The following is a 72,089-nucleotide window of genomic DNA, read 5'->3' as shown; positions in this document are numbered from 1 at the left end:
CTGAAACTTCTTCCAATTTTCTTTTACTTAACAAAATTTCTTTGAGAAATTTAGCATATGAAGGCATTTGTGTCAAAGCTTCTGTGAAAGGTATGTTAATGTAAAGTTGCTTTAAAATATCCAGAAACTTTGAAAACTGTTTGTCAAGATTTTCTCTTTTCATTTTTTGGGGAAAAGGGAGGGGTACAGAGTGAGGATTTGTCATCAATTCATTTTCTTTTACCTTTTTTCCATTATCGTTTTGTTCTTTTAGAAGTTCAGAGTCTCTTTTATTCTCACCTTCATTTACCTGTTCCACTTCTTGTGATTTTCCTTGTCTATCTGCATATGGATCATCAAGAGTTTTACCTGACCGCAGAGAGATGGCTTTGAGGTGTTCCTTTGGATTTTTCTCGATGTTGCTTGGTAGAACACCTTTTATTTGTTCAGACATGAGGGTTGCTAATTGGCTCATCTGAATTTCCAAATTCTTGATGGCTGAACTTTGACTTTCAACCTTCTCATCAGTAGCCTTAATGAATTTGTACATCATGTCTTCGAGGCTTTGCTGATGAGCTCTTTGGGGTGGTTGTTGATATTTTTGGAAATCTTGTTGCCCTCTATTTTGATTTTGAAAGCCAGGTGGTCCCTGTACCTGCTGCTTTTGATTAAAAAATATTTAAGGATTTTCAGCACTATTTGGGTTACTCCATTGGAATCCCGGATGTTTTTGTGCCATGGGTACCGAATGGATAACCGTTTCTATATCCAATAATATTTACTTGTTCTTCATTTTGCGTTGAAGCTTGACATTCATGATTGGGATGATTGCCTCCACAAACGTCACAATTCTCATGTTGAGATGATGATTGAGTATTTACCTAAAATGCCTCAATTTTTTGTATTAGAGTTGCAATTTGTTGCACTAATGAATTCCACGCTTCAACCTGATTAACTCCTGCTACTTTCTTAATAATCATTCTGTCAGAGGGCCATTGAACAACATTTTCTGAAATTTCATTGAGCAATTGCATGGCTTCTGCAGTAGTTTTGCTCATTATGGATCCTCCTGATGTTGCATCAATAACATTTCTAGCAGAGGGTTTAAGACCATGATAAAAATATATAAAATATCAAGATCTTGGATACCATGGTTTGGGCATTTTCTTAGCATTGATTTTAATCGTTCCCTTGCTTGGTATACATATTCAGTAGCTGTTTACACAAAATTATTGATTTCTTGCTTCATTTTAAATGTTTTTGCAGGTGAAAAATATTTATTAAGAAATTTCTGAGTCATTTGGTCCCATGTAGTGATTGAACCTCTCGGCAGACTTCGCAACCATATTTTGGCTTCACCTTTTAAAGAAAAAGGAAAAAGCCGCAACCTAATAGCGTCCGTTGTGACTCCATTATACCTGCAAGTTTCAACTAATTCAAAAAAATCAATTAGATGGGTGTGAGGATCTTCACTCGCATCACCAGTAAATTGGCACGACTGCTGAATAGTTTGAATCAAGCCTGTGCGAATCTCAAAGTTATTTGCTGCAATTGGTGGTCTCCTTACATTTGATTCTCCTTCAAAATGATCTGGGCTTGCATAATCTCTTAGTATTCTATCACGCTGTGGTGCCACTTCATCAAAATGTTCTTCTGCTTGATATGGCGGGAGTTGGTTGTTGTTGTTAAGTTCTTCGTTCTTTATTTTTTCTTGTGAAGAATTTTGAGATTGTGAAACCTGTTCTTTTCGCAACAACCGCAAGGATTTTTCAATTTCAGGATCTTATTCAACTAGTTCTCTCGAGGAGGAACGAGTCATACACTTCCTGAAATTTTTGCACAAAAGTCAAAATAATTAAAAAAATCTCAAATTAGTAGTAAAACAATTAATTTGTAGTAGATTTTGCCAATCCCTGGCAACGACACCAAAAATTTGACGAGTGTCTAGCGTATATAAAATTTTAACTCGTACTGTCAAATAATAGTATAGAAAGATGTCGAACCCACAGAGATTGGTTTATCTATTCTACAGATGTTTTTTGCTTTAGTTACTATTTGAGAAAATCAGAAAGAGTTAAGTTTTAAATTAACTAACTAAAAATGCACGAATGGAGCTGTCACGACCCTAAACCCGGACCCGATCATGATGGCGCCTCTCGTGAAGACAAGACCAGCCAACTAGTCCCAATTCACTTTTTAAAATAGTTAAACATCTACAAACAGTCTAAGCATGAGTAAATGAGCAAAAGATTTTATAATGTGCCGAATACAGCCCAAACACAGCCCGACATTGGGGTGTCACAAGTCACGAGCATCTACTAAGGTCTAAAATACAACTAAGTTCTGAAATAGGCTAAATACAGTCCAAGGGCATCAAGAGGGAGAAAGCAGTGTTGCGAACGCCAGCAGCTACCTTGCTAAACTCCGATGACTTTGCCTCCGATCAGCCAATACCCGCTACTGGGTTCAGAAATACCTGAATCTGCACACAAGGTGCAGGGAGTAAAGTGAGTACTCCAACTTAGTGAGTAACAAATGTAAATAAAGACTGAAAGTAAGAAAACACGTAAGGCACAAGGCATTCTATAATGAAGCCGTAAAACCATTTAAAAGTAGTAAAACAGTGGAAAGTCAAGTAAAAATCCTCTTTCAACAAGTAAACAAGTAATTGACAGGTAATTAAGGTAAAGTAAACAAATAGAAGTTCGCCCCTCGGGCTCAGTATCAACAAATCCACCCCTTGGGCAATATCTCAGAACAGTACCAGCCCCTCGGGCAATCACATAGAACAATACTAGCCCTTCGGGCTCAATCACATAGAACGGTACCAACCCCTTGGGCTCAATCACATAGAACAATACCAGCCCCTCGGGCTCAATCTCATATCACAATGGGTACCCGCGCTCACTAGGGGTGTACAGACTCCGGGAGGGGCCCCTTTTGGCCCAAGTGCAATATCAGGCCACCTCGTGGCATCATAAATAGGCTCTCGGCCTCATATCAATATCAACAAGCCACCTTGTGGCGTACATATCTTAGGCCCTCAGCCTCATAATCAAATCAGTATATCTCCGCTGCGGCGTGCAACCCGACCCAAAAATATCCTCACAACATGGGCTCTCGGCTTTGCTCAGTCAAAAATCACACAAGCTACTCGGGCAACAGTAAAACATGATGCTCAGCCCAAAATATGATTTAAAATATCATCTCAAGTGTTAAAACAGAGTAAACATGGCTGATTTTTGAGAACAGTGGAAAATAACATGATTGAGTTCAAGCATAAAATCAAAACAGTGAGGAAACATCAGCAAAAATCCCCAAAGGGTTTAAATAGTTGGCACGAAGCCCAAATATGGCATTCAGCCCAAATAATGATAATACTTTTCAAAACACAATGATATCAAACACTTTCCAATCAAATACGCGACTTAACAGTCACACAGGACGGACTAAGTCACAATCCCCAATAGTGCACGACCTCACGCTCGTCATCAAGCGTGTGCCTCACCTCAATATAGCACTACGATGTGCAATCCGGGGCTTCAAACCCTCAGAGCATCATTTACAATCATTACTCACTTCGATCCGATCCAAACTCTAGCCTGCGATGCCTCGCCCGCACGAATCGACCTCCAGATGCTCCAAATCTAGCCACAATCTGTACATAATCATTAAAATATGCAAAAGAAACGAAGCCCGCTCGAAAATATCCAATTTTACATCAAAATCCCGAAATTGCTCAAACCCGGCCCCTGGGCCCACATCTCGGAATCCGACGAAATTAACATCAATGGAATTCTCATCCTCATACGAGTCTATACATACCAAGAACATTAATATCGAACCTCAAATGTCCCCTCAAATTCCAAATTTACACTCTCCAAATTCAAGCCCTAATTCCTTAATTTTACGCTTAATTCCATGATTAATTAGGTGGAATTCACACAAGAATCGCGTTTTGAGTTCAAAAATCTTATCGCCAAGAAATCTTCTTGAATTCCCTCTTCAATTAGCTCTCCCAAGCTTCAAAATCGCCCAACAATGGAGGTTCTTAGCCTCAAAATCGCGGAATAGCCCTTTTAAAACATTCTGCCCAGGCATAAAAATCCTTATTCGCGAATGCGGTCAAAGCCTCGCGTTCGCGAAGCACACAAATTCGCTGACAAAAAAAATCCCTTACGCGAACGCGACCTACATCTTGTGAACACGAAGCATCCGCTTTCCAAACCATCGCGAACGCGACCTCTTTACGCGAACGCGACCTCTTTACGCGAACGCGAAGCACAAAAAGGCTGGAACCCCATCCGTTTCTGCTACTTAATGCGAACGCGATGTAGACCTCGCGAACGCGGAGAATCAAACGTCACAATATCGCGAACATGACACTCAAAACGCGAACGTGAAGGCAAAAACTCGCGCCTCAGAAGAATACCCTTCGCGAATGCGGGTCCCTGACCGCGAACGCAAAGAACAAATTGTCTGCAGTACTTCAGCTGGTTTTTTGTAATTTCACACAACATGAAATGGTCCGATAGACCACCCAAAACTCACCGAGGCCCTCGGGACCTCAACCAAACATGCCAACTTATCCCATAATCTCATTCAAACTTGTTGCAACCTTCGGAACGCTCAAAACAATATTAAAACACCAAATTCGCATCGAATTCAAGCCTAAGAATTCCAAAATCTTTCGAATTACGCTTTTGATCAAAAACCCGACCAAACCACGTCCGAATGACCTGAAATTTTGCACACACGTCACAAATGACATAACGAAGCTACTACAACTCTCGGAATTCCATTCCGACCCCTATATCAAAATCTCGCCTATTAACCGGAAATCGCCAAAATCTCAACTTCGTCAATTCAAGCCTAAATCTACTCCGAACCTCCAAAACCCAATCCGGTCACGCTCTTAAGTCATAAATCACCTAACGGAGCTAACCAAATCATAAAAATTACGATCCGAGATCATATACAAATAAGTCAAATCTTGGTCAAACCTTTCAAATTTCAAGCTACAAACTGAGAACTGTTCTTCCAAATTCATTCTGATTACCCTGAAAACTAAAACCAACGATTTATATAAGTCGTAATACATCACACGGGGCAATTCATGCCCGAGAAATAGCAACCAAAGTGCAAAAGTCCAAAACGACCGGTCGGGTCGTTACATCCTCCCCACTTAAACATACGTTCGTCCTCGACGTGCCCAGAGTTGTTCCAAAAGTCAACCAATCGCTGAATAACCTTACCATGCATATACCCGGGGGTGATCCCACGTCACCCTATCTCATATAGGTCCGGTAACACAATATAACTGAAATTTCACAATCCATCCTAGTCCATAAACCTTAGAACCACATTTCCACTACCGAAATCATCCACAAGATCAAAATCTCGCATTTATACTCTGAATAAGCCCGAACAAGCTATAATAACCCATACCTGCAACCTCGGGTGCAATTACAAGATATACCACATAACTCAAACACTGGTAGCGATAACTTCTAATCATAGCAGCTGCGCACAACAATCGAATACCGATAGAAAACCTTTTATCAATTAAAGTCTCATTCCAACACTTCCATATACTGCCAATGATAAACGAACACGCAATAAACCATAACCATTTCTCAAACGAGCCATTCATGAAGCCACTTCTCTTTGGCAAGGACCATAGCAAATTTCTGAGCTGAACCTCGATGTTATCCTTCCAACATGCTGAAATCGAATTCGTTCGTATTCATTAATGATCCCAATGATCTCATCTAATCCAACACACTACTCTGGTGACATGACACATCAATACAGGCCTAAGCCACAACTTGCGCAATACGCGCACTAATAAGCAACAGTCCGAACATACTCAAATCATGAAAATGACTCAAATGAAAGAGATGTACCTCAGGCTCACCAGTACCACCATAACACAAGGGTAAGAACCCATCTCACATCATAGGGATAGAACACACGAATCTAACTCGTAAGGTCATACCCCCACATAACTTCGTTGCGATGCGCGATCCTATCCAAACACTTCCCCATAGGAAACACCTCGGGTCACTATGCTCGAAATCGACAACCATGCGCAATTTGATGTCTGGAACCAAAGCAAATCATCATACCTATGGCGAAGCAAATAACATACACTACACAAACCCGAAAGGGCATAACCGATATGCCATTCACCGAGCAACACCCAAATACTCTTCCCGCTCGACTTCCACTATGAAACCCCAATAGAACCGCACCATATGTGCCTATAACTAATAAATCATAACACTTCGCAAGACATAAAGGTAACTCATAGATCTCCCCAGATTACTAATAAGCTCAATAACAATCGAATCAACACATCCCTCAACAATACAATTCGGAGCCAACCAAGCTGACTCAAGTTAGAACATGCATCCACATTGGCCTGCCAACGAACTCCTTATCCAGGAAATCCTGAAGCTGCTCCTCCAACTCCTTTAACTCTGCCAGTCCCATACGATACGGTGCCCAACATCAAATCAATACCGAAATCAACAACCTTGCCCGGCGACATGCCCGGCCACAAGAAACACATTCGAAAAGTCCCTCACCACCGGAACTGAATCAATGGTAGGAGTCTCTACACTGACATCCATCACGAAAGCCCAAATAAGAAAGACAATCCTTTACAGCCGTCCGTTGGGTCTTCAAAATATAACACCACCCCACTTGGACATAATCCGTCGAACCTCGCCACTCAATCCGTGGCATTTCCGACATAGCCAACAGTGTCATCGTAGCGCAATAGTCCAGAATGACACAACACGGAGACAACCAGTCTGAACCCAATATCACATCTAAAATCTAACATACGAAGCACGAAAGATCCGCTCGGATCTCCAAACCCCGATAGTCACTAAACAGTGCCGATACACATGACTCACAACTACAACATAGCCTGAACGTGAGAACTTCCCTGTCTCCAAATCCATATGGCACATGAATCAACATACCTGATCCCAATTCCGCCGTCCGAATGCATACCGCACCTCTAATATCCAGCCATTCCACGAGAGATACCCTAAATTCTTCTGTGCCACCAAGCAAACTCGAATATTAGTAGTCGATCTACAAAGAAAGTCCGCAATACTACCGAAGTACCATCAATTTAATCCCATTGCCTTTTTCTGAAACATAAACCCTCATCAAATCACCACAAATTAGCAATACCATTTCCTTAATCATCCGAAAACCCTTTCTCTAATTATCTGAAGCTCATTTCTCTAATTGTCTAAGACTGCCCACTGCCTAAGAGTTTTATGACCTTCCTTTTAGAACTGAACTGTAGCCTTACACATGCCATCTCAATCCTCCACATCATACCGCATATACCATACCATCCTAGGATAACATGAGGACTTCATATCTCTTCCGAGCCACCAACAACTATGTACCCAACCAACCAAGACTTTCCATTGAACTCATCTGGAAGAAAATCACTACACATCCCACGCCCCTCATGCCAGTAGAAAATATACATCTCTAGCACGGTAGAAATCAACAAGAACTCTCTGCCTCCCCTTTGCACAAACAAGTCCGTTAGGACTGAATCTTCCTAACTCAATCACCTACGCAAGCCACTAAAACCCAAGAGCATTGCCACGAAATACCCGTAAAAACTCATTACCTCGAACACACCCAAGGAACTAATCATATACTTACCATACCGGTCTGGTCTACTACCAAGCTACCCCATCTATCCGAGTTTCCTTCTGATTTAGCTTCAACTTAATATTCCTTCTTGCTATAGCACCGAAATTCCTCAACCCAGACTCACCACACGAGACCCAAGCATAAAATTACATTGTCTAAGGCTCATAAGCCGCTGAGAACTCTCTTAATGTTCCCAACAACACCACGTTCAAAATACCTACCCCGAAGAGACTTCCTGCAAATCTGGAACCATTATCTACCTACTACTGATATATAGGATCCTATAATTAATATAGAAATGACATGTCTCGACATCTTCCAAATGAAAGCTCAGTTTCTAGCCACATATACAACTTGAAGATACCCAATTGTTACATGTAAAGTCTTGAACCCATTAGAACCATTCTCGAGAGTCATCTATTCTACTCAAACCGCGATTAGACTAATCAGATGAATTGAACAACCCGTACCTCATTAGCACTCTAACACTGCGGAAGGTGACATCATTCCATTACAACCAAGCAATCTTCCCGCTCTACACACCGAGCATCTTTTACCACCAACGACTCAAGACATCCCGTGATCCTTATACACCTATGAAGCATGACCTAACCTTTGTTAAAAATTTTCTTTACTCGAGACGTCCTCGGTCTCAATCTCCGTAAGCTATAACTAATTCACTAGTACTCCTCAAACTGGAACCGACATAGCACATACCCGTGCAATCAACTAAGCAATAGCAGAATCCCCCACTTGGACTCGAAACCATAGATCAAAACACACTCAATAACTCATAACGTATATACTCTATTGTTTCCATAATACCATAGTGAGATTCAAACTCAATCCTTCATAAGCTCGTGAAATACAAACCATCTGGTACTTTGAACCTTCTGCAACTTCGCATTTATCCTTGCAACAGTCAAGCCCACTCTCTTAAGCGGCCCAAAATTAAATTTCAACATATATAATTAACTTGTAACTGAGATCTTCTAACAGACAACATGAGGATCACACAACCTCAAACACTCCGCAGGGGATAACCCACCTTTTTTACCTCCAACTAACATTCCTGTATACCTTCCACTATCATAAATGTTACACAGTCACTTAGTCCTCCTGAGTCTGAACTCATACCGCAACATGGAATTTACTTCACTCCCAACTGGAAAACATGAAAAGATTCTTCACACATCCATAGCTCGGGCTATACCTCGAATCAAGATGGAAATCAAGCACCTAACAATTCTTTTATCCTCCAGCAGACCCTTCTCGTCGCTTCCAATCATATGGATACATCTCGCAATACTAACATACTCATCACATAGACATCCAGCCGTCACTTCCACTAATAAGGACGCTACCAAACATATAAGTTCAAAAACACTTGCTCACACAATCAGCACCTCGGTGCTCAAGCTATAGGCAAAGATCCGGCCTCAAGTCCTCCAGACTGGCCCAACATCAACTCACAGAGATCACATCTCGCCCCGCGATCAAGGAATCAAATGCCATCGATGCACATCTGATACTGAGCGCTCATACGTGCACACAAACACGTGGAAGGAATTCAAAGAGTTACATTTCAAGCTTAATCAAGGACGCACGATAAGAATTCAAGAATGTGAAGTTTTTCCTAAAGGTTCTGTAACCTCTCGAGGATAAATACAGAATCTCTGTACCGATCCGCGAGACTCTACTAAACCTGCTCAAGACTCGTGAGACCTATGTAACCTAGGCTCTGATACCAACTTGTCATGACCCTAAACCCGGACTCGGTCGTGATGGCGCCTCTCGTGAAGACAAGTCCAGGCAACTAGTACCAATTCAATTTTTAAAACAGTTAAACATCTATAAACAGTCTAAGCATGAGTAAATAAGCCAAAGACGAATCAAAAGATTTTATAATGTGCGGAATACAACCCAAACACAGCTCGACATCAGGGTGTCACCAGTCACGAGCATCTACTAAGGTCTAAAATACAACTAAGTCTAAGCATGAGTAAATAAGCCAAAGACGAATCAAAAGATTTTATAATGTGCGGAATACAACCCAAACACAGCTCGACATCAGGGTGTCACCAGTCACGAGCATCTACTAAGGTCTAAAATACAACTAAGTTCTGAAATAGGCTAAATACAGTCCAAGGACATCAAGATGGAGAAAGTAGTGTTGTGAACGTCGGTAGCTACCTTGCTAAACTTCGATGACTCTACCTTAGATCAGCCATTACCCGTTACCGGGTTCAAAAATACCTGAATCTGCACACAAGGTGCAGGGAGTAAAGTGAGTACTCCAACTCAGTGAGTAACGAATGTAAATAAAGACTGAAAGTAAGAAAACACATAAGGCACAAGGCATTCTATAATGAAGCCATAAAACCATTTAAAAGCAGTAAAACTGTGGAAAGTCAAGTAAAAATCCTCTTTCAACAAGTAAACAAGTAAGTAATTAAGGTAAACTAAATAAATAGAAGTTCACCCCTCGGGCACAATATCAACAAATCCGCCCCTCAGGCAACATCTCAGAACAGTACCAGCCCCTCGGGCAATCACATAGAACAATACTAGCCCCTCGGGCTCAATCACATAGAACGGTACCAGCCCCTCGGGCTCAATCACATAGAACAATACCAGCCCCTCGGGCTCAATCTCATATCACAATGGGTACACGCGCTCACTGGGGGTGTATAGACTCCGGGAAGGGCCCCTTACGGCCCAAGTGCAATATCAAGCCACCTCGTGGCATCATAAACAGGCTCTCGGCCTCATATCAATATCAACAAGCCACCTTGTGGCGTACATATTTTAGGCCCTCGGCCTCATAATCAAATCAGTGTATCTCTGCTGCGGCGTGCAGCCCGACCCAAAAATATCTTCACAACACGCTCTTAGCTTTGCTCAGTCAAAAATCACATAAGCCACTCGGGCAACAGTTAAACATGATGCTCAGCCCAAAATATGATTTAAAATATCATCTCAAGTGTTAAAACACTGAGGAAACATCAGCAAAAATCCCCGAAGGGTTCAAATAGTTAGTGTGAGCACGTGATTTTTGTTTCACGAAAACTACTCCAAAAGAAATCGAAATATAAAACAAATTGCCTTTGGGTACAATTTTGAGAATTTTGCGTAACGTTTTGGATAATTATTTTTGTCTGTGAATGTTTATTTTGTTTTAATTAATTGAAAAATACCAAAATACATGTTGCATGTATATTTAGGATTTAATTGTGCATTTTTTAATTAATTAAACCATATCCTATTTTTAAAAGAATGAAAATCACAAAAATATGAATTTTGGTAGCTTTGTCATTTTATTGTTTAATTGTGTGATTTTATTTTAATCAATATTTGATCTTGTGTGTTAATTATTGTTAAGGGTTAATTAATTTCTTTTAAAAAAATAATCTTGGTTTTACAATTTAATTTAGGAATTTTTGTTTTTAGGAATTAAAAGAAAATGAAAAAAAGAGTGAAAATTGGACCAAATCGGAACTGGGCCAATTTCAATACAAAACCAGGCCTAACTCATATCAAACGATCCAGTCCAATAAGCTTGGTCTCTCAGACAATCCAAACAACGCCGTTTCGGTGCCTCAGATCTAAGTCGTTGATTTCTTTCCATCAGACGGCTCAGTTCAACCTAGCATTATTTGAAACGACACCGTTTTAGGCAAGTTGATCCGAGCCGTCCGTTCCCAATGATCTAACGGTCCCAGCCTTCCCCCATAACCCGGTCCATTTCAACCCAGGTCAACCCGGTCTCTTAATGAGACCAAACGACACCGTTTGATTTAAGTGAATTGATCTGGACCCTCGATCTATCTTGATCGAACGGCCAAGATCAAACCACCCCCATTATATAAATGCAATCTCATACCTAGCCCCCCCAATCCAAACCCCTGTTTATCATCGTCTTTCAGAGACGAGGAACCCTAATGCCGCCACCCCATCCCTTCACCGTAAACCCGGCGGCGCCGGCTCTGATGGCCGTGAAAATAACACCCCTGAACTTCCTAACCACCCTCAACACGATTCCATACTCCATTAACCTCGAATCATACTACAGCTTCTCGAATCTTCGATCGAAGACCCCGTCCCAAACCCTACCTTGTCCACTTAACCCCAAAATCACACCCAATAATCCCCTTTACCTCCTCGTCGCTAATCCCTAACCAGATGGGCTCGAATTCGAGTAAAACTTATCGAATGGCGGATCTAGGGTTCGACAGTTCGAGACTATTTTGAAGATGTCAGGGTCGAACGGGTTCTGGTTAGTATTATAAGCCTATTTCTAATGAAATAGACGTATAATACTAACTGGAACTCAAGTTCGAAAGGGCATATGGGTGAAATCCGAGAAAAGAACAGAAAGTTCTTCTTATCTTCTTCTTTTCCTTTTTTCTATGTGTTTGTTTGTCTGTGTAATTAATCGCTTCTTTAGGTTTTCAGTTTAAGTTAATCCAGTATATATTCTGCTTCTTTTTCTAATTCTGGTTAGATTAAATATTCCAATGTTTGTTTGAGTAGTTCAATCAATTCTTCGTTTGCCTAAATTAGGTTCATTGTAATTCGTCTTTTGTCCGTTATTTTCTCTCTTCACCATCAGTGTATGTTCTGTCGATTAATAACATAGGTTATAAATAGTTTCGTCGATTAATTCGTTCTTGTTTGTAGACCAGTAAGTTCATCAAATGGTTTAATGTCGCGTGTTGTGTGTGCTGATATGTAGACACTTAGCTTCAGGGCTCAGTGTCATTATACTGATAGTGATCCGGCATTTTGGATAGGTTTAAGTTAGAATTGTGTTAGCTTAATCCCCATATCAAGTTTCAGCTTCAATAATGCTGTTGGGTTCTGTGTGATGTTAATATGATTTTGATTCAAATTCAGTCCCTTTGTTTCAATTAGAATTCGACCTTAGTCATTTAGTTGTCAGGAGGATTGGTTATAGCTGTTAATCAGAGTTAGTTTTAGATAATTGTTAGCTTGAACAAATTTTAGAGTTAAAGGTTTTAATAGATTATATTAGGGCAATAATATTAAGGGATTTCAGGGGTGATTTGGGAATGGAACAGTTAGGATAATATTTTAATGTTAGTGTCTTGTTAGTGGGGTATTAAATGTCTTTAAATTAATAAGTTAATGGGGAACAAGAGGGACTTGGGGCTGAAAATAAGGAAAAGCATTCCTTAGTGGGTTTTAAGTGGAAATATGTAGATTTTTGTTTGCTGGGGGGTCGGGTAGTTAAGTTATTAAAGAGTGGGTAGGTCTGTAATGGTTATAAAAGGGAGGGCATTTGGACTGATGAGGGAGGAAAAAAAAATTGGGAGATCAGAAATTCAGAATTAGAAATATATAAAATAGGCTGACTTTAATGTTGAGGAGGTCAGTTGAGTTTGAGAGTAAGAAAGTCTAGTCTATTTTGATTGCTGAAAATCAGTTAAAAGTGTAGGGTTTCTTGAAAGTGTTCTTCTTTGAGAGTTAAAGAATAAAGAGTCAGAAAGTACTATTTCATTGCATTTCTGAGTTTGTTGTGGGTTTCCCCGTTACTGTTCCATTGGTTATTGCTGGGATTTTGCTGGTTTTAATCTGTTATTGGGCTATTGTTGTTTGCTGTTGTTGTTGTGCTGCTACTGCATCTGCTGTTTCTCATCTTCCTCTTCTTTTGTTTCCAATACCAGGTACACGACTGTAACACTGGCTATTATAAGCTGAAATATGGGGATGCATGAATACATATAAAAATGGAAGTCTGAAGTTTGATTCAGCTTTTTCTTTGTTTACTGATTGTAGTTAGAACATTTTGTATACTACTGCTATGTAGATTTCTGCTGCTTTGTATAGTTGGACTGTTATATGTTGATGCCTAAGTAATGTAGACACAATGGTTTAGTGTAGTTTAGATTTGATTTATATATGATTGTATAAAGTGGACTGAAGTTGGACATGTATGTTTATGCTAATTAGCCTGCATATTGGTGCTAATCACCAATCTTGATGTAAGATGATTTATCCATGTGGTTTAAATGTTGAAAAAAATCAGAATAGTTTGAAGCATGAGACAAAATGTGAGATTTACATCTTTCACGTGTAGTGATAAGTAGAAACTGGTTGTCATTTAGGATATAGGCATTAATTCAAAGACATCCTTTTGACATTTGTTTGCTAATAACATTTCCATATCATAGCTTCAAAATATTGGGTGTTTTGAATATTGATCTAGTAAGGCTAACTTGAATCAATTGGTTTAATCAGTCGCTTCGCATCTTTGGCAAAAATCATGTTTCTAGTAGTGACTTGAACAACCCCAAATGTAGTAGTGGTAGTAGAATTAATAATAAAATTAGGATTTTCTTCTTTTTTTTCAGAAAAAATATATATAGAAAATCGTAGTCATTTTAGCATGGACCTTTAAATAAAACATGAGACGAGCCTCGCCGGATAAAACGTGTAAATTGCGAGGCTCTTAGTAATTGGCTAAAAAAAAACATTTAGAATTCGGGATGGGTCGTTTAGTGAATTTCACGGCCCTCCCCAAAGATAATAACGCGCTAGTCACTTTAGGCGCACTTTTAATAATTTACTTTCTTAAACCCGGGTGTACATATATATGACCCAAATCCAAATCTCGACGGAGTCGAAATGTGTCGATAACCACGGGTGCATTGATGTAACGTGGTTCGAGATGTATTTTACAACGTCGCAATTCCCGTTAAATAATAATAATAATAATAAAAGCGTAATAATAATAATAATAATAATAATAATAATAATAATAATAAAAGCGTTAAACAGTTAAAATTTGCACATAGGTTCAACATGTATTAAAATCAGATAAATAAGCCGAATATGATAGTTGAGCGACCGTGCTAGAACCACGGAACTCGGGAATGCCTAACACCTTCTCCCGGGTTAACAGAATTCCTTATCCGGATTTCTGGTTCGCGGACTGTAATACAGAGTCAATTTTTCCTCGATTCGGGATTCAACCGGTGTCTTGGACACCATAAATCTCCTAAGTGGCGACTCTAAATTAAATAATAAATCTCGTTTCGATTGTCCTTTAATTGGAAAAGCTCCTTTATTTATACCCTTCGCGAGGGTATAGGTAAAAAGGAGGTGTGACAGCTCTGGCGACTCCGCTGGGGACATTAACCCAGAACCACTAGTTCAGGGTTAGAAATTTGAGCTTGGAATAATTGTTATATTGGCTTTATTTATTATCTGATTTTATTACATTTTTTCATCTAATGTGCTAAATGTTTCTTTTACCGCTTTGTTATTCTGTGAATTGTATATAAATTGTTACGAAACCCATCTTCTCTCTGAGTCTTCTAAATCATGAAGGGTGCACTTCGTGTGACTTCTTTTCTGTTTAGAGTCAATCCCATTTTTTAGAAAGAGGTTCGGATAAGTTGCTAAGCCGGTGAAACTTCTGTATTCCCGGTACGTTGCCTCCTCCTCGGCTCAAGTTGTCTGCTCGGGTAAGCCAGGTTTAGAACAATACACTCAGGTTTTAATCCTAGTATGACAAAACCACATGTCGGATCCCTAGTAGGAACGTTTGTTTGCATCATGTGCATTTGACTTTGGAGACTCAACACAGGAGTTGGGTCTGTCTAGGACAGGTGTACCTGAAATAAAAAAGATCATCATGATGCATCTTACTTGCTACATGTGCATTTATATGCTTCGGACTCGCATGCTGACCGGCTTTTAAATATTGGGAAAAATGAAAAAAAGAAGAAGAAGAGAAATAGTAGTGTAGAGGGTTAAGAGAGTTAATCACTAGTTTTGAAAATACCAATGCCCGAATAATGTTGAAATTCTCCCAATTTTTTTAGAAAATGAAAAAAAAAGTTTTTATTTTAAATAGTTTGTTTTATTCAAAAAGCAAAAAAAAAGTCTTTATTTTTAGTTTGTCTTGTTTTCAAAATAGTTTATTTAGAAAAAAATAGTCTATTTTATTTGCCCGAACTACGTCGGTTTGATTCTCACCGGATTTGAGATACGTAGACAACCCTCATCAGGTCCAACTTCCCCTTTTTGCAAAAATACCCAGAAAAGAGTCTTAAATAAATCAAGTGATGTTGTTTTTGTCAAAAATAGCCAAATGTTCCCGAAAGGGACGCTGGAAGGCTGACTTTGCATAAACGGCCACTTTTGATCATCCTTTAGAGTTTTGATTGGTTGACTCTCACAGGCTTCATCCCCGAAGTGCTGAAAGGCCGTGTTCGGAAAATCGGATCTTTGTTTCTGAAAATATAGTCAAATCATTTTTTGAGTCAAATAATTTTTTGCTTTTGTTTAAATCACCTTAATAAATGTGCAGGATGAGCACAAATGAAAACAAACCCTTCACCGTCTTTAGCAAGGTCCCTCTCCCGCTCCATATGTGGTGGGACGATTTGGGAAAAATCAGCAAAGAAATAGTGTTCAGAGTCTTGGGGGGTCTCATCAGTCTACTAAATGTCAAGGCAAGGACGGATGTCATCGAGGCTTTGATACCATTTTGGGACCCGACCCGAAATGTATTTCGCTTTGCGGATTTTGAGCTTACACCCACACTGGAGGAAGTAACAGGTTATGCAGGTATGAATGGGAATCTGAGAAGTCATTATCAGTTGTCACCAAGGCCGGTATCGCCGCACCGATTTTTGAACTTGTTAAATATTAGCCGGACTATGCAAAATAATGATTTATCAAAAGGATGCTGCGCTCTTCACTTCTTATATCAGCGTTATGGTAATCCGCGGGGTTTTGACGAGCCAAATTTGGACTGACTCACGCTAGAAACAGATGTAAATGGGAAGCAAGACTAACCTTGGCATTCATAACGGTATTCTTGGGAATCATGGTTTGCCCACGAGACGACAAGAAAATAGAGATAGGTCTCGTGGGGATGGTTGAATTCGCAATGAAAAGGGCTGACAACACTATAGTTCCCCTGATCTTATCAGAAATATACCGAGCATTGACCGTGTGTAAGGAGGGAGGAAGTTTTTTCCAAGGTTGCAATCTATTACTTCAGTTGTGGATACAGGAACAGCTCTGCCATCGAGTGGGGTATATGAACTTCGGGCTGACTGGTTTAAACTGCATTGAAAAGTTTGAGAAGCGGGTAACGGGTGTTGCGTTCCCCAAGGGTACTGGAGATTAGTTTATACGACTGAGATCACTAACGGCGGACCAAATTGAATGGGTGTTTGGGTGGTTTCCCGCTACTGAAGCAATATACATGTCGGCCAAAGAATGTTATGTTCTTCTGATGGGTGTCCGTAGTATCCAACCATACGCTCCCCATCGGGTATTGCGTCAATTGGGAAGGTTCCAGATTATCCCTCATGATGAAGATTTGAGCAAGCATACCATCGAGCTAAGACCGAATGCCATAGTCCCAAAAGATACAATTCGCAAATTGTGGCATGAATGCAGATTCCTTGAGCCCAAAACTATGGTGCGAGATTTAGCCAAAGGCAAGGTGGACCCGAAGTATGATGCATGGTTTGGGAAAAGGTTCCGGATTCTTCAAAGGCCTGCTAAAAGAGCCCATGTCCAGCAATTCACGAATGACTCGCAAGAACAATGGGGCTGGCTGGCAAGAGAAGAAGGCTATCGGGTTGAAATTGGCAAGCTGAAACAGCAAATTGAGGATCTAAAATATGAAAATAGCGTGCAAGTCGATGCTGACACAGGAAAAAAGAAAAGATTGACTCAAGCAAATAAGGCCTTGAAAGCCCAAATCCAACGAGTCAGAATGGATGCCGACAACCAACAAAGGAGTCGGTCCGACGAAGGTTTGATAACTGGGTTGAGAAACCAAGTCATTGAAAGCCGAGAGGGTTTGGCAAGATCAGAGGCCTGCATAGCAAGAATTCGGGCCAGATGGGCAAAAGGTACAATAGCGCGAGCAAATCACTTACGACAAGTGAGAAGGGATTATGAAGCGAGCATTGAAATATTAAGAGAAACAAATTCCACTCTCAAAAATCGGGTCTTTAAACAAGCTCGAGATGCCAGAACGGACAGGAAGCGCTGCTATGATTTAATGGCCCGAATGGAAGAACAAATGGAGAGGTTCCAAGATCAACTCGCTGACAACGCTCAAGTACTGGGAGCAAAGAATCAACGAATAGAGCAATTGTTCATGGAAAGGGATAGAATCAGGGGTAGAATTGAGGAGATTGGGCATTACGTCACCATGAGGTGCCTAGCATGTGAGGAAATACCCCGTGATAACCTTTTTGCTTCAGTCATGGGTTACGTCCACCGAATCATGGAAGAATTGAAAAGCTTGCAAATGGGCCTTGCACCAAAGCCCGCAGAAAGGTCGAACGATGCCCCGTGGGCACCAAAATTCAAAGCGTTAATGTACTCCTAGTTCAAATCTGTATTTTTCTATTTTCAAAAGTCTGTTGTCTGTCCGTATGTTTCCTTTTGGCATCAAATTATGTTAGTACTTTGGAGTCTGTATTTTGTTTTCCTTTTCCAAATGGGTAGTTTGTAATAGAAGTTTTAGTAATGAAATAAATTTTCCAAAAATTGGTGTCTTTATTTGTGGTAGAACTACGCACGGTCTGATTCATGCGGGGACATGATACGTAGGCAATCCACATAAGATTCGACCACCGCTAAAAGAAAAAGTGAATAAAAGAAAGGAAAAGAAAGAAAGAAAAAGAGAGAAAGAGAAAGCAAATAAAGGAAAGTTTCAGAAACACCTAAAGGGCACAAGTAAAATAAGTCGGGATGATGCATACGGAACAAAGACATGTTAGAAATGGTTAAACTGCCTAGGAACATTGCATTCTCCAACGTGCAATTGCAATATGTGTTAAACTCTAACGCTAACAAGTTTGTTGTTTTCCCGAGATTTCAAACCAGTTAGTTTGTTAGAACGTTCTGGCAGATTACCATTACCAAACAAGATCCAAAGGGCCCATACCGAAAAGCATGACTAACTCAAAAAACAGTGTTGAAGAGGAAAGGACGGAAAGTCAGATGCTGAAAGAGGCAATGGAAGAAATGGAAAAAATGAGACTGGAGATGAACGAAATGCAGCTAGCCCTGGATAGGGTACAAAAGGGGCCCGAACCACCTGTTACTCCTAATCTCCCACCAGGACACACGCCGGAATACCCTTCACCTGGCCCTTCGACAAGCTTCCCAAGTCACCACTAATATCAGGGAAGAAATCCCTATGATCCCCAAGTTCCACCACCCAATCAGAACCTTCCCCCACCAAATGTTCCTATTTTCGTGGCACCCCCACCAGCCACGTTACAAATATCATCCAGTGGGCCGTTGTTTCAGGCTCACGATAACCAATATTACCCCCCTGAACCTACCCTCAAAGCACTCGAGCCATATACTTATAATCCTCACTTTGAAATCCCGGTGGAGACTAAAGAATCGGCTAAGGGCCCGGAGCAGGACGAAGTGCTTCGAAAATTTAAAAGCCTGGAGCAGTCCTTCAGCAATATACATGGGTTAGGCAATCAGGTCAGTATAGATTACAAAGATCTATGTCATTTCCCTGATGTTCAATTACCGGCAGGGTTCAAGATGCCAAAGTTTGATCTATACGAGGGGCACAGTGATCCAATGGCACATCTGCGAGGGTTTTGCAGCAAGATGAGAGGAGCAGGTGGTAAAGATGAGCTGCTAATAGCTTACTTTGGTAAAAGTCTAAGTGGGTCTGCACTGGAATGGTATATAAGACAGGATCCGAGCAGGTGGTACACCTGGGACGATCTAGCACAAGCATTCGCAGGTCACTTCCAGTACAACCTTGAGATCGTCCCTGACCGTCTCACATTGCTGAAACTTGAGAAGAAGCCAGGAGAGAGCTTTAGAGAATTTGGGTTCCGGTGGAGAGAACAGGTAGCAAGAGTTGATCCTCCGATGAGAGAGGTGGAAATGGTGGACTACTTTCTGCAGACTCTAGAGCCAACTTACTTTGGTCACTTGGTGACATCAGTTGGCAAATCTTTCAACGAGGTGGTGAAAATGGGTGGTATGATTAAAGAGGGACTTAAGTCCAACAAAATCCTGAGCTATTCGGCAATCAAAGCAACAACTCAGGCCCTTCAGAGTGGCACGGGAGGTGCGCTCGGGAAGAAGAAAAGAGAAGAGGTCGCAACAATAGAGGCAAGTAATTGGTCCAGATCGAGAGGTCCTTTCCCCCGGTACCAAGCCAGACCCCATCACCCAAATTACCCACACACTCCAAATTACCCCCACAGCCCTACTACCCACCACAAGAACCACATTTCTTCTTCCATCAAGCCTAGACATATACCCAGCCTCCGGCTCACCCACAGTGGCGCGCGCCGGCTCCCCAAAATACCTATCCACCTCCACAGAATACATATCCACCTCCACAAAATATATATCCACCACCAAGGGCCTACACGAATCCCGCAGGGCCAGGTTTCCAAGGGAATCAAGCTTTCAGAGATGAAAGGGTGCAGAGACAAAAAACATTCATTGAGTTGGGAGAAACCTATACTGATTTGTTCCACAAATTAAGGTCGTTAGGTTTGTTGAGTCCTGTTGAGCCCAGATTGTCGAATCCCCTTCCCCAAAATATGGACCACTCGGTAAGCTATGAGTATTGTTTGGGGGCTCCCGGATATGATACCGAGAAGTGCTGGAAGTTGAAACATGCAGTGCAAGATCTTATTGACACCAACAAGATCGAGGTTCAGACACTGGAGGCACCCAACATCAATCAGAACCCGTTGCCAGCACACCACGAAACCCACATGATCGAGCTTGTACACGAAGGAGGGGAGCTAAAGAAACCCTCACAGACGGTGATGATGATCCGTGCCAGTCCAAAAGAAAAGTCGACAGGTGGAGAAGAGGTGGTACAGTTGGAAAAGGTAGACGTCAAGCCAGTAGTAGTGATGGGGAAGAGTTCGCCTGTTGTTGCAAAGAATCCAGAGCCGGTCAAAGTAACGGTGCGAGGGGTACCAAGCAAGCCAGCATGCATAGGGCCAGTTGTCATCAGGCCAGTAATGCAGATGCCGATAACCAGCGAGAAAGCCGTGCCATGGAGCTACAGTAATGCGATGGTAATGTACAAATGGAAGGAGCATGTGGAAGAAGTATGTGAGGCCCAGCGCTTAACTCGTTCGGGAAGGTGTTTTGCTCCCGTAGAGTTAAGAAGGTCCAACCCAGCGGTGGTAAAGAAGCTAATGACGGAGGAAGAGGCTGAGGAGTTTTTGAAGAAAATGAAGGCACAAGACTACTCCATTGTGGAGCAGTTAAGAAAGACCCCAGCACGGATTTCGTTACTATCACTGCTGATCCATTCCAGCGATCATTGCCAGGCACTGATGAAAATCCTGAACGAGGCCCATGTTACGGATAAAATCTCTATAAATCACTTGGAGAGGATAGTGCACAAAATCTTCGAGGTAAACCGAGTGACATTTTTTGATGATGAATTGCCAGCAGAGGGTACAGAACACAACAAAGCCCTATACTTGACCGTGAAATGCAAAGACTCGGTGGTCACCCGAGTATTGATTGATAATGGATCAAGCGCCAACATATGTACTTTGACTGCTCTAAACAAGCTGAAAGTTGATCATGACTGGATTCACAGGAATAGTGTCTGCGTCCGAGGCTTCGATGGAAGTGGTACCAACACGGTGGGTGATATCATACTGGGATTGACCATTGGTCCAGTGGAATTAACCATGGAATTCCAAGTTGTAGACGTGGCAGTATCATACAATCTTCTATTGGGGCGACCCTGGATCCATGCCGCCAAAGCAGTGCCTTCTACATTGCACCAGATGGTGAAATTTGAATGGGACAGGCAGGAGATAGTGGTGCACGGGGATGACGGTACAGGCATTGTGAGTGATGTTGTTGTGCCATTCATAGAAACTGATGACGACAAAGGTCCATGGGTGTACCAGGTTTTCGACGCGGTTTCAATGGATAAAATTTCTGAAGGCGAGGGCCTTCCACTTCCCAGGATCGCAACTGCGACCTTCATGGTAGCCTCGGAAATGCTAAATAGCGGGTTTGTACCAGGAAAAGGTTTGGGGGTTAATATGCAAGGTATGGTCCAGCCAGTTTCTTTGCCCAAGAACCTGGACACTTTTGGGCTAGGATTCAAGCCTACGGCAGCAGATGTAAGGCGGGCCCGAAAGTTGAAGAAGAAAGTTTGGGTTCTTCCCAAGCCAGTTCCATGTCTTTCCAGATCCTTTATTAGAGCAGGTATCAGAAGGTTGTTAGTCCCCAAAATTCTCAGACCTCTGATTGGGTCAGATGGAGATTTGAATCAGGGTTTTGAAAGGCTGTTCGCCGACATCAACGTGATAGAAGTTGGAGAAGGTTCCAGTAGGGCAGATATACAGTTTATGGGGCCTAGGGCCAATATCAACAATTGGACAGCTACTCCTCTTCCTACCCGGAGGGAGTCTTGGTAGTAGGCTCTGGATTTTCTTTCTTGTTTTCTGGATTATTCCAGAGTTGTAATCCAGTTTTGTTTTATTTTATATTCAACAAAAGCGTGAAACTCTGTTATCCCGCATTTTAATAAAGTGAAAGTTTTCTCTCTTTATTTTGTTTTAATTCTATTTTCTTCTTTTCTCTTTCTGAACAGTTCTCTTTATACTGGTTCTAATGACATGGCATGCACAACGGATCTTCAACCTAGTCTAAAAAATCAATCTAATTTCGAACTAATTGTACAAGAGGTCGATTATGATGATGAATCGGAATACGATGAGGATGAAGTCTTTGAAGAGATAAATAGAGAATTAAACCAGTTCGAAGAGAAACCTAAGCCCAATTTGAACGACACTGAAGCTGTCAATTTAGGGGATGCAGACGATGTCAGGGAAACCAAAATAAGAATCCACATTGAACCGAACATCAGGGAGGAACTAATCAAAGCACTCATTGAATTCAAAGATGTTTTTGCATGGTCGTACGATGACATGCCGGGCTTAAGCACCAATCTAGTGGTTCACAAATTGCCCACTGACCTGGCATGCCCTCCCATCAAGCAGAAATTGAGGAAGTTCAAGACAAATATGAGTGTGAAGATTAAAGAAGAAGTAACCAAGCAGCTGCAGGCAAAGGTTATTCGGGTCACTCGATATCCTGATTGGTTGGCTAATGTGGTGCCAGTGCCGAAGAAAGATGGGAAGATCAGAGTGTGTGTCGATTACCGCAATTTGAATAGGGCAAGCCCCAAGGACAACTTTCCATTACCCAACATCCATATCTTGATCGATAATTGTATCGGACATGAGATCGGGTCTTTTGTAGATTGCTATGCTGGGTATCATCAGATTCTGATGGATGAAGAAGATGCGGAAAAGACGGCATTCATTACGACGTGGGGGACTTATTGCTACCGGGTAATGCCTTTTGGCTTGAAGAACACTGGGGCAACGTACATGAGAGCAATGACTACGGTGTTTCATGACATGATACACAAAGAGATTGAGGTGTACGTAGATGATGTGATCATAAAATCTAAGTGTCAGGAAGACCACGTGGCAGACCTAAGGAAGTTTTTCCAAAAACTTCGAAGGTACGACATTAAGCTCAAGCCGGCTAAATGTGCATTTGGTGTTCTATCTGGAAAACTATTGGGATTCATCGTCAGTCGGCGAGGCATTGAGTTGGACCCGTCAAAAATCAAATCCATCCAGGAATTGCCACCACCAAAAAACAAAACAGAAGTAATGAGTCTATTGGGAAGGTTGAATTATATCAGCAGGTTCATCGCTCAACTCACGGCGACTTGTGAACCCATTTTTTGGCTACTGAAGAAAGATGCTGCGGTAGAATGGACGGTAGAATGTCAGGAAGCCTTCGACCAAATCAAGGGGTATCTATCAAACCCACTTGTGTTGGTCCCACCTGAACCAGGAAGACCGTTGATTCTCTATCTAACTGTACTGGATAATTCATTTGGTTACGTACTGGGGCAACATGATATCACAGGAAGGAAGGAGCAAGCCATCTATTATCTCAGTAAGAAGTTTACGGTTTATGAGGTTAAGTACACTCAACTTGAGAAGACGTGTTGCGCCCTAACTTGGGTGGCACAGAAGTTTAAACATTATCTGTCATCATATACTACTTATCTCATTTCACGCTTGGATCCACTAAAGTATATTTTCCAGAAGCCTATGCCCACAGGGAGGTTAGCGAAATGGCAAATATTACTCACGGAGTTCGACATCGTCTATGTGACGAGGACAGCCATGAAAGCCCAAGCATTGGTCGATCACTTGGCTGAGAATCCTGTTGATGAAGAATACGAGCCATTGAGGACGTATTTTCCTGATGAAGAAGTGAAGCATATAGATGAGTTGGAATTATCTGAGGAACCAGGTTAGAAGCTCTTCTTTGATGGAGCCGCAAATGCGAAAGGAGTTGGAATAGGAGCGGTACTTATTTCTGAAACAGGACATCATTATCCTGTTACGGCACAGCTACATTTCTATTGTACCAATAACATGGCTGAATATGAGGCATGCATTTTGGGCTTACGGTTAGCTGCAGACATGGATGTCCAAGACGGCTTGGTCTTGGGAGACTCGGATCTCCTGGTGCATCAAATCCAGGGTGAATGGAAAACACGGGATTTGAAGCTTATACCATATCGACAATGTTTGCACGATCTGAGCAAGCGATTTCGATCAGTGGAGTTTAGACACATCCCAAGATTTCACAATGAGGTTGCTGATACTTTGGCCACTTTAGCATCGATGTTGCACCACCCAGACAAAATTCATGTTGACCTGTTGCATATCCAGGTTCTTGATCAGCATGCTTATTGCAACATGATAGAGGAAGAAATGGATGGCGAGCCATGGTTTTATGATGTCAAGGAATACCTCAGGATGGGGATATACCTAGAGCAGGCCATCGGAGATCAAAACAGAGCCATTCAGCGATTGGCAAATGGATTTTCCTCAGTGGAGGAGTGTTATACAAAAGAACACCAGATTTGGGATTGCTGAGATGTATAGATGTTGGTCAAGCCATGACAGTGATGACAGAGGTACATGCGGGAGTTTGTGGGCCACATATGCGCGGATATGTATTGGCGAAGAAGATTCTTCGAGCAGGGTATTATTGGCTCACTTGGAGCGTGATTGTATCAATTTCGTGCAAAAATGCCATCAGTGTCAGATACACGGAGATTTGATTCATTCTCCGCCAACCGAATTGCATACAATGTCAGCACCATGGCCATTTGTTGCATGGGGCATGGATGTCATTGGACTGATTGAGCCGGTAGCTTCCAACGGTCATAGGTTCATTCTGGTCACCATCGATTATTTCACCAAGTGGGTTGAGGCTAAAACTTTTCAAGTTGGTAACCAAGAAGGCAGTGGTGGATTTCGTTCATTCCCATATCATCTGTAGATTTGGTATCCCCAAAGTGATCATCACGGACAATGGCGCTAATCTTAACAGCAATTTGATGAAAGAAGTATGTCAACAGTTCAAGATTACACACCGTAATTCCACCCCGTATCGTCCCAAGGCGAATGGCGCGGTTGAAGCAGTCAACAAGAACATAAAGAAGATATTGAGGAAGATGGTAGAAGGGTCCAGGCAATGGCATAAAAAGTTGTCATTTGCATTGTTGGGATATCGCACTACTGTCCGCACTTCAGTAGGTGCAACTCCTTATTTGTTGGTATACGGAACTGAGCAGTGATACCGGCAGAAGTAGAAATTCCGTCCCTCCGGATTATCGCTGAGGCTGGGATTGATGATGATGAATGGGTCAAAGCCCGATTGGAGCAGTTGAGCTTGATTGATGAAAAGAGATTGGCAGCAGTATGTCATGGCCAGTTGTATCAAAAGAGGATGGCAAGAGCATATAATAAGAAGGTGCGTCCCAGGAAATTTGAAGTAGGACAGCAGGTGCTGAAACGAATCTTGCCACATCAGGCCGAAGCAAAGGGCAAGTTCGCCCCGAATTGGCAAGGGTCGTTTATTGTGACCAGAGTGTTATCCAACGGTGCCTTATGTCTAACAGATGTCGAGGGAAGATGAATCGACATGGCTATCAATTCTGACGCAGTTAAGAGATATTATGTATGATTTCTTTTGATTGTAATTGTTGTTTGTTTGTACTTGGCATTTATCGGAGAATGAAATGATGGAGGCAATTCTTTCTTCTATCCAAATACTTTAACCTTTGCTTCCCCCTTTGAGCCTTATTTATTCTTTCATACCCCTCTTTTGGAATCAGTAATGAAAATGAAAGAAAACAGAAGAGAAAATAATGATAATAAAGACAGAAGAAAAGTCACAAGAAAAACAAAGGAATTGGGAACTACGTTTGACCTGATTCCTCAAGAAGGATACGTAGGCGCCTCACGGCTCGGTCATAGTGTAACAAAAAACAAAAAAATCCCCAAGCAAGAAAAATTGGGGCAGAAGTTGTGTTTATAATTTTGGGAAGGAAGTTTGATTCCAAGAGTTGTAATGTTTTACTCATCAAAATTATTTTGAACCTTTTGATACCCTTTTTCTTTTAGCCATACACAAAAACCCATATTGATGTCCAAAAAGACCTCCCGATCAGTATTCGAGAAGTGCCAAGTCATGCAAACGGAAGTCGGGAATAACACTCTGATCCCCAGCAGAGAAGAGGATCATAAGCTGGAAATGAATTGATAGCCGAAATAATCCCCAGTAGAGAGAGTCATATCGGTAACACTCCAATCCCCAACTGGAAAAAATAAAATAAAATGAGAGAGTCTTATCGGTGAAAACCTCCACAGACACCATAAGGCGACGTAAGTTGAGAGAAATAAAACAAGAGAATCTTATTGGTGAAAACCTCCATAGGCACCATAAGGCGACGGGAGTTTAGAGAAATGAGAGAGTCTTATCAGTGAAAACCCCTCGAAGGGCGCTGTGAGGCGACAAGACAAGATTTGCGGAAAGGATCTGCATTTAGCAAAGAGTTGAGTGCCTGTTTATCCCCAGCAAGATGAGGCCGTCCGAAAGATTGATTGATAAAAATAGATGGGGTTGATTAATCTGGAATGCACGACATGATCGTTGGGATCAGTTATATCATTCAGATAAGTTCTTTTTTTTTTCCCAGCATTTGTTCAGAAAGATTTCTTCTTTTTCTACCTCTTGAAATCATCACTTTTTTATTTCTTGGTCTAAAGACTTTATCTCCCCAGCAGTTTGTTTTTTAAAAGGATTTTTAGAGCTTATTACCAGTTGCCAAGATGGTGCAAAAAACACAATGTGGATAGGATGGGCCAAAGATAAGGCGACAAAGCGAAAAGAAGTTTGCCGCAAGACCAAATGATGAATGGGGCTAGATTCCAAGAGGACCAAATTTCCAGGGGAAGTTGGAGAAAAACAGAAAGAACAACAATTGAAAAGTTATGGGTCAAATTCCAAGAGGATCCCCAGCAGATTTGCGAGATACAGGAACAACTCCGACAGATTATCGACCAAGTTTCGCGATGGTCGGACAACATAGAGCGAGGAAGGAAGAGAAAAGAAAAACCATCCCCAGCAGGAATATCATCCCCAGCAAGTTTTAAACGCAAAGTAGGGAAAGGAAAAAGGGAAAAACCATCCCCAGCAGGAGTGGCACGACCACTCACCACGTTTTAAACTAACAAATTTTTCTTTGATTTGAAGCAGGGAAAGGAAATGTTATTGACAGCGGGAAGACATGGCCACAAAGAAGATTATCAAACTGGGGCAGAAAATTTTCTCTCATTGCGAAAATTTTCTTGAAATCAGATACCCACTTGGGGAAGATGGAAGAAAACACAAGTTTTGGAGGAAGTGGAATCCCCAGCAGTTTACAGGAGAAGGCAATACAAGTTTTAAAGAAAGAAATCTTGGAAGAAGCAAGATAACCCAAGTTTTAAGGGTAGTGGTCTTTGAATCAGTATCATCCCCACCATTGTTAAAAGGAGGAAAGTAACTAGTCTTAAAGAAGGAAGATAATTTCTCCAGCAGTGTTATCCCCGGCAGGTTTCAGAAAAGTGAAAAACACCAGTTTGAGGGAATTAATTGTTGATGAAGTCAGGAGCCCGCCTGTAGAATGGAGGTTGTTAAATTTTAAGTCGATGAAGTCAGGAGCCCGCCTGTAGAATAGAGGTTGTAAATTTTAAGTCGAAGAAGTCAGGAGCCCGCCTATAGAATGGAGGTTGTTAAATTTTAAGTCGATGAAGTCAGAAGCCCGCCTGTAGAATGGAGGTTGTTAAATTTTAAGTCGAAGAAGCCAGGAGCCCGCCTGTAGAATGGAGGTTGTTAAATTTTAAGTCGATGAAGTCAGGAGCCCACCTGTAGAATGGAGGTTGTTAAATTTTAAGTCGATGAAGTCAGGAGCCCGCCTGTAGAATGGAGGTTGTTAAATTTTAAGTCGAAGAAGTCAGGAGCCCGCCTGTAGAATGGAGGTTGTTAAATTTTAAGTCGATGAAGTCAGGAGCCCGCCTGTAGAATGGAGGTTGTTAAATTTTAAGTCGAAGAAGCCAGGAGCCCGCCTGTAGAATGGAGGTTGTTAAATTTTAAGTCGATGAAGTCAGGAGCCCGCCTGTAGAATGGAGGTTGTTAAATTTTAAGTCGAAGAAGTTAGGAACCCGCATGTAGAATGGAGGTTGTTAAATTTTAAGTTGATGAAGTCAGGAGCCCGCCTGTAGAATGGAGGTTGTTAAATTTTAAATTGATGAAGTCAGGAGCCCGCCTGTAGAACGGAGGTTGTTATATTTTAAGTTGAAAAGTCAGGAGCCCGCCTGTATAATGGAGGTTGTTATGTTTTAAGTTATTGAAGTCAGGAGCCCGCCTGTAGAATGGAGGTGTTTATTTTAAGAGTTGCTATTGAAGTCAGGAGCCCGCCTTAGAACGGAGGTTGTTATAATTTTAAGTCGAAGAAATCAGGAGCCCGCCTGAAGAATGGAGGTTGTTATCATTACAAGTTGCAGACGAAGTCAGTGGCCCGCCTGGAGAATGGAGGTATTATATTTTAAGAAGTAGCTGAAGTCAGGAGCCCGCCTGTACAACGGAGGTTGTCATATTTTAAGTTGACGGAGTTAGGAGCCCGCCTGTAGAATGGAGGTGTTTATTTTAAAGTTGTGGTTGAAGTCAGGAGCCCGCCTGGAGAATAGAGACTGATTTATTTGCAAAGTCGCTATTGGAGTCAGGAGCCCGCCTGTAGAACAAAGGAATACATGTTCGAGTTGAAGTCAGAAGCCCGCCTGCAGAACAGAGGAATACATTTCAAGATCAAGTCAGATGTCAGTAATGCGGAGGGTTACAACAAAAATACCCCCAGCATGAATCCCATTCCAGAAATCAGAAAGAAGACTACAGGAGCAAGTCGAAGATAGATACGATTCTGTAATCATTAGTTTAGTCTAGCTTTTGTTTTCTTTCTAGCAATGGTGTAATAAGGAGGTCGGAAAGCAGTAGTAACAGCATGCAACAGCAGTAACAGCAACATCGCAGTCCCATGGTAGTCCCAGCTACCAAAACTTTCCGAACTATATTAACCTGATTCCCTTCTAGCCAGGGATATGTAGGAAGCCTTTGAAGCAAAGGTTCGGTTAAATCTTTTCAAAAACGCTTCACACGGAGTATTCCAACGGGCAAAAATCGCTCGTGTCCGCTCACTTTATCTTTGCACAAAAACTCTTTGTGTTTTCGGACAAAGAGGGGCAGCTGTGAGCACGCGATTTTTGTTTCACGAAAAGTACTCCAAAAGAAATCAAAAAATAAAACAAATTGCCTTTGGGTACAATTTTGAGAATTTTGCGTAACGTTTTGGATAATTATTTTTGTCTGTGAATGTTTATTTTGTTTTAATTAATTGAAAAATACCAAAATACATGTTGCATGTATATTTAGGATTTAATTGTGCATTTTTGAATTAATTAAACCATATCCTATTTTTAAAAGAATGAAAATCACAAAAATATGAATTTTGGTAGCTTTGTCATTTTATTGTTTAATTGTGTGATTTTATTTTAATCAATATTTGATCTTGTGTGTTAATTATTGTTAAGGGTTAATTAATTTCTTTTAAAAAAATAATCTTGGTTTTACAATTTAATTTAGGAATTTTTGTTTTTAGGAATTAAAAGAAAATGAAAAAAAGAGTGAAAATTGGACCTAATCGGAACTGGGCCAATTTCAATACAAAACCAGGCCCAACTCATATCAAACGATCCAGTCCAATAAGCTTGGTCTCTCAGACAATCCAAACAACGCCGTTTCGGTGCCTCAGATCTAAGTCGTTGATTTCTTTCCATCAGACGGCTCAGTTCAACCTAGCATTATTTGAAACGACACCGTTTTAGGCAAGTTGATCCGAGCCGTCCGTTCCCAATGATCTAACGGTCCCAGCCTTCCCCCATAACCCGGTCCATTTCAACCCAGGTCAACCCGGTCTCTTAATGAGACCAAACGACACCGTTTGATTTAAGTGAATTGATCTGGACCCTCGATCTCTCTTGATCTAACGGCCAAGATCAAACCACCCCCCCACTATATAAATGCAATCTCATACCTAGCCCCCCAATCCAAACCCCTATTCATCATCGTCTTTCAGAGACGAGGAACCCTAATAGCCGCCACCCCATGCCTTCATCGTACACCCGGCGGCGCCGGCTCCGATGGCCGTGAAAATAACACCCCTGAACCTCCTAACCACCCTCAACACGATTCCATACTCCATTAACCTCAAATCATACTACAGCTTCTCGAATCTTCGATCGAAGACCCCGTCCCAAACCCTACCTTGTCCACTTAACCCCAAAATCACACCCAATAATCCCCTTTACCTCCTCGTCGCTAATCCCTAACCAGATGGGCTCGAATCCGAGTAAAACTCATCGAATGACAGATCTAGGGTTCGACAGATCTAGGGTTCGACAGTTCGAGACTATTTTGAAGATGTCAGGGTCGAACGGGTTCTGATAGTATTATAAGCCTATTTCTGATGAAATAGACGTATAATACTAACTGGAACTCAAGTTCGAAAGGGCATATGGGTGAAATCCGAGAAAAGAACAGTGAGTTCTTCTTAGCTTCTTCTTTTCCTTTTTTCTATGTGTTTGTTTGTCTGTGTAATTAGTCGCTTCTTTAGGTTTTCAGTTTAAGTTAATCCAGTATATATTCTGCTTCTTTTTCTGATTCTGGTTAAATTAAATATTCCAATGTTTGTTTGAGTAGTTCAATCAATTCTTCGTTTGCCTAAATTAGGTTCATTGTAATTCGTCTTTTATCCGTTATTTTCTCTCTTCTCCATCAGTTTATGTTCTGTCGATTAATAACATAGGTTACAAAATAGTTTCGTCGATTAATTCGTTCTTGTTTGTAGACCAGTAAGTTCGTCAAATGGTTTAATGTCGCGTGTTGTGTGTGCTGATCTATAGACACTTAGCTTCAGGGCTCAGTGTCATTATACTGACAGTGATCCGCCATTATGGATAGGTTTAACTTAGAATTGTGTTAGCTTAATCCCCATATCAAGTTTCAGCTTCAATAATGCTGTTGGGTTCTATGTGATGTTAATATGATTTTGATTCAAATTCAGTCCCTTTGTTTCAATTGGAATTCGACCTTAGTCATTCAGTTGTCAGGAGGATTGGTTATAGCTGTTAATCAGAGTTAGTTTTAGATAATTGTTAGCTTGAACAGATTTTAGAGTTAAAGGTTTTAATAGATTGTATTAGGGCAATAATATTAAGGGGTTTCAGGGGTGATTTGGGAATGGAACAGTTAGGATAATATTTTAATGTTAGTGTCTTGTTAGTGGGGTATTAAATATCTTTAAATTAATAAGTTAATGGGGAACAAGAGGGAATTGTGGCTGAAAATAAGGAAAAATATTCCTTAGTGGGTTTTAAGTGGAAATATGCATATTTTTGTTTGTGGGGGGGTCGGGTAGTTAAGTTATGAAAGAGTGGGCAGGTCTGTAATGGTTATAAAAGGGAGGGCATTTGGACTGATGAGGGAGGAAAAAAAATTTGGGAGATCAGAAATTCAGAATTAGAAATATATAAAATAGGCTGACTTTAATGTTGAGGAGTTAGTTGAGTTTGAGAGTAAGAAAGTCTAGTCTACTTTGATTGCTGAAAATCAGTTAAAAGAGTAGGGTTTCTTGAAAGTGTTCTTCTTTGAGAGTTAAAGAATAGAGAGTCAGAAAGTACTGTTTCATTGCATTTCTGAGTTTGTTGTGGGTTTCCCCGTTACTGTTCCATTGGTTATTGCTGGGATTTTGCTGGTTTTAATCTGTTATTGGGCTATTGTTGTTTGCTGTTATTGTTGTGCTGCTACTGCATCTACTGTTTCTCATCTTCCTCTTCTTTTGTTTCCAATACCAGGTACACGACTGTAACACTGGCTATTATAAGCTGAAATTTGGGGAAGCATGAATACATATAAAAATGGAAGTCTGAAGTTTGATTCAGCTTTTTCTTTGTTTACTGATTGTAGTTAGAATATTTTGTATACTACTGCTATGTAAATTTCTGCTGCTTTGTATAGTTGGACTGTTATATGTTGATGCCTAAGTTATGTAGACGCAATGGTTTAGTGTAGTTTAGATTTGATTTATATATGATTGTATAAAGTGGACTGAAGTTGGACGTGTATGTTTATGCTAATTAGCCTGCATATTGGTACTAATCACCAATCTTGATGTAAGATGATTTATCCATGTGGTTTAAATGTTGAAAAAAATCAGAATAGTTTGAAGCATGAGACAAAATGTGAGATTTACATCTATCACGTGTAGTGATAAGTAGAAACTGGTTGTCATTTAGGATATAGGCATTAATTCAAAGACATCCTTTTGACATTTGTTTGCTAATAACATTTCCATATCATAGCTTCAAAATATTGGGTGTTTTGAATATTGATCTAGTAAGGCTAACTTGAATCAATTGGTTTAATCAGTCGCTTCGCATCTTTGGCAAAAATCATGTTTCTAGTAGTGACTTGAACAACCCCAAATGTAGTAGTGGTAGTAGAATTAATAATAAAATTAGGATTTTCTTTTTTTTCAGAAAAAAATATATATAGAAAATCGTAGTCATTTTAGCATAGACCTTTAAATAAAACATGAGATGATCCTCGCCGGATAAAACATGTAAATTGCGAGGCTCTCAGTAATTGGCTAAAAATAAAACATTTAGAATTCGGGATGGGTCGTTTAGTGAATTTCACGGCCCTCACCAAAGATAATAACGCGCTAGTCACTTTAGGCGCGCTTTTACTAATTTACTTTCTTAAACCCGGGTGTACATTTATATGACCTAAATCCAAATCTCAACGGAGTCGAAATGTGTCGATAACCACGGGTGTATTGATGTAACGTGGTTCGAGATGTATTTTACAATGTCGCAATTCCCGTTAAAAAATAATAATAATAAAAGCGTTAAACAGTTAAAATTTGCACATAGGTTCAACATGTATTAAAATCAGATAAATAAGCCGAATATGATAGTTGAGCGACCGTGCTAGAACCACGGAACTCGGGAATGCCTAACACCTTCTCCTGGGTTAATAGAATTCCTTATCCGGAATTCTGGTTCGCGGACTGTAATACAGAGCCAATTTTTCCTCGATTCGGGATTCAACCGGTGACTTGGGACACCATAAATCTCCTAAGTGGCGACTCTGAATTAAAGAATAAATCCTGTTTCGATTGTCCTTTAATTGGAAAAACTCCTTTATTTATACCCTTCGCGAGGGTATAGGTAAAAAGGAGGTGTGACAGTTGGCACGAAGCCCAAATATGGCATTCAGCCCAAATAATGATAATACTTTTCAAAACACAATGATATCAAACACTTTCCAATCAAATACGCGACTTAAAAGTCACACATGACGGACTAAGTCACAATCCCCAATAGTGCACGACCCCACGTCGTCATCAAGCGTGTGCCTCACCTCAATATAGCAGTACGATGTGCAATCTGGGGTTTCAAACCCTCAGAGCATCATTTACAATCATTACTCACCTCGATCCGGTCCAAACTCTAGCCTGCAATGCCTCGCCCGCTCGAATCGACCTCCGGATGCTCCAAATCTAGCCACAATCAGTACATAATCATCAAAATATGCAAAGGGAACGAAGCCCGGTCGAAAATATCCAATTTACATCAAAATTCCGAAATTGCTCAAACCCGACCCCCCGGGTTCACGTCTCGGAATCCGACGAAATTAACATCAATGGAATCCTCATACGAGTGTATACATACCAAGAACATTAAAATCGGACCTCAAATGGCCCCTCAAATCCCAAATTTACACTCTCCAAATTCAAGCCCTAATTCATTAATTTTAGGCTTAATTCCATGATTAATTAGGTGGAATTCACACAAGAATCGAGTTTTGAGTTCAAAAATCTTACCTCCAAGAAATCTTCTTGAATTCCCTCTTCAATTGGCTCTCCCAAGCTTCAAAATCGCCCAACAATGGAGGTTCTTAGCCTCAAAATCGTGGAATAGCCCTTTTAAAACATTCTGCCCAGGCATAAAAATCCTTCTCCGCGAACGCGGTCAAAGCCTCGTGTTCGCGAAGCAAAAAAATCCACTAACCAAAAGTTCCCTTAAGTGAACGCAACCTACAGCTCGTGAACACGAAGCATCTGCTTTCCAAACCATCGCGAACGCGGCCTCTTTACGCAAACGCGAAGCACAAAAAGGCTGGGACCCCATCTGTTTCTACTCAATGCGAACGCGATGCAGGCCTCGCGAACGCGGAGAATCAAACGTCACAACATCGTGAACACGACACTCGAAAGGCTAATGCGAAGGCAAAAACTCGTGCCTCAAAAGAATACCCTTCGCGAACGCGGGTCCCTTACCGCGAACGCGAAGAACAAATTGTCTGCAGCACTTCAGCTAGTTTTCTGCAATTTCACACAACATGAAATGGTCCGATAGACCACCCGAAACTCACCCGAGGCCCTCGGGACCTCAACCAAACATGCCAACATATCCCATAATCCAACCTTCGGAACGCTCAAAACAACATTAAAATACCAAATTCGCGTCGAATTCAAGCCTAAGAATTCCAAAATCTTCCGAATTACGCTTTTGATCAAAAACCCGACCAAACCACGTCCGAATGGCCTTAAATTTTGCACACACATCACAAATGACATAACGAAGCTACTTCAACTCTCGGAATTCCATTCCGACCCCTATATCAAAATCTCGCCTTTCAACCGGAAATCGCCAAAATCTCAATTTCGCCAATTCAAGCTTAAATCTACTCCGAACCTCCAAAACCCATTTCAGTCACGCTCCTAAGTCATAAATCACCTAACAGAGCTAACCAAATCATAAAAATTACGATCCGAGATCATATACAAAGAAGTCAAATCTTGGTTAAACCTTTCAAATTTCAAGCTACAAACTGAGAACTGTTCTTCCAAATTTATTCCGATTACCCTGAAAACCAAAACCAACGATTTACATAAGTCATAATACATCACACGGGGCAAGTCATGCCCGAGAACTGGCGAGTAAAGTGCAAAAGCCCAAAACGACCAGTCGGGTCGTTACAGGAGCGATAGAAAATATTTTGTTTTTCACAAATATTAAAAGGTGTTGGGATCCTAACTTCACTTAATATTTTTATTATATAGTAAATACATTTATTATTCAACTTATATTTCTTATAAGTGTATAAATGCCTCTCACAAATACATTTATATATTGTTACTATAGATGAACAATTAAGTGCACTCCTCTCGGTTATACAAATTAATTGTCAAAATTATAATATTAAAGAACCAAAAATATATACTTGAACTAAAGCATGCTCTTTTTTAGGAAGTCCCTTTCGGTTACCCTACTTGTTATAACTGATTACTACAACATTCGCCTCTTTCGATTACAAATAAGTGTAGAATCAATTTTAACATATAAGAGCTAGATGTCACTAAATATAGGTTAACATCTATCAATACCAAAATTAACTATTACCTCATCTGCCTCTTTCGATTACAGAATTAGTAAGAAGTTAATATGTAGTACTAAATTGTCACAACTCGGATTTCCACCCTCGGGAGTCGTGATGGCGCCTACTAATATGAGCTAGGCAAGCCAATTAATTGCACAATTTAGCTTTTTACCCATTTTATATTCATTAACAATTTCGAAAAATAACATTTAAACAACGGAATTTAACGTAAGCGGAAGAAAGAAACAATAAGCTATCTGAACATGAATATCTAATACAACTGTTTGAGTCTCGACTACCCAGAACTGGTGTCATAGTTTTACAAACGGTCTAAGAATACTACAAATAAAGGGTTTGAAAGAAATAAATACAACACTGTCTCTAGAAATGCATGAAAGAAACAGGAATAGTAGATAGACGGAGACGCCAAGGCCTGCGGATGCCTGCAGGACTACCTCGGGTCGCCTGATGATCAAGAATCAACAATGTCACTGCGGTCTGAAGTCCACAATACTGGAGGTCTGCACAAAAGAGTGCAGAGTGTAGTATCAGCACAACCGACCCTATGTGCTGGTAAGTGCCTGGCCTAACCTCGGCGAAGTAGTGACAAGGCTAGGACCAGACTACCAAATAAACCTGTGCAGTTCAAATATATACAGCGAAAAAAGAAATATGTAAATAAACAAGTAAAGATGGAAGGGGGAAATAGGCTTCAGGGAAAAACAGAATATCAATAGAATATATAGGAATCAAAATCCAACAACTAACAAGAATAAAGAAAAACAAAGGCAGATTTCACTTTCTTTTCACATCTTGTTGCAGGCGTGCAACCGGATCCCATTTCTTGTATCTCGTGGCAGGCGTTCCACCCGCTCCCATTTTATTTATCTCGTGGTAGGCGTACCACCCGCTCCCATTTCATTTATCTCGTGGTAGGCGTAACACGCGCTCCCATTTCATTATATCTTAAGGTAGGCGTACCACCCGCTCCCATTTCATTTATCTCGTGATAGGCGTACCACCCGCTCCCATTTCATTATATCTTATGGTAGGCATACCACGTGCTCCCATTTCATTATATCTTGTGGTAGGCGTACCACCCGCTCCCATTTCATTATATCTTGTGGTAGGCGTACCACCATCTCCCGTTTCATTATATCTTGTGGTAGGCGTACCACCCGCTCCCATTTCATTTATCTCGTGGTAGGCATATCACCCGCTCCCATTTACAAGCCAAAATCACAAGGAATCCCGGCAAAGGAACAATAATATCAACAAACAATATCCCGGCAAGGGAGAAATAGCTATAACCAAACTTGTTACAACACCTAACTACATCAGCTATAACCAAACTCGTTACAACATCTAACTACCTCAGCTATAACCAAACTTGTTACAACACCTAACTACCTCAACTATAACCAAACTCGTTACAACATCTAACTACCTCAACTATAACCAAACTTTTTACAACACCTAACTACCTCATCTATAACTAAGCTTGTTGCAACACCTAACACAAAGGATCATCAACCTAAATATCTGTAATATAAATTAAGAACACAATGCAAGGAAATCACAACTCAACAATAGCCCGGCAAGGGGGCAACATAATGATCTCTTCTCTTTCTCACTTTTACTTCACAATTCGTTATACAACTTGAGCCAACGCTCCTTAATGTTCATAGGTCACAATTCTTTCTACAACTTTACACAACAAATAGAAATCCTCACCAAGGCTTGAATAATATAATGAAGTCATGAAAATCACAATATAAGACCCACTGTCATGCTTGACACCAACGATAGATACTCATCACCATGCCTATACGTCGTACTCAACAAGAAGCAAATAGCAAATAGGACACAACTCCTAATCCATCAAACTAAGGTTAGACCAAACACTTACCTCGATACCACGAACACAATTCACGTTTCAATTATAGCTTTACCCCTTGATTCCACCGCCAATGCGCTCGTATTTAGTCACAAGTTACTTAATTACATCAATAAACGCTAAATGAATCAACCCCAATGCATGAAAGTGAGTTTTCCAAAGTTTTACACAAAAAGTCAAAAATCGCCCCCGGATCCACACGGTCAAAACCCGAGGTTCAAACCAAAACCCGATTACCCATTCCCCCACGAACCCAAATATATAATTTGTTTTGAAATCGGACCTCAAATCGAGGTCCAAATCCCCAATTTTTGAAAAACCTAGGTTCTACCCAAAACACTCAATTTCCCCCATGAAAATCATTAATTTTGAGTTGAAATCATGTTAAAAGATATTAATGATGGAAGGAATGAGTAAAGGTTAACTTACAATCGATTTGGAAGAAAAGTTGTTCTTGGAAAATCACCCTAAGGAGTTTGTGTTTTGAAATGATGTGAAAAATGGGTTGAAAATCGTCTAAGTTTAAAAGTTGCAGGTTGCAGATATGGGAAATGCGAACAGGGGTTTGCAATTGCGAAACCCGACCTCTGCTGGGTTGGGAAATGCGAAAGGGGCCTCGCAATTGCGAGAAGGGAAATGCGAACAATAGTTCGCAATTGCGATAACTGGCCCAAGAGAGGTGCTTCGCATTTGCGAAGGAACACTCGCATTTGCGAGGAAGAGTGGCCTGGGATGTTTCGCATTTGCGACTCAGCCTTCGCAATTGCGAACTCGCATTTGCGAGCCAGGCTTTGCAAATGCGAAGCCTGCAGGCCTGAACATACCAGTGAAAAACTTGCAATTTTTCTAAGTCCGAAATGCACCCCGTGGCCTATCCAAAACTCACCCGAACCCTCGGGGCTCCAAACCAAATATACACGCAACCACAAAAACATCCCATAGACTTATTCGTATACTGCCAAAATAACATCAGAAACATCAAATCAAACCTCAATATCAATAAAATTTATCAAAACCTCTTAAACATCAAATTTTGCATTTAAGGTCCGAATCACGTCAAACGGATTCCGTTTCTTACCAAACTTCACAAAATCATCTTAAATCATATATAAGACCTGTACAGGGCGCCGAAACCAAATTACGGGCCCGATACTAACATGTTCTAATCAAAATTCATTTCCAAACTTCATAAACAATTTCAGAAAATAATTTCTTTCAAAAATTTATTTCTCGGGCTTGGGACCTCAGAATTCGATTCCAGGCATACGCCAAAGTCCCATATTTTCCTGCGGACCCTCTGGGACCGTCCAATCAAGGGCCCGGATCTGTTTACCCAAAACGTTGACCGAAGTCAAATTAATTCATTTTATAGTCAAAATTTATCATTTTTCACAGATTTTCACATATAGGCTTTCCGGCTACGCGCCCGGACTGCGCACGCAAATCGAGGTGATGCTAAAAGAGGTTTTTAAGGTCTCAGAACATGAAATTTCATTTTTAAACAAGTGATGACCTTTCGGGTCTCGTCCTCGAACGGACAGAAGAAGAAAGTACCTGAGTCGGGGAAAAGATGGGGATAACGGCTCCGCATATCGGACTCGGACTCCCAGGTCGATGCCTCAGGAGGCTGACCTCTCCACTGAACACGAACAGAAGGAAAACTCTTCGATCTCAACTGACGAACCTGCTGGTCTAGGATAGCTACCGGCTCCTCCTCATAAGACAAGCCCTTGTCCAACTGGACAGTGCTGAAATCTAACACGTGGGATGGATCGTCGTGATACTTCCGAAGCAGGGACACATAAATCACTGGATGCACGACTGATAAGCTCGGCGGCAATGCAAGTCTATAAGACACCTCTCCCACTCGATCAAGAATCTCAAATGGACCGATGAATCTAGGGCTAAGCTTGCCCTTCTTCCCAAATCTCATCACGCCCTTCATAGGCGACACTCGAAGCAAAACTCGTTCACCGACCATTTGCCTAGACTGCGCTGTACGAAGCCTATCCTGAATGATCCTGACCTTGTCCAAGGCATCCTGAACCAGATCCGTACCCAACAACCGAGCCTCTCCCGGCTCAAACTTTCACATCCCAAACCACCCCCTAGATGTGACTGACATCCAGCTAGCACCACTCGCCAGGCGAACCAATTCATGTACTCTTAACCTTTAATATAAGTACTGAGAGAAACAAATGCAAGTCAAAATGCATTAAATATTACTAAATAGGAAATAATTATTCGACTAAAATCATAATTTATTTATAAATCTAAAGAACACTCAAATAATAAATCTCTAACCCAAATTTCATACTAAGACCGTGGAGCATCTAATAAAGTAATAGAAGTTTAAGTGACGGGCATGTAAACCCGAAAGAAATAATAGACATAAGATAGGTAGAGCTAAAACAACAGCCTCCACGAATAATGTGGTGGCTCACCTCAACAATGGGATCCACTCAGCAAACTCGTTAGCCACTAGCCTCGCCTTAGCAACAATATTTGCATGGACATGCAGGTAAGGAGTGAGTTATACGTAAATATAACCCAATAAGATCCTCGACCTGCCACTCTAAATACCTCTGGAACAAGTGTTAGAAAATACAAACACACAACAAGCACAGAAATAATATGCATAGAAATCTTCCACAATATGATTACTCTATAAGGTCCAAATAATTATTCAACAACAATACTATACATACATACATGTACACAATCTACATTAAGGACTTGTCATTAACGGCAGTGCAAGAAATTAACCAAACACCCCAATGAGTCCACGATAACATACACAATGCCCCAAATCTACTACGGCGGTATACACAATGCCCCAAATTTATAACGGTGGCATACACAATGCCCCAAATCTATAACGGCGGCATACACAATGCCCCAAATTTATAACGGCGACATACACAATGTCCCAAATTTTATAACGGCGGCAAACACAATGTCCCAAATCTATAACGGCGGCATACACAATGCCCCAAAATATGTTATGGCAGCGAAGAAATAATTTCTAACGCCCTAACACCATAGCACGAGGCTACGCCACATCACACCACATCACAAATTATTCATTAAATAATTTTAGCTTTTTACAAAATAATATATATTTCCGGCTTGTCAATGACCACCGATTCTGCCAAGAGCACGCTTGTCCCAACACATGGACCGGGCAGAAAAAAATATACTTTAAAAACGGATTTTGGAAAAGCAAGCACCAAAGCTTAAAGTTTCACTTACCTCGCTAACGAGAAGTTCACAAACCTTGCAATGCCTAGAACACCAACCAAACGGCCTCTAATGACCTCAATCTATCCAAAATATTGAATAACACGTCCTAATTAGTTTCAGTGAATAATTTCCATAATCTTAAGACGAGTCAAAATCAAGTCAACTCGCAGTCCAATTAATAAAATTAATACACAGTTGAGTGTCAAAAGAAAATTGCCGAAACAGTGGCTTCATTACGCCATTGTGACTTATACTAAAAATTTCTCTAACATTTAAATCTAATTACTATCACATCATTACTCCCATTATGACACCATGATTAATCCCCTTGTTCATCTTCATCACTTAACCACACTATTATAAATTATTCGAATTGTTTGCGTAGCACCAGTTTCCTTAAAAAGAAAGATTAATGCGGTCATCACTGTATAATAGTTTTTTTTTTGGCAATCCGCTAGGCAAGCGCCTAGGGGTAGTTTTTTATTAATAAAAAAAAAATACAACAATAAGGAAAAGTACAAATAAGGGGGACAATAGCACCGATATTGTTACCTATATGCCTTGGCTATATAATCACTCCTCTGCGCCTCACACTGCCTTATGATGACAGCCTCATTTAGAGGATTCATGGTATAGCTGTCGGCAACGTCTCACGAGGGCATATAATCTCATAGCCATGTGGATATTTTTCCAAAGGCATAAGACCAAGGCAGCACAAACCGGGCTAAACCTTAACTTACTAATCCTATTGAGGCAAATAAAAAGCCTCGCTTACTAACAAGCATGTAAAAAGAAAGAACTGGAAAGTACCAAATATTTAATGATCATCACAGAGTTTATAACATATTTTGTGATGATATTACAAATGAGTATACTAACATAATGGTAGAATAAAATGAAGATGGAATTAAATTGTTGTCCCTTCTTGCCCAAACTTGTAAATTCTTCAATTTGTAATTCTTTGTCATCACTGTCCCAACTCTTCAAAATGTCTTCAAAATTCATGACTTCTTTTTTGAGCGGTTGGACCTCGTGGATGTAGTTGGGGCAGCCTACTTTTGTTTGGCAACTCTCATTGGAAGTCGCCTAACATTTAAAAAATCACTAACCTTATCATCCCAACTATTTTTCTTTGTATGTGTCTTCTTACCTTTGTCGCTATGCATAGGTGATAAATCTCCTTTTCTTGCGGCCTCTGCTCTGCATTGTTGTATCATTGCATCTTCCTCTCCTTCTTTATACAAGTCTCTCCCCAAGTGTACTGGTTGTGGAGCATTTTGTTCAAACCCAAGTGACACCAATGTGTTTCCATCCTGATTTTTAGCCACTATTGCCTTGCTTTGATTTTGTTCAGTGAGTTGCATATTTTTCTGCTTCTACTCATGCGTCCAGTGCTACCCACAGTAAGATTTAAAGAATTAATTGGATTGGAACTTACCATTGCATCCAATAACTTCCTCTCCTCTAATGAAATAGCAGGATTGGTTGTCACAAGCTGCTGCTGCCCCATCGTTTGAATCACTGGAGTGGACTGCTTCGATTCTACAGTTTGAACCAATCTTCCAACTACTGCTTGTTGATCACCATTACGCCTATCAATTGGAGTCTTTTCCATGGCTTGTTGTTGCTGCTTGGACTGTATTGCATAGGTGTGAGCTAAATTTCTAGCTCTTGCATTTCGAGTGGCTGTAGTTGTTGTTGCAGCATCGTGCCTTTTTCCAGTGTGCTGTTGTTGTTCAATAGCTACTTGTGCTTCTGATGTTTGTTCCTCCACAGATGTCACAGCTGGTATGATTGCATTACTCTGCTGCTGTTGTTCAGGCCTTGCTGCATTTTTCAGTAGAGAAACACCTGCTGTGTTTGGTCAAGCCTGTTGTTTTCCAGCTTGAGGCACAAAAGCTGGTGCTGTTGCATTAAGTTTTCTATTAGAGTTTACCTTTGTGAAGCTGCCAGTTTTAGGTGCTATTGACAACACCCCCTCATCCCCACTACACTTCTCACCTTCATCAGAAGAATCCTCCGCAAAACCTATGCCCAAATCTTCTTCATCTTCATATTCACGTTGGTTAGCCCATAGCTTAGAGTTAATATCCATCAACTGTATTACCTCGTTATTATATCTTGTTGATAAACTAGGCTTTCCAGATTCACCTTCAAACTCCCCAAACGACGCCACTGATTGAGATGGGACATCAAACACGAAAGTGTTCAGCATGACAAAAGGTTGTTTAGCCAATGTACAATTCATCATTATTTCATTTTGGGCATTTTTGATGATTTGCTCTAGATGAGGATTGGAAATTGCAGCATAGGTACATTGGAACTATGAGCTTGGAAGCCTTCATTGCTACTTGATCTTGCCATCAGTTTAGTATGCTCATGTGCTGCAGCGTGGATATCAGGTATTGTTAAAGTCCCAGCAGCCTGTTCCTTCACTCGAGCACCAGTTTTGTGAGTAATGTGCTGTTGCTTTCCACTAGTTGGAGAGCTGTTTTTTCTAGATTTTGAGACTGTATCTCCACATACCAATCCCAATTTCTTAGCATGATCATTCTCTCCATCTTCTTGTTCAATGACCAATGCATCAAAAGCATTACTACACCTAATGTCTTCTGATGCAACTTCCTGCATTTTAAGATCTGTAGCAGCCCTTTTATTATGTGACACAACTGACCAATTTATCTTCTCAACACCAGCTGAGGCTCGATTACCATCTGCCACACCATTCACTACATTACCAATTTCTGCAGCATCTTCAGTTCGATTGTCAAATGATTCTTTTGTAAAACACCCAGTTGAAGCTTTAGACAAATTCTGCTTATCATAGGCTTCCACAACTGGATTCACCACATTAAAAATCCTTGCTAATGCTGTCTTAGCAGGAACATCACGTGAAGGTTTAGGTGGACCTTTATCGATCATTGAAACTTCACCTACAGCAGGATGCCCAGCTCTGTCATGATCAGCTACTGCTGTTGCATTGTCCTCCACCATCTGCTGAAGATGCCCAGGTTCACAAGGTGCAACAGCACCTATATTAACAATGGTAGATGCATGTCGATCCTCAGTTGCATTCAATGCAACAACAACCTCCTGATTCGATCCTACAATAGCTGAAATTTTTATAGCTTTTTCAACTTGTCCTGCCCCTTGACTATTCTGCCCAGAACTAGTAACAAATAGATCAACAGCATCCTTCAAAGCACCAGTTGTATTCATTCGTGCAAAAATTGTGGCAGCATGGATATCAGCTGGAAGTTTAGCTTTCATAGGAGCTGATGCATCACCTACTGCTATCCCTTGTTGCTTATTACCAGTCATTACTTGACTCAAATCAAATTTTTGAACACCTATTCGATTACCAGCAGCTATCCCTTCGCCGTCTCTTTTTTGTCCAGCATTAACCACGGTCAAATCTCCATTAACCTTTCAGTAACAACAACATTTTGTTGTCCTCCATGCCTCATTCGATTCTCAACAGTTTCTTCATCCACATTCCCAGCTTTAACCAAATTCACTGCAAACGAAACTAATTTTTACTAATCATTGTGTTTCCACTATAAACGAAAAATATTACGTGCAAACCAGATAGTTTTCCATTCCATTGCACAATCCCACCTATATTAAATTCATCAATGTGGCATAATTATTACTCATGTAATTACTACTTGCACTATTGGCTATTATTGATAAGGCATAAATACTAATGTCCTCTTAATTCAATTGACTCAATACTGTAAAGATAGAAATAGACACATATGGACTAATTTATTCAAACTTCTTCTACGAAAATTCACACAATAAGTAATTATGCGATTCAACTTGTCACATCTTCTCATTATGTCTACAAAATCATGGATTCACTATTATGCCTTTGATAAAAGAATTATATTATATTTATATAAAGTATATGCTAATGGGTCAAAGAAATTATAATACTTGGTTCACAATTGCTGGCACTATGAAGGAAGAAAACTCCAATCTTTTCGCTGAAGTGATTTGGGAAAACTATACGAGTCAACTAGGAAGTAAAACCTAGAAACAACAACAACAACAACAACAACAACAACGACGACCCAGTATAATCCCACAAGTGGGGTCTGGGGAGGGTAATATGTACGCAGACCTTACCCCTACCCCGAAGGGTAGAGAGACTGTTTCCAGGAGACCATCAGCTCAAAAAGGTAATAGGAGCCGATATATTAGTACCATAAAAATGCATAATAAATAACAGCAATATAAGGGATATGAAATACAAAATACGAAATACGAAATACGAAATAGATGGCTGGTATAGTAAAACTATCAGGTAAAGCCCTGCATCAAAATACGACCAATGACATTCTTAGTCTAACTCCTAACTAGCTAGTTTCACTCTATTGTGCTGTAGAAATATTCACAACTTTCCCCTAACCTACAGCCTTAATGCTCGACCTCCATAATTCCCTGTCAAGGGCCATGTCCTCAGTAATCCTAAGTCGCGCCATGTCCTGTCTGATCACCTCTCCCCAATACTTCTTAGGTCGCCCTCTACCTCTCCGCGTGCCCACTACAGCCAGTCGCTCACACCTCCTCACCGGTGCATCAGTGCTCCTCCTCTGAATGTGCCCGAACCATCTGAGTCTTACTTCCCGCATCTTGTCCTCCATGGGGGCCACGCCCACCTTCTCTCGAATATCTTCATTCCTAATCTTATCCATCCTTGTATGCCCGCACATCCACCTCAACATCCTCATCTCTGCTACTTTCATCTTCTGGATGTGTGAGTTCTTTACCGGCCAACATTCAGTTCCATACAACATGGCAGGCCTAACCACTGCTCTATAAAACTTACCTTTTAGTAACGGTGGCACTTTCTTGTCACACAAGACTCCCGACGCTAACCTCCACTTCATCCACCCCACCCCTATACGGTGTGTGACATCCTCGTCAATCTCCCCGATCCCCTGAATAACCGATCCAAGGTACTTGAAACTACCCCTCTTGGGAATGACTTGAGAGTCAAGCCTCACTTCAACTCCCGCTTCCGTCGGCTCAACTCCAAATTTGCACTCGAGGTATTCCGTCTTCGTCCTGCTCAACTTGAAACCTTTAGACTCAAGAGCATGTCTCCAAATCTCTAGCCTCTCGTTGACGCCGCCTCGTGTCTCGTCAATTAGAATAATGTCATCAGCAAATAGCATGCACCATGGCACCTCCCCTTGAATATGATGAGTCAGTGCATCCATCACCAGGGCAAATAGGAATGGGCTGAGCGCAGACCCTTGGTGCAACCCCATAATAACTGGAAAGTGTTCAGAGTCGCCTCCTACTGTCCTAACCCGAGTCTTAGCTCCATCATACATGTCTTTAATCACCCTAATATAGTCAACCGCAACCCCTTTATCCTCTAAGCAACTCCATAAGACCTCCCTAGGGACCCTATCGTATGCTTTCTCCAGATCAATAAACACCATGTGGAGATCCTTCTTCCTATCCCTATATTGTTCCACCATCCTCCTAATAAGGTGGATAGCTTCTGTGGTAGATCGCCCCGGCATGAACCCGAACTGGTTGTCTGAAATAGACACCGTCCTTCGCACTCTCATTTCTACCACTCTCTCCCAAACTTTCATGGTATGACTTAGTAATTTGATGCCCCTATAGTTGTTACAGCTCTGGACATCACCTTTGTTCTTATACAACGGGACCATTGTACTCCACCTCCACTCTTCAGGCATCCTATTAGTCTTGAATATAACACTAAACAATGCAGTAAGCCATTCCAAGCCTGCTCTACCCACACACCTCCACAGTTCAACCGGAATTTCGTCTGGCCCGGTAGCTCTGCCCCTTCTCATCTTACGCATTGCCTCCATGACTTCATCGATCTCAATGTCCCTACAATTACTTACTTCATGGTGACTGTCGGCATTCCTCGATTCCCCAAGTATAATATCCTGATCCCCTTCTTCACTTAGAAGTTTATGAAAGTAGGTCTGCCACCTCCTCTTAATCTGGTCATCTCCCATCAAAACTTTGTCGTCATCATCTTTTATGCACCTCACTTGGTCCAGATCCCGAGTTGTCCTCTCTCTCGCCTTAGCGAGTCGGAATAACTTCTTCTCCCCACCTTTGTTCCTTAGTTCCTCATACAGACGAGCAAAAGCTGTCGTCTTAGCCTCCGTCACTGCCATCTTCGCCTCCTTCCTAGCTACCTTATACCTTTGACTGTTCTCTCTCTTCTCCTCCTCATCAGTGCTCCCTACTAACCGCAGGTAAGCCGCCTTCTTTGCTTCCACTTTACCTTGGACAACTGCATTCCACCACCAATCCCCTTTGTGGCCACCATTGTGGCCCGTAGATATCCCTAACACCTCTCTCGCCGCCTTTCTTATACAGTCCGCCGTTTTCGACCACATTGTATTTGCGTCCCCACTACTTCTCCAAGCTCCCATTGCCGCTAACCTTCCTTCCAGCTCCTTAGCTTTATCCTCAGTTAAGGTGCCCCACCTAATCCTGGGGCGTCCTTGTACTGACCTCTTCTTCCTCCTTATCCTAATACATTCCATCACCAAAAGCCTATGCTGCGTCGAGAGGGTCTCACCTGGGATAACCTTGCAGTCCTCGCACAACCTCCTGTCGCATCTCCTGAGGAGGAAATAGTCAATCTGAGTCTTCGCCACCGAACTTTGGTAAGTAATCAAATATTCATCCCGCTTCGTAAAACTCGAGTTCGCAATGACTAGATTGAAAGCCTTGGCAAAGTCCAACAGCGAAATGCCCCCTCCGTTTCGCTCTCCGAAACCAAAGCCGCCATGCACCTCATTGTACCCACCTGCAGATGACCCAATATGACCATTGAAATCTCCTCCTATGAATAACCTCTCAGAAGGCGGTATACTACGAACAATCTCATCCAACCCCTCCCAATGCATACGCGCTAATGACATTTAAAATACCCTCACCCACCAACAACTTAATAGTCATTAGTCTATCATTCACCCGCCTGACCTCTACCACGGACTCTCTAAGATGGCTATCTACCAGGATACCCACTCCATTCTTACCCCTCAGGACACCAGAGTACCACAACTTATACCCATCCACGATTTTCGCCCTCGATCCGACCCACCTAGTTTCCTGGACACACGCTATATTAATCTTCCTCTTCTGTAGGATTTTCGCCAACTCTATGGATTTACTCGTTAGTGAACCTATGTTCCATGACCCGACTCTCAACCTATAGGCTCCCTTGCCCCCTCTACCTCCCCTTCTACCCGACCTTAGCCCCACACTCTGCCCCACCCGAGGACGTGCCCTTATTCTATCATCACAGACTGCAGCCACTACACCTACAACAGTCTTAGAGAAGACTTGCTAGTGCACAGCGTACACAAATCAAACTAGAAGAAAACAAGTGGTAACTAGTACCTTAGTTAAAAAGGTTTAACTATTGCGAAGTAAAGTAACAGTAATTTAGCTAACACCAAAAGGGAAATGGTAAAACATATAGGGCCCGTTTGTTCTCTTAGTAAAAGGCAAAATATAGGGCCCACTTCTTATTCACATATTTTTGGCTATAAAATAGCACCTGTTATATAGGGAAAAGAAGATAACTAGCCTAATGGACAACTATTATCAGTGAATAAAGCTACGGGCCAAATCACATTCCATGTAAGCATATTTTATGTATATTATTTATTGGTATTCTGATATTACTAGCCATTATCTCTATATGTGTGTTCAAGGTAAATACCTATCATGTAGACCACTATAGTAATTAAATTATCATTATATATTGTAATGAATTCTTTTTCACTACCTGAATATTGGACCCAATAGCTATACATAAAGATTAATTCTCTAATCTCATAACTAATAACTATATTAAGGGAAAAAAATATCGGGCTATTACAAAACCCATCCAACCGAAGACCGACACCGCCTACCATATAAAACCTCATAAGAAGCCATCTGGATACTCGACTGATAACTGTTGTTGTAGGTAAACTCTGCTAAAGGAAAAACTGATCTCACGAGCCTCCAAAGTCAATGACACAAGCTCGGAGCATATCCTCCAAAATATGAATAGTCCGCTCGGACTGCCCGTCCGTCTGAGGATGAAATGTTGTACTCAACTCAACCTGCGTGCCCAACTCTCGCTGAACTGCTCTCTAGAAATGTGAGGTAAACTGTGTACCTCGGTCCGAAATGATAGACTCGGGCACACCATGAAGACGAACAATCTCCCGGATATAGATCTCATCTAACCTCTCAGAAGAATAGGAGACTGCCTCAGGAATGAAATGCGCTGACTTGGTCAACCTATCAACAATAACCCACTCGGGAAGCTCAATCCTCTGAAACAAACCACCAGGCATCTGATGCTCATACTTAACCTGCTGACAATTCAAACACAGAGCCACATATGCAACGATATCCTTCTTCATTCTCCGCCACCAATAATATTGCCGCAAATTTTGATACATCTTCGTGGCATCCGGATGAATAGAGTACCGGGAACTATGGGCCTCCTCTAAAATCAACTCTCGAAGCTCATCCATATTAGGCACACAAACTCGACCCTGCAATCTCAAAACTCCATCATCACCTAAGGTAACCTACTTGACACCTCCGTGCTGCACCATGTCTCTAAGGACACACAAATGGGGATCATCATACTGCCGATTTCGGATACACTCCAATAATGAAGAGCGAGCGATTGTGCGACCTAAAACACGGCTGGGCTCAGAAACATCCAACCTCACGAACTGATTGGCCAAATCCTGAACATCCAAAGCAAGCGGTCTCTCACCGACCGGAATATAAGCAAGACTGCCCATACTGGCTGACTTCCTACTCAAAGCATCGGCCACCACATTGGCCTTTCCCACGTGATATAAGATAGTGATATCATAATATTTCAACAACTCCAACCACCTCCTCTGCCTCAAATTCAACTCCTTTTGCTTGAACAAATACTGAAGACTCTTGTGATCCGTGAACACCTCACATGCCACGCCATACAGATAATGCCTCCAAATCTTCAACGCGTGAATAATGGCTTCCAACTTCAAATCATGAATCAGATAGTTCTTCTCATTAATCTTCAACTGCCGTGAAGCATAGGCAATGACCTTGCCATCCTGCATCAACACTGCACCAAGCCCAATACGAGATGCATCATAACTGACTGTATAAGGCCTTGAACCTGTCGGTAATACCAATATCGGTGCCGTAGTCAGAGCTGTCTTGAGCTTCTGAAAGCTCGCCTCACACTCATCCGACCATCTGAACTGGGCACCCTTCTGGGTCAACCTAGTCATCGAGGCTGCGATAGATGAAAACCCTTCCACGAACCGACGATAGTATCCTGCCAATCCCAAGAAACTCCCAATCTCTGTAGCTGATGTTGGTCTAGGCCAGTTCTTGACTGCTTCAATCTTCTTCAGATCAACCTGAATACCCTCCGCTGATACAACATGACCTAGGAATGCAACTGAACTCAACCAGAACTCACACTTCAAGAACTTAGCATACAACTGACTATCCCTCAAGGTCTGAAAATCCATTATAAGATGTTGCTCGTGCTCCTCCCGGCTGAGGGAATATATCAAAATATCATCAATGAAGACTATCACGAATGAATCCAAATAAGGCCTGAACACTCGGTTCATCAAATCCATAAAAGCTGCAGGGCATTTGTCAACCCGAATGACATCACCAAAAACTCATAATGCCCGTACCGAGTGCAGAAAGATGTCTTAGGGACGTCAGATGCCCTAATCCTCAACTGATGGTAGCCATATCTCAAGTCAATCTTCGAAAATACCTTGGCACCCTGAAGCTGATCAAACAGATCATCAATCCTCCGCAATGGATACTTATTCTTGATTGTAACCTTGTTCAATTGCCGGTAATCAATACACATTCTCATCGATCCGTCCTTCTTCTTAACAAACAACATCGGCGCACCCCAAGGCGAAACACTAGGTCTAATGAAACCCTTCTCAAGCAAGTCTTGCAACTGCTCCTTCAACTCAGGCGGGGCCATACGATACGGCGGGATAGAAATGGGCTGAATGCCCAGGGCCAAATCAATGCAAAAGTCAATATCCCTGTCGGGTGGCATACCCGGTAGGTCTGAAGGAAATACCTCAGGGAACTCATGAACAACAGGCACAGAATCAATAGAAGGAATCTCAGCACTAGAATCACGAACATATGCCAAATAGGCCAAACAACCCTTCTCGACCATACGCTGAGCCTTCACATAAGAGATAACACCATGGGTAGAATGACCATGAGTCCCTCTCTACTCTAAACGAGGTAAACCCAGTAAGGCTAGGGTCACAGTCTTGGCATGACAGTCCAAGATAGCATGGTAAAGTGATAACCAGTCCATACCTAATATGATATCAAATCAACCATGTCCAGAAGAAGCAAATCTACACGAGCCTCAAGACCTCCAATCACTACTATACATGAACAATGGACATGATCCATGATAACACCAAACTATGCCTTATACAAGGACACACACAGACGTAGCAAATATAATCTGAGTAATTTTGCCCAGAGTCGAACCACAGAGAATTAACCTATCAATTACTTTTATCGGATTTACTAAATTCACAAAATCAATTTCCCCAAACTTTGTAATTCACAATTGATGATATTTCTAACAACTAAAAACTGAAAATAATTAACAGCTAAAAATTAACTATGCTTGATGTGTAAACAGTTGGAATAAGGTCTAAGGTAATGGTTTCCCCTGTTGGTGATTTGCTTGGTTGTATGTTTCTTATAGCGATGCCTTAGTTGTATCTATCAATCAAGAACTCTCCAGTTATCATAAATCTCTCTCAAGCAATTATGATAATTTACTAGATGCACTCTCTCAAGCTACGCTAGCTAGATTCACATTATCGTTCTTTTAGATTGCACCCGAGGTATCGTTATCTCTAATCCAACCTCTAAACCCTCGGTTATGACTCTTGTCTATACTCCGGGAGTGATGTTGTTCAAACAACTACCTAAATATGCACTCTCTCTCAAGAAGATACATAATAAATAGGAACGGATAATTGAGGGCCCTTTCAACTAAGCACAATCAAAACGTAGATTATTAAATAGAGATTAACAACCAATTCAAACTATATTACTATCACAACCAAGTCATCCCCAACGGGTTTCACCAAAACCTTAGATTAAAGTATTTAACTACTCATGACAACGTAAGAATAAACTATGAAAATATTCATAATGGAAAATTGCCAGAAAAATAGAAGAGAATAAGAACTATGATGTTTTGGGTGATCTCTCATACTTGTCTTCTTGCAAAAGTAATCTCCAAAAATAAGCCCCCCCTTCTCCTGGGCGAGTTTCCTACATCTTATAAGGGTTTTACAAAAGCTTTCCCGAATTGACACTTTGGCCCCTTAAATTTCTGGATTGTGAACATGCCGACGCGGCCACAGCATCGACCGCGGCGCTGACCGCGGAGAAAACTGACTCCAACCACGGTATGGACCGCGGTGGCAACCGCGGTGAGTATGCTGGGCCTTTTTGTCTCCGCGTTCCTTCTTTTTTTGCTCTTTTGTGTTTGGGTACTTCTTGAGTGGGTGTTTTCTTTATGTTATTGCCTCTAAACACTTCATGTTGCTTCCTCACATCTTATATTCCCTGCAAAACCAAATAGCATTAATTAAAGCATTTTATTGGCAGCTTACATTATAAATCCACAACAAAGCATGGGCAATTATGGTGTAAATAACAACTATATAGCATAGTATCAACACCCCACACTTAAATTATTGCTAGTCCTCGAGCAATTCACCACACTCCATAAAAATTCATTCCCTATGCTTTTCTCTCAACGACTCACGCCATGAACATTTCACAAGAGTTACACCTAGTAGTGAGCAGCTTTTACCTCAAGAATCAAGTTTTTCGTACCTTGTAACATTGCACTTACTCAAACCACTCTACACAATAGTTAAGATGCACCTTTCCTTTGTGAATCACATGCCCTCACATCACACAAGAGAGTAGTTCAATATATATAATGATAGTGAAAACAATTAGGAACTCAAATAGACAGACTTCGCTCACTCTCCAAAAAGAACATTCACATGCCACAAAAATGCACCATAAGCTTGCCCCTAGTGTAGTACTCGACTAATCGAGCCCCACTCAGTCTAAGATCAATAGGACTTTATTTGGTTATAATGTAGGCTAAGGGACGGGTAGGTTGAACTTAAAAATCATCATTTTGTAAGCCAACACTCCACCACATTTATTTAAACATCCCCATACATTAGGTGCAATTTGTACAAGCTACCACTTATTAATCACTACAAAATATATGAACCTTTTTTTTTGTGGTGCTTTTCTTTTTACGCTTCACATTCTGCACCTTTTCTCTATTTCCATGGTTCCACTTCAAAAACCAAACCACCACCCCACACTTTTTTTTTACATAATCTCAATACCAATCTAGTGCTTAGTGAGAGGGAGGAAAATTGGTTCAAACAACAGGCTATTCAAACAAGTGGTTAAGGTTCACATTGTGGTTGCCAAAGAAACAGGCTTATAGGCTCAATGGGGTTAACTAAGATGTAATGCATTCAGGTGGGTTCACTTTATATGTCTAGCTCAACAAAGAAATGCCTATATCACTTCTAAAACTGAATGAAGCTACTATTTCGCTTTGCAAACACACAGGGCAAGTTCTAGGCATCAAATGTACATCATGGAATACAATGATACTCATACCCACATGGCACATGACTCACTCCAGATTATTTTATCAAAACATTTTCTTTTGAGTGTTCAAGTTAGGTACAAACATACAATTTTTAAGGCACTTAAACAAGATTCAACCCTTGAAGCTAAGCGCTACACTCTAGCGTCTATCGTGTTCAGGTGTAAGAACGCTAAGGGTTTTTTTCTTCTTCAATTTTAAGCTCGTCGCCCATTAATCCTAACCTAAAACAAAAAAAATCTACCTATACCCGGTTCAAGCTAAACCCTTGAAAAAGAACCGTGGCCCAAAGAAAAACCAAGGGGAAGTTACTACACTACCTAAGAAATAAAAAAAAATCTTTTTGGTGTTTTATATAGACTAGCTTCCCTCAAGAAAATTGTCTAAAGAATCCGTCATTAGGAAGAGTCTTTATATTTCCAAAAAAAAAATTCTCGACTTGGTCCCTCAAGAACCCCCCCGAAAGAGATCCATCGTCGGGACAAGTCGCTTCTATTTTAACTTCCTAAAAAAAAATTTACTCTATTTCTAAAGTCACTAACACAAAACAAAACCAAGAACAACAAATAGATAATATTCACAAGTACAACATACAACGAAGTCTCCCACCCCACACTTAAAATTAAGACATGTCCCCATGGCTTGACAATATAAAAAGCAGTGAGGTAAAGAAACTTCCCTGAAGGGTCACTCTTGATCCAAAACTGTGTCTGGATTCACGTTGCAGGCGCAACCCAGTGCTCTCAACCAGCCCATGAACTTCTTTTCCGACTTCACCTGTCGGTCACCCACAACATCAATGCGGGTCCCCAAGTCAGCGACAGAGGTCAGCAGTCCAGCCATTTCCTGCTCCAGAGCAGCCATCCGAGTGCTCCAGCATGGCTGTGATGATCCTTCCTCATCCCCTATAGGATGGGCTGTGATATCAGTAGCTTCAGCAGCATCAGAATCATCATCAGACTCATCAGACGAGTCATCATTGCGTCGTACCGGCTCTCTTCCCTCTTGCCCAATTTTTCTCGCCCAGAAAGGGGTTTTTATAGGTAATTTCCCATCAACTCGGGAGTTATTAGAAACCTTAGCAAGGAGGCATAGATGGGTGACAAGCGAAGGGAAGTAGTGGCCTTTGCTTAGTTCGGACGATCGGATGAACATTTCTTCAGAGAGGACTCGGGCAACATCAAACCCTTGGTGAGTCATGAAGCAGTAGACTATAGCGGTCCGTGGCCCATTTACATCGGTGGTATTGCTGGATGGTAGCAACCGAGTGGTGATGACAGTGAGCCAACATTTGACCTCCCAAGTAAGAGACTTAGAGTGTAGAGTCGTCGGTTGTGCTACCCACTTGGGCTGTCTGCTAGGTATACAAATGACCTCCAGAATTCTGTCCCAGTCAACCATCGGGCGACTAGCCCTGATGTAATGATCATCACTCGTGAATGCGGGGAGGTGATACACTTTGCTGATGACCTCTATAAAAGCATTAACCGAGGTGTTGCGCACAGTCACAACCTTGTCCTTGTGTTCTGGCAGGTTTGCAGAACTCCCTCACTAGCTGAATATTGGCTTCCTCGGGAGCCTCAAAGAAGATGTCCAGTTGACACCTCCGTAGCTCATCAAACATATTGGGGCATTCCTTCACCAATTCTTTCCTATCGATATGGACCTCATGGAGTAACTTCTTGGCAAGTTTCTGATTGTACCTCGCCTCTACTTCTTCAGAGATGAACCGAGATCTATCAAACCGTGGTGCACTGGACTGGGCCCTAGCTCATGAGGAGCCTCCTGGGCCACTCGCAGATGACCTAGTGTTTCATCTCTTATGGGCTGAACTCATAATGCCTGTCAAAACAGAGAAACGTGTATTAGGAGGAGCCTAAAATGGTGACTATGGGTGGTTACTCATACTTCACCACAACCATGTCACAACATCTCCTTATATCTCCATTGAGGCAATTTCACAAACACATTGTGGGCAAGGCATTTTTCGTCATATCCATGGCCCAAGGGAATCAAGACAACTTCCCCAATTCACTACACCCAAACATTCCACACTTTTTTTTAAACTATCACCCACCAACAACACCATTCCACACAGTCAAAACACAACCCCTTCACCAAACATATGCTAAAAACGAAATTACACTAAAAAGAAGAAGAAAAACTAAACAAAACAAAATCCTATCACTAACACTACATTAGAACAAGACTAACTAGCATAATACAACAAAAAATAGAAGCAAAAGAGAAGGGGGGTCGAAATCATACCTTGGGGGGAAGAAGATGAGGGGTGTTGTGAAGGAGGAAGAAGAAGAAGAGAGTATGGAGCGGAGGGTTAGGGTTTAGAGAGAGAGAGGGAATTAGAGATTTTAGGGGGGAGGGAATCGTTTATTTTGATTTAGGGAAGGGTTATGTTGTGTTTTAAAATTAAAAGAAGAGTGGAGAAAAAAAAACGAAAACGAAAAAAAAAATAAAAAAAAAATCAGCAAACCTGGTACGCCTTCCGCGGTCGACGCCGCGGTCTGAGATAGTGTCTCCCGTGGTCTGAGTCGTGGCCGCAGTGAAATATTAAACCTTCAGTGATTTTCGCGGTCCTCGCCGCGGACGCGGTGAATTTCGTCGCCCGACAGTGTCTCCCGCGGTCCAACCGCGGTCGCGGCTGGCAATTTTTTTTTGTCTTCTAAACACGAAGTTACATACTACACTTACAACACATTCGTGGGTTGCCTTCCACGCAGGTGCCTGATTTAACGTCGCAGCACGATGCAAGTAGTTGAGCCTTCACTCCTCATTCGCGTAATGGGGTTCTTTCAAATTGATCACCATTGTATCCTCTTTTTCTTCAGTTATTCCAAGGTAATGTTTCAACCTTTGCCCATTTACTGAGAACTTGTTTGTCCCATCTTCTGACTCAATCTCAACAACTCCACTTGCAAACATTTGCACCACTCTAAATGGCCCTGACCATCGGGACTTTAACTTACCCGGAAACAATCTCAGCCTTGAATTATACAATAATACCTTGTCACTGGGTTTGAAATTTTTGTCCACAATGTGCTTGTCATGCATCTTCTTCATTCTTTCCTTGTAGAGCCTCATGCTTTCAAAGGCTTGATATCTAAATTCTTCCAGCTCATGCAACTCTGTCAGTCGATTTTGTCCAGCTGCTTCGGGATCCATGTTCAATTGTTTCAGTGCCCACCAAGCTCGATGTTCTAGCTCCACAGGCAGGTGACAGGCCTTCCCAAATACCAACTTGTATGGTGACATACCTATTGGTGTTTTGAACGCAGTTCTATAGGCCCAGAGTGCGTCATCAAGTTTCTCTGCCCAATCAGTTTGTGTGGCATTCACTGTCTTGGTTAGTACACTTTTTATCTCCCTGTTGGACACTTCAACCTGCCCACTAGTTTGCAGATGGTAAGGGGTAGCCACCTTGTGGCATACATCATATGTTGCAAGCAATTTCTCGAAGGCTCTGTTACAGAAGTGAGTGCCTCCATCACTGATGATCGCTCTTGGTATCCCAAATCGGGTGAATATGTTCTTTTTCACAAAACCTATCACCACTCTTGCATCATTAGTGGGCAACGCTGCAGCTTCCACCCATTTAGACACGTAAGCCATAGCAACAAGTATTTACTTATTGCCAAATGAGCTGACAAAGGGGCCTATGAAGTCAATCCCCCAAACATCAAACACCTCTACCTCTTGAATCGGGTTTATGGGCATCTCATGGCGACAGGAAATGTTCCCGGTTCGCTGACATTCATCGCAGCCCTTCACCCATAGGTGTGCATCTCTAAACACTGTTGGCCAAAAGAACCCGGCCTCTAGCACTTTCGTAGCTGTCTTGGCTCCTCCAAAATGTCCTCCATATGCTGATGCGTGACAAGCCTGCAAAACAAAAGATTGTTCTATCTCGGGGACACACCTCCGGATCATATTATCAACACAGATTCTAAACAAATAAGGCTCGTCCCAATAATACATGCGGCAATCATGATAAAACGTTTTCTTTTCGACAAATGAAAGGTCATAGGGAACAATACCGCAGGCCAGGTAGTTTGCAAAATCTGCATACCATGGCATATCCTTAAGACTGGCTGCAAGCAGCTGCTTGTCTGGAAAGGTTTCTAGGATCTCTTTGACCTCGACTGATTTTTCAGCTCCTTCAAGTCACAATAGGTGATCAGCGACTTAATTTTCTGTGCCCTTACAGTCATGAATTTCGAGGTCGAATTCTTGCAACAGTACCTGAGAGTTGCATGGTCAGTATAGGTACCTGAGAGTTGCCAATGAATCAGGCACGGCTTAGACTCCTTTTTCTCAATTAGGTACCTGAGAGTTGCATGGTCAGTATATACAATCACCTTGGAACTAATCAGATATGATCAGAACTTGTCAAAAGAAAACACCACCGCCAACAGCTCCTTCTCCGTCACTGTGTAATTGAGCTATGCACCGCTTAGTGTTCTGCTTGTGTAGTAAATTGGGTGCATCAGCTTATCTTTTCGCTGCCCCAACACTGTTCTTATAGCATAGTCGCCGGCATCACACATGAGTTTAAATGGTTGCTCCCAATTGGGTGCAACAATGATGGGTGTAGTTATCAACTTCTTCTTCAGTTCCTCAAATGCCAACCTGTAATCATTAGAAAACACAAAAGGCTGATCCTTTTTAAGGAGTTTGCATAATGGGTTAGCAATTTTGGAAAAATCTTTTATGAAACGCCGGTAGAACCCAGCGTGTCCAAGAAAACTTCTCACCGCCTTGACTGACGTGGGCAGTGGTAGCTTCTAAATCACGTCAACCTTAGCATGGTCGACCTCAATTCCTTTACTGGACACTCGATGCCCCAGAACTATACCTTCTAGTACCATAAAATGGCACTTCTCCCAGTTTAGCACTAAATTTGTCTTCACACATCTTTTAAGCACTCTCCTTAAGTTGTGAAGACTGTCTTCAAATGAATCTCCCACCACGGAGAAATCATCCATAAAGACCTCCATAATATCCTTCACCATGTCTGTGAAGATGGCTAACATGCACTGTTGAAAAGTCGCGGGTGCATTGCAAAGCCCAAAAGGCATTCTCCGAAAGGCAAAGATGCCATATGGATAGGTGAAGGATGTTTTCTCTCTATCTTCGGGGGCTATTGATATCTGATTGTACCCCGAATATCCATCCAAGAAATAGAAGTGTGATCGCCCAGCCAGCTAGTCCAACATTTGGTCAGTGAAAGGTAAGGGGAAATGGTCCTTTCGGGTGGCTGTGTTCAATTTCCTATAATCCATGCAGATACGCCACCCTATGACTGTACGAGTTGAGATCAACTCATTGTTCTCATTTTTTACAACAGTCATTCCCCTCTTTTTCAGCACACATTGGACAGGGCTAACCCAATTACTATCAGAGATGGGGAAGATGATTCCTGCATCTAACCATTTGATCACTTCTTTCTTTTGCAACCTCTTTCATGTTTGGGTTCAGCCTTCACTGGTGTTCCCTGGAAGGTCTGTGCCCCTCCTCCAGGAGAATCTTATGCTTACAGAAGGCTGGGTTGATACCCTTTAAGTCTTCCATGGTCCAGCCAATGGCAGTCTTGTTTTCCTGTTGTACCTGTAAGAGCCGTTCTACCTACACATCCAACAAACTGGATGATATAATAACAGGAAAGGTCGAATCAGGGCCTAAAAACACATACCTGAGATGATCTGGGAGTGGCTTCATTTCCAACTTGGGTGGTTCCTCTATTAATGGCTTTGCTGGAGGAGTAGCCCTTTTTTCTAGCTCAAGGGACTCGAACTGAGGTTCCCTTGACCAAAATCCTCAGCCTTCCAGTGTCATGACCCATTCAGCTAACCCTTCACCATCCATTTATTCTTAATTCGTCAGACATGCTTCCAATGGATCTTTTACAGTTAGGGTCATATCATTTTCTTGCAGGATTACATCCACTGCCTCCACTAGAGAGCAATTAGCATATTCACTGGGTCTCCTCATAGATTGCTGAACATTGAATATGACTTCTTCATTGTTCAATCTCATTTTTAATTCCCCAGTCTCACAGTCGATCAGTGCTCTCCTAGTGGCTAAAAATGGTCTCCCTAAAATAAGAGGTATCTCCTCATCCACCTGACAATCCAAGATAACAAAGTCTGCAGGGAACACGAACTTCCCCACTTGCACCAACACATCATCAAGAATACCAGTGGGCCTCTTCACTTGCGGTCAGCCAGCTGTAGCAGCATCGAAGTTGGCCTAGCTCTGCCAATGCCCAGTTTGGTGTACACAGCCAGCGGCATCAGATTTATGTTGGCTCCTAAATCACACAACGCCTTTGCAAAGGCATAACTTCCAATTGTGCATGGAATAGTGAAGCTACCTGGGTCCGACATCTTTTGAGCCATCAGCTTTACCACTACAGCGTTGCAGGTCTGTGTCAGAGTTACAGTGGATAGATCCTGAAAATCAAACTTCCGTGACATTAGATCTTTCATCATCTTGGCATAACCGGACATCTCCCTCAAGGCATCCATCAAAGGAATATTCAACTGAATTTGACGCAGCATCTCCATGAACTTCTTGTATTGGTCTGCCTTCTTTTGTTTGACCAGTTTCTGAGGGAAAGGTGCAGGTATCACCCTTTGTGCATTGCTTGCTGGATTCTCTCTGTTAGAATTTTTTGGCACAAGAGGTGCCACCTGTTCTGCAACTTGCTCATTCATCTTTTCTTTGCCTTTTTCCTCCTGACTCTGCTCAACCACCACTTTAGTAAGTTCTGTTGGTTCCTCTACCTCTAATTGAACTGGAGTGGCTGGTGTAGTATCTTTGTTGGCTTGTGCAATTTCCTGCTCTCTATCTAAATCTCTCCCATTCTAGAGACTTACTACTATCAGCTGATTCGGGTTTTGGTCCTTGGGGTTTATGTTTGTGTCTGCAGGCAAAGTTCCCTGAGGACGGTTGTTCAAAGCCATAGACAGCTGACCCAGCTGCGTTTCAATATTCTTTATGGCTGAATCATGCACTGCTAATTTTTCCTGCACTTTATTATTTGTCCCAATGAGTTGCTGAAGCATACCCCTGATTTCCACCATGTTGTTATCTTGCTACTGAGGGGGTGGTTGGCATGTCAATTGTTGCTGATTTTGCTATGGATAGCCCTGTGGTTTCTAATATGGTACTGGCACCAATTGGTTTTGAGGGTGCATACCCCCAGGCTGCTGCATATTAGGCTTGTACTGCTGATTTTGCTGTGGTCTCCACTGCTGTGCTCCTTGCCTCTGACCCCCATAGTTGTTGACATAATTCATATCTTCCCTTGCCCCTTGATTTTCACCTTCTCCGATCCATGAACACACATAAGACTGATTAATACAAGGTGTACACAGTCCCCCATTTGTTGTATCAACAATGTGCACTTGTTTTGTACCCATCTCATCAATCTTCTTTGTCAATATGTTCATCTGGGTCATGAGTGTGGCCATGTTCTCTGCATGCAAATTATTTGGGTCAAGAGGAACTGAATTCACTATGGGTTCAAGTGTTGTACCTCTAGTCTCCACCAATTTTGTGACATCTTATCAAGAAGGATTTTGCACTTAGTGAATGTTTTACTTAAAATGCACCTCCAGCTGAAGCATCCACATTTGCTTTCAAATTGTCAGCTAGCCCCATGTAGAATCTATGGCCGAGCATATGGTCTGGAATGCCATGGTGAGGACACTTCACTAACATCCCTTTAAATCTTTCCCAAGTTTCTTGCAAGGACTCAGTGGGCTGCTACCTATACTGCAATATGTCATCAATTTGTTTTGCAGTTTTGTTAGGCAGGTAGAACTTGTTCAGGAACTGCTTGACTAATTCCTCCCAAGTGGTAATAGAGTTGATAGGGAGCGAATTTAGCCAAGTCTGAGCTTCCCCGGTTACCGAGAATGGAAACAGTAGCAGCTTGATAGCTTTTGGAGTCGCATTTGGCTGCCTTTGGATCATACAAATTGACAGAAAATTTTTCAAGTGTTGTTGCGGGTCTTCAATGTGTGACCCGGAGAACAGTCCCTTATTCTGCAATAGATGCAGCATGTTGTTGGTGATCTGGAATGTCTCCGCTTGAATTGCGGGCACAGCCATGGCAGTGGCCAGATTATCAGCTGTGGGTTGTGCCCAGTCATAAAGTGCAGCTTCGGGCACAAGAGGTGCCACCCCTCTGACATTTAAGTCAGCTGGCTCATTCCTGACATTTCCGTTGACGTTATCTACGTCACCCATGTCAAATTCGAGTTGGTGTGATTGTTGAGATTGTTGAAGTCTTTTGTTGGCACGGTTCAATGCCCTGAATGTTTTCTCGGGGTCTAAGAGTCCTTCTAGCAGTTCTCCAGTCCTCGAAGAACTTCTAGGCATACACCTGCTTTCCACAAGAGTTCAAACGTTAGAATTTCAACGAAAAGATTGGGTATAGAGAAAACTGACTACACTTAGAATTTTTGTACTTCTCTCAATTGTAATTGATAACACCGTTAATTCCCTGGCAATGGAGCCAAAATTTGATAATGCCAAATTATGCCTTATACAAGGACACACACGGACATAGCAAATATAATCTGAGTAATTCTGCCCAGAGTTGAACCACAGAGAATTAACCTATCAATTACTTTTGTCGGATTTACTAAATTCACAGAATCAATTTTCCCAAACTTTTTAATTCACAATTGATTATATTTCTAACAACTAAAAACTAAAAATAATTAACAGCTAAAAATTAACTATGCTTGATGTATAAACAGTTGGAATAAGGTCTAAGGTAATGGTTTACCCCGTTGGTGATTTCCTTGGTTGTATGTTTCTTATAGCGATGTCTTAGTTTTCTTTATCAATCAAGAACTCTCCAGCTATCATAAATCTCTCTCAAGCAATTATGATAATTTACTAGACGCACTCTCTCAAGCTACGCTAGCTAGATTCACATTACCGTTCTTTTAGATTGCACCCGAGGTATCGTTATCTCTAATCCAACCTCTAAACCCTCGGTTATGACTCTCGTCTATACTCCGGGAGTGATGTTGTTCAAACAACTACCTAAATATGCACTCTCTCTCAAGAAGATACATAATAAATAGGAACAGATAATTGAGGGCCCTTTCAACTAACCACAATCAGAACTTAGATGAACAAATAAATATTAACAACCAATTCAAACTATATTACTATCACAACCAAGTCATCCTCAACGGGTTTCACCAAAACTTTAGATTAAAGTATTTAACTACTCATGACAACGTAAGAATAAACTACGAAAATATTCATAATGGAAAATTGCCAGAAAAATAGAAGAGAATAAGAACTATGATGTTTTGGGTGATCTCTCACACTTGTCTTCTTGCAAAAGTAATCTCCAAAAATAACCCCCCCCCCCCTTCTCTTGGGCGAGTTTCTTACATCTTATAAGGGTTTTACAAAAGCTTTCCCGAATTGACACTTTGGCCCCTTAAATTTTTGGACTGTGAACATGCCGACAAGGCCGTGGCATCGACCGCGGTGCTGACCGTGGAGAACACTGACTCCAACTGTGGCGTGGACCGCGGTGGCAACCGCGGTGAGTATGCTGGGCCTTTTTGTCTCCGCGTTCCTTCTCTTTTTGTTCTTTTGTGTTTGGGTACTTCTTGAGTGGGTGTTTTCTTCACACTATTGCCTCTAAACATTTTATGTTGCTTCCTCACATCTTATATTCCCTGCGAAACTAAATAGCATTAATTAAAGCATTTTATTGGCAACTTACATTATAAAACAACAACAAAACATTGGCAATTATGGTGTAAATAACAACTATATAGCCTATTATCAATCCACCACAATATAATCACCCACTAGTGTAGACACATAAACAGGGGCACTCAAAGAATCACGAGGCATGACCAGTTATGGCGCAAAATAAAATCGAAGCTTCTCTACCACAAACCAGAACAATACCTGCATCTCCACCTCTAACACCTTTACCTCCACCTCTAATACCTCTACCTCCACCTCTAGTTAACTGAGCGGGCTGGACGAGTCCCTCAATAAATTTCCTCACTCTCTCTCACGGTGGAAAGTATGATAAGAGCATGACGAGCCAAGTCGATGAATCTGATCTCGTACTGAGTAATAGTCATAGAACCCTGCTGGAGATGCTCAAACTGCCTCTAATAGACCTCTCTCTGAGTGATGGGGAGAAACTTCTCTTGAAATAGCTGTGTGAACTGTTCTCAAGTCAAAGTTGATGACCTAATTGGTATAGCCAATCAATAATCTCTCCAACAGGTCTTGGCGGATCCTGACAAGCAAAAAGTAGCAAAATTGACCCCATTGGTCTCCACAATCCCCATGTTCCTGAGAACCTCATGACAGTTGTCTAGATAATCTTGGGGATCCTGAAAAGATGCACCGCTGAAAGTAGTAGTGAAGATCTTGGTGAACCTATCCACCCTACACAAAGCATCGGTAGACATAGCTGCTCCATCACCGGCCTAAGCTATTGTTCGGTTGTAGAAACAGAATGTGACCTCGCCATTCACGAAAGAACAGAGTGGAAATTCAATTAGCATTGAGAAACCAAACCGCACGACAGGAAAGAATAAATGTGAAGTTTTTCCTAACTCTGTAGCCTCTGGGATACATATAGACATCTCTGTACCGATCCCTCAGACTCTACTAAGCTTGTCTATGAACTGTGAGACCCATGTAACATAGAGCTCTGATACCAACCTGTCACGACCCGGATTCCCACCCTCGGGAGTCGTGATGGCGCCTACTAATACGAGCTAGGCAAGCCAATTAATTGCACAATTTACTTTTTACCCCTTTCATATTCATTAACAATTTCAAAATAATAACATTTAAATAGCGGAATTTAATGTAAGCGGAAGAAAGAAACAATAAGCTATCTGAACATGAATATCTAATACAACTGTTTGAGTCTCAACTACCTAGAACTAGTGTCACAGTTTCACAGACGGTCTAAGAATACAACAAATAACGGGTCTGAAAGAAATAAATACAACACTGTCTCTAGAAATGCATGAAAGAAATAGGAATAGTAGATAGACGGAGACGCCAAGGCCTGCGGACACCTGCAGGACTACCTCGGGTCGCCTGATGATCAAGAATCAGCAATCTCACTGTGGTCCGAAGTCCACAACACTGGGGTCTACACAAAAGAGTGCAGATTGTAGTATCAGCACAACCGACCCCATGTGCTGGTAAGTGCCTAGCCTAACCTCGGCGAAGTAGTGACGAGGCTAGGACCAGACTACCAAATAAATCTGTGCAGTTCAAATATATATAGCAGAAAAGAAATACGGAAATAAACAAGTAAAGATGGGAGGGGGAAACATGCTTCGGGGAAAAACAGGTAAACACAGAATATTAATAGAATATAAAGGAATCAAAATCCAACCACTAACAAGAATAAAGAAAAACAAAGGCATATTTCACTTTCTTTTCATATCTTGTTGCAGGCGTGCCAACCGCTTCCATTTCATTATATCTCGTGGTAGGCGTGCCACCCGCTCCTATTTTATTTATCTCGTGGTAGGCGTACCACCCGCTCCCATTTCATTTATCTCATGGTAGGCATACTACCCGCTCCCATTTCATTATATCTTGTGATAGGCATACCACCTGCTCTCATTTCATTATATCTTGTGGTAGGCGTACCACCCGCTCCCATTTCATTTATCTCGTGGTAGGCATACCACCTGCTCTCATTTCATTATATCTTGTGGTAGGCGTACCACCCGCTCCCATTTCATTATATCTTGTAGTAGGCGTACCGCCCGCTTCCATTTCATTTTATCTTGGGGTAGGCGTACCACCCGCTCCCATTTTATTATATCTTGTGGTAGGCATACCACCTGCTCCCATTTTATTTATCTCGTGGTAGTCATACCATCCACTCCCATTTCATTTATCTCGTGGTAGGCGTACCACCCGCTCCCATTTAAAAGCCAACAATAATCACAAGGAATCCCAGCAAGGGAATAATAATATCAACAAACAATATCCAAACTTGTTACAACATCTAACTACCTCAGCTATAACCAACCTTGTTACAACACCTAACTACCTCAGCTATAACCAAACCCATTACAACATCTAACTACCTCAGCTATAACCAAACTTGTTACAACACCTAACTACCTCAGCTATACCTAAGCTTGTTACAACACCTAATACAAAGAATCATCAACCTAAACATTTGTAATATCCATTAAAAACATAATGCAAGGGAACCACAACTCAACAATAGCCCGGCAAGGGGACAACATAATGATCTCTTCTCTTTCTCACTTTTACTTCACAATTGGTTATACAACTTGAGCCAATGCTCCTCAATGCTCAGAGGTCACAATTCTTTCCACAACATTACACAACAAATAGAAATCTTCACCAAGGCATGAATAATACAACGAAGTCATGAAAATCACAATATAAGACCCATTGTCATGCTTGACACCAATGTATAGATACTCGTCACCATGCCTATACGTCGTACTCAACAAGAAGCAAATAGCAAATAGGACACAACTCCTAATCCCTCAAGATAAGGTTAGACCAAACATTTACCTCGATGCCACGAACACAATTCATGTTTCAGTTATAGCTTTACCCCTTGATTCCACCGCCAATTCGCTCGTATCTAGTCACAAGTTACTTAATTACATCAATAAATGCTAAATGAATCAACCCCAATGCATGAAAGTGAGTTTTCCAAAGTTTTACCCAAAAAGTCAAAAATCGCACCGGGCCCACATGGTCAAAACCCGAGGTTCGAACCAAAACCCGATTACTCATTCCCCCACGAACCCAAATACATAATTTATTTTGAAATCGGACCTCAAATCGAGGTCCAAATCCCCAATTTTTGAAAAACCTAGGCTCTACCCAAAACACCCAATTTCCCCCATGAAAACCATTGATTTTGAGTTGAAATCATGTTAAAAGATGTTAATGATTAAAGGAAATGAGTTAAAATTAACTTACAATCGATTTGGAAGAAGACTTGTTCTTGGAAAATCACCCTAAGGAATTTGTGTTTTGAAAAGATGTGAAAAATGGGTTGAAAATTGTTTAAGTTTAAAAGTTGCAGGTTACAGATATGGGAAATGTGAACAGGTGGGTTGGGAAATGCGAAAGGGGCCTCGCAATTGCGAGAAGGGAAATGCGAACAATAGTTTGCAATTGTGATAACTAGCCCAAGAGGGGTGCTTCGCATTTGCGAAGGAACACTCGCATTTGCGAGGAAGAGTGGCCTGGGCTGTTTCGCATTTGCGACTTAGCCTTCGCAATTGTGAACTCGCATTTGCGAGTGCGAAGCCTGCAAGCCTGAACACACCAATGAAAAACCTGTAATTTTTATAAGTCTGAAATGCACCCTGTGGCCTATCCAAAACTCACCCGAGCCCTCGGGGCTCCAAACCAAATATACACACAACCTCAAAAACATCCCACGGACTTATTCGTGTACTCATATAACCAAAATAACAACAGAAACATCGAATTAAACCTCAATATCAATGAAATTTATCAAAACCTCTTAAACATCAAATTTTGCATTTAAGGTCCGAGTCACGTCAAACGGATTCCGTTTCTTACCAAACTTCACAGAATCATCTTAAATCATATGTAAGACTTGTACCGAGTGTCGGAACCAAATTACGGGCTTGATACCAACATGTTCTAATCAAAATTCATTTCCAAACTTCATAAACAATTTCAAAAAAATAATTTCTTTCAAAAATTCATTTCTCGGGCTTGGGACCTCAAAATTCGATTCCGGGCATACGCCCAAGTCCCATATTTTCTACGGATCCTCCGGGACCATCCAATCACGAGTCCGGGTCCGTTTACTCAAAACGTTGACCGAAGTCAAATTAATTCATTTTATAGTCAAAATTTATCATTTTTCGTAAATTTTCATATATAGGGTTTCCGGCTATGCACCCAGACTACGCACACAAATCGAGGTGATGCTAAAAGAGGTTTTTAAGGCCTCATAATGTGGAATTTCATTTTTAAACAAGAAAGGTCATCACATAAATAGATAGATGTTAACAAATTAAATAATACCCAACTATAAAGTAGATAAAATTAAAATAAATAGCTTCAGCTCAAGTATGTGAAATTGAGGAATAATATCTACTATTATATAAAAATATTAAGATCCGTTATTTTTCCAACACAAGAAAAGTTACTCCATATTGGATCCAATACTATCACGACCCCAAAATTCCTCCAAAGAAGTCGTGATGACACCTAGTATCTAAATTAAGTAAGCCTAATATTTTCTGTAACAATATGGATATTCACTAAATTTAAATTAAATTACAATTCCAAAAATCGGTGGTACTAGTCATAAGCCTTTCTAAGAATAGTTATACAAAATAAATACATCATTGTTCCGAAACAAAAGGGATATATGGAATAAGTACAATTGAAGGTGACTCTGAGGCCTGCGAACGTATTACAACAGGTTTACCTTGAGTCTCCACCGCAACGATCTGTACAGCCACTAATGATCAATTACCTGGATCTGTACAAAAAAATGTACAAAAGAGTAGTATGAGCACACCACGGCGATGCCTAGTAAGTATCAAGACTAACCTTAGTGGAGTAGTGACGAGGTACAGTCAAGACACTCACTAGTCTAATAACTTGTGCAATATAGCATACAAAAATAATAGGAAACAATTAACAACGATGGCAACATTATTCAACTAGTGACATAAATAGCAGGGCAACAAGAACACTATAAATATTGCTCAACGAATAATGAATACAAGTTTAATCAATTAGTCAAGTCCTTCAAATATAAACCTTTCGCCTATAAGTCCTTCAAGTAATAATCTCTAAGATATAATACTCTCCAATAAATATGTTTCGAATATATTTCCTTCAAATAAATATCTTTCAAATATATTTCTTTCGAGTAAAGGTCACCTTGTGACACCTCATTTCATAGTCATAAATAATATAGGTCTCAGCCCACTTTCATATTTTTACGGCATCTCGTGCCCATATTTCTATCACAATCGCACGGGCAACTCACGTGCCATTAAATAAAATCATCATATTTTTCCCCGGCACCTAGTGCCCACATGTTTCTGTCTCACATTGCGCAACAACGTTCTTATGTTACTCAGTTCATAGGGTCCATAACCCAATACAATTAAGAATTTTCACGGAGCCTCATTTACTTAACATGAAGTAGAGTACAACTTCTAAACCCATTTGGAACTCATCAAGAAAGATGAAGTTATTTTTAGAAACCATTTGAATAAAGAAAATACCATGTTTCAATTAGAATACAACATCGAATGAATTATCACTTTTACCAAGGAATTTGATAAATTAACTTAGTAGAAATTCTTTCTTAAGTAAAGTACGACCTCAAACGGTTTAAAGAAAATTTAGTTGAGAAATCAATTGAGTTAAAAATGTAACAATTGTTGAAATTGAAGTATTGAAATATATATATATATATATATATATATATATATATATATATATATATATATATATATATATATATATATAAGGCGAGATATTGTAAACACTATGGATTCCAACACAAGGGATCACAGCCGTAAAGGAATCTAAACCATTAAAACACTTGAATTGATAACAACAATTACAATGGAGACAAAATAATCACGAAAGGAGTACAGCTCAGCATAGAGATAACAACCGGGGATCTACCAAGATACCATCTTGTAGCCCCCAAATGTAAATGTCCAGTGGATCTCCCAGGTGTCGTCCCGTAGTCCAACTCATAATGCGACGGGGATCTACCGGAATCCTGTTCCGTAGCCCTCAAATGTAAATACCCAGTACTAGGGGAATCTACCAGGTGCATTCCCGTAGTTCCATATAACTATGCAGGGGATCTATCAGAATCCCACATCCATAGTCCCAAATAAACAGACAAGGGGGATCTACCGGAATCCCATATCTGTCGTCCCAAATAAACAGACAAGAGGGATCTACCGGAATCCCACATCCGTATTCCCAAATAAATACATAACGCAACCAACAGAATCAACAACAATATTACAGAATATTCTTCATTGAATGCTATCAGGGGGCAGGCATTCATTTGTCTTTATTAGCAATACTCCCTCTGGTAGCTACCCGATATCAACCGAAATTGCTATCTCCGATCTTGGTTTCTACCTATCTCACCTTCTGTCTATCTCCGGTTACACATGTCGCTCTATTATGCAAGTATTTAATATGAACCAATTTTACCCTATACAACACACTAATAACTATTGAATACTGTAACACTATTTAAATATATTAGCAAGAAGTTTTATATATATATTTGGATATGTCAGAGTACTATGGCGGTCTATTGGAGACTGCTGCAATGGAAAAAACCTGCCCATCTGGGAACTCTTCCCAAATGTCCATCGCTTCAACAGGTGGTTTCTCCAATCGTGACAGGTGTTCATCCATTTAATTTTATGTGCTCTTCATATCTTTGATTTCAATATCAAACCCTTTTAGCAACAGTACCCACCATATCAGACGCGATTTAGACTCTTTCTTGCTCAGCAAATACTTCAGTGCAGACTGATCAGTATGCATTATCATCTTGCTTCCCACTAGAAAAGATCTGAACTTGTCTAAAGCGAAGACCAATGAAAATAACTCTTTCTCCGAGGTAGAATAGTTCACCTAAGCGTCATTCAAGGTCCGACTTGCATAGTAAAAGGGTCTAAATATTTTATCTCTCATCTGCCCCAGTGCTACTCCCACTGCCACATCACTGGCATTGCACATGATCTCAAAGGGTTCGCTCCAGTCAGGACTCACAATTATGGGAGAACTCACTAGCTTTTCCTTGATCAGTTCGAGTGCTCTGAGGCACTCTCCATCGAAACAAGCTTAGATGTCAAGCGTAGGCAAATGCCTTATTCGACGGGTATTTCATCATTCTTTTCATTTGAACCACCACTTTTTCGTTTCCTACTCGTAGCATGAGTTGACCCTCATATATGTCAAGAATAGCCCATCCAGTGTAAAGGAATAGTCTCCCCAAGATTAGAAGTACCTCCTTATTCACTTCCATGTTTACTTCAATGAAATCTACCAGAAAGATAAATTTGTACGCCCTCACCAAAATGTCCTCGATTATGCCCACTGGTATGATAGTGGTCTGATCAACTAGTTGCAAGGATACCGACATGGATTTGATCACTCCTAGTTCCCCTTCCAATTTCTTGAACACCGATAATGGCATCAAGTTAATGGATGCACCTGAGTCACACAAGGCCTTGTCAAAATTTTTGCTCCCCAATGAGCAGGGTATAGTGAAACTACCAGGATCCCCACATTTTTGAGGAATTTTGTTTTGTAGAATGGCATTGCAGTGTGCATTGAGTTTGAACACTTTCATTTCCTTGAGCTTCCCTTACTTGGCAGGATTTCCTTTAGGAATTTGGCATAGGCGGGCATCTGGGTGAGCATCTCGGTGAATGGGATGTTTACGTACAACTATTTCAGCATCTCCAAGAATTTTCCAAAGTATTTATCTAATTTCTCCCGCTTCATCTTCTGAGGAAAAGGTAACACTACCATGTGCTTGCTTTCTTCAACTGTGTTATTTGACTTCTGCTTATCAACCTCCTTGCTATTGATATCCTCATTAGCCAAAGACTCACCAATTTTCTGCTCTTCTACTATCTCTGTTGAGTTGGTGATCACCTTATCAACCCTTGGTTTTGCCATGGTCTCTACTAATGTTTTCCCACTCCTAAGAGACACAGCCTTGATCGTCTCTTTTGGATTCTTCTCAGTGTTGGACGACAAAGTCCCCCGAGCCCTTTCTGATAATAATGATGCGAGCTGCCATATTTGTTCTGGATTCCGAATGGCTGTGCCTTGAGTCTCAAACTTCTCATCTGATATATTTATGAACGCCTTCATTAGATCTTCTAAACTTGAGTTGTTGGGTTGTGAAGGCTGGTAATATTGCCTTTGTTGGTTCTGGAATCCAGGATGTCTTTGCACTAGTGCTCTAGGATTTGCTTCTACCATGAGTTCAAACTACCATTTGAAGAACTCCATGAGAACCCCGGATGTCTATGTCCCATAGAATTGAAATTACATCCTCTTTGGTAGTTGCCTCTATTGAAATTCCCCAATGCCTTAACTTCTTCTTCTGTAGTAAAGGTTTGGCACTCATGAGTTGGGTGTCCTAGTCCACAGATGTCACATCCCAACTGTGGTTGATTTGGCACCTGAGCTATTATCAATTGTTTGATGTCCTTAGCCATAACTGCAATTTAGGCATCCACTACTACAGAAGATTCTACTTGGTATACCCCTGCTGATCTTCTTCGATGACCTTGGTTAGTGGACCATTGTTTTGCGTCTTTAGATAGTTCATTCAAGAGTGTGACAATCTCTTATGGAGTTTTCTTCATCAGAGGGCCTGCAAACGCACTATTCAACAATCTCCTTGATAATGGGTTTAACCCTTCCCGGAAATCTTGGAGTTGCATCCATTGCTCTATTCAATTGTGA

General features: G+C 41.2%; 6 protein-coding genes across 6 annotated transcripts in view; all 6 read right to left on the bottom strand.

Annotated features, from left to right (window-relative positions):
- Window positions 1-1,037, bottom strand: part of LOC138869102 (uncharacterized) — a 1,285-nt gene extending 248 nt beyond the window's left edge. The window contains exons 1-2 of the mRNA XM_070146692.1: window positions 927-1,037; window positions 1-634 (exon numbers count right to left, since the gene is read on the bottom strand). The exon at window positions 1-634 is cut by the window's left edge and continues 248 nt beyond it. Of these exons, the coding sequence (XP_070002793.1) occupies window positions 1-634; window positions 927-1,037 (745 nt within the window). The remainder of the gene's footprint in view (window positions 635-926) is intronic.
- A 42,020-nt stretch (window positions 1,038-43,057) lies between these two features.
- LOC138869101 (uncharacterized) lies at window positions 43,058-46,362 on the bottom strand. Its single transcript, XM_070146691.1, has 3 exons — window positions 45,211-46,362; window positions 44,360-44,392; window positions 43,058-44,200 (listed from the first exon to the last, which is right to left on the bottom strand). Exons 1-3 carry the CDS (start codon window positions 46,360-46,362, stop codon window positions 43,058-43,060), a joined length of 2,328 nt encoding a protein of 775 aa, XP_070002792.1.
- Window positions 46,363-56,303: 9,941 nt separating this feature from the next.
- Window positions 56,304-57,149, bottom strand: LOC138869100 (uncharacterized). Its single transcript, XM_070146690.1, has one exon. The coding sequence runs from the start codon at window positions 57,147-57,149 to the stop codon at window positions 56,304-56,306; it is 846 nt and encodes a 281-aa protein (XP_070002791.1).
- A 12-nt stretch (window positions 57,150-57,161) lies between these two features.
- Window positions 57,162-59,573, bottom strand: LOC138869099 (uncharacterized). The gene is made up of 4 exons (XM_070146688.1): window positions 59,423-59,573; window positions 59,075-59,162; window positions 57,988-58,166; window positions 57,162-57,694 (listed from the first exon to the last, which is right to left on the bottom strand). The coding sequence occupies exons 1-4, from the start codon at window positions 59,571-59,573 to the stop codon at window positions 57,162-57,164; spliced, it is 951 nt and encodes a 316-aa protein (XP_070002789.1).
- Window positions 59,574-59,746: 173 nt separating this feature from the next.
- On the bottom strand, window positions 59,747-60,622 carry LOC138869098 (uncharacterized). Its single transcript, XM_070146687.1, has 2 exons — window positions 60,514-60,622; window positions 59,747-60,387 (listed from the first exon to the last, which is right to left on the bottom strand). Exons 1-2 carry the CDS (start codon window positions 60,620-60,622, stop codon window positions 59,747-59,749), a joined length of 750 nt encoding a protein of 249 aa, XP_070002788.1.
- A 9,833-nt stretch (window positions 60,623-70,455) lies between these two features.
- Window positions 70,456-70,959, bottom strand: LOC138869097 (uncharacterized). The gene has a single exon (XM_070146686.1). It carries the CDS (start codon window positions 70,957-70,959, stop codon window positions 70,456-70,458), a length of 504 nt encoding a protein of 167 aa, XP_070002787.1.
- Window positions 70,960-72,089: the final 1,130 nt, after the last annotated feature.

Source organism: Nicotiana sylvestris, chromosome 5 (assembly GCF_000393655.2).
Source record: "Nicotiana sylvestris chromosome 5, ASM39365v2, whole genome shotgun sequence".
Taxonomy (NCBI): domain Eukaryota; kingdom Viridiplantae; phylum Streptophyta; class Magnoliopsida; order Solanales; family Solanaceae; genus Nicotiana; species Nicotiana sylvestris.
This window is presented reverse-complemented; position numbering and strand designations above follow the sequence as displayed.

Bases quoted from the DNA above. Each gene is read 5' to 3' on its own strand.
- LOC138869101 (XM_070146691.1), bottom strand. From the start codon at position 46,362: ATGAGAGTGCGAAGGACGGTGTCTATTTCAGACAACCAGTTCGGGTTC. The intron at 44,393-45,210 runs AGGTCGAGCATT...AATTTAATATAG, and splicing joins CCCTTGACAGGGAATTATGG to GTGGGATTGTGCAATGGAAT. The intron at 44,201-44,359 runs GTTTGCACGTAA...TGTTACTGAAAG, and splicing joins ATGGAATGGAAAACTATCTG to GTTAATGGAGATTTGACCGT.
- LOC138869100 (XM_070146690.1), bottom strand. From the start codon at position 57,149: ATGGCTTACGTGTCTAAATGGGTGGAAGCTGCAGCGTTGCCCACTAAT.
- LOC138869099 (XM_070146688.1), bottom strand. From the start codon at position 59,573: ATGAGATTGAACAATGAAGAAGTCATATTCAATGTTCAGCAATCTATG. The intron at 59,163-59,422 runs GTCTGACGAATT...TTGGATGTGTAG, and splicing joins AAAAGATCCATTGGAAGCAT to GTAGAACGGCTCTTACAGGT. The intron at 58,167-59,074 runs GTAAGCATAAGA...TAATGATTACAG, and splicing joins GGGTATCAACCCAGCCTTCT to GTTGGCATTTGAGGAACTGA.
- LOC138869098 (XM_070146687.1), bottom strand. From the start codon at position 60,622: ATGGTGGAAATCAGGGGTATGCTTCAGCAACTCATTGGGACAAATAAT. The intron at 60,388-60,513 runs GTCAGCTGTCTA...GGAGAGATTTAG, and splicing joins GAATATTGAAACGCAGCTGG to ATAGAGAGCAGGAAATTGCA.
- LOC138869097 (XM_070146686.1), bottom strand. From the start codon at position 70,959: ATGAAAGTGTTCAAACTCAATGCACACTGCAATGCCATTCTACAAAAC.